The sequence below is a fragment of the Choloepus didactylus genome, chromosome 1 (genome assembly GCF_015220235.1).
Source record: "Choloepus didactylus isolate mChoDid1 chromosome 1, mChoDid1.pri, whole genome shotgun sequence".
Taxonomy (NCBI): Eukaryota; Metazoa; Chordata; class Mammalia; order Pilosa; family Megalonychidae; genus Choloepus; species Choloepus didactylus.
This window is the reverse complement of record NC_051307.1, coordinates 137,802,785-137,863,563: the sequence shown is the minus strand read 5'-3', so window position 1 is coordinate 137,863,563 and position 60,779 is coordinate 137,802,785. Positions and strand designations below refer to the sequence as shown.

General features: G+C 40.5%; 2 protein-coding genes across 3 annotated transcripts; both read right to left on the bottom strand.

Moving 5' to 3' along the window:
- Positions 1-16,840: 16,840 nt before the first annotated feature.
- On the bottom strand, positions 16,841-19,000 carry CCNL1 (cyclin L1). Its single transcript, XM_037823835.1, has 4 exons — positions 18,973-19,000; positions 18,598-18,709; positions 18,410-18,508; positions 16,841-17,687 (listed from the first exon to the last, which is right to left on the bottom strand). The coding sequence occupies exons 1-4, from the start codon at positions 18,998-19,000 to the stop codon at positions 17,339-17,341; spliced, it is 588 nt and encodes a 195-aa protein (XP_037679763.1). The 3' UTR covers positions 16,841-17,338.
- LOC119538801 (cyclin-L1) lies at positions 18,598-30,464 on the bottom strand. 2 transcript variants are annotated; one of them, XM_037841977.1, is made up of 10 exons: positions 30,055-30,464; positions 29,694-29,768; positions 29,106-29,215; positions 23,274-23,394; positions 21,206-21,270; positions 20,959-20,972; positions 19,400-19,500; positions 19,190-19,293; positions 18,947-19,088; positions 18,598-18,709 (listed from the first exon to the last, which is right to left on the bottom strand). In XM_037841977.1, exons 1-7 carry the CDS (start codon positions 30,352-30,354, stop codon positions 19,490-19,492), a joined length of 696 nt encoding a protein of 231 aa, XP_037697905.1. In that variant the 5' UTR covers positions 30,355-30,464; the 3' UTR covers positions 18,598-18,709; positions 18,947-19,088; positions 19,190-19,293; positions 19,400-19,489. The 2 variants fall into 2 exon arrangements, with proteins under 2 accessions (XP_037697905.1, XP_037697913.1); XM_037841985.1 differs by lacking the exon at positions 20,959-20,972 and having other exon boundaries at positions 30,055-30,463.
- Positions 30,465-60,779: the final 30,315 nt, after the last annotated feature.

Sequence of the window (60,779 nt, the reverse complement as noted above, 5' to 3'; positions counted from 1 at the left end):
CACACAGCCTTGCCCCGACTCTGACAGCTTCTTCTATTGGAAGCCTCTGCAGGAAGGCAAGCAACCCTCTGTTTTCCCAAAGGCAGAGAAGGGAAACTGAAGGCACGGGCAGGAGGCTCTGGCTGAGAGGCCTCTCCCAGCAAGGACAATGAGTGTCTCCTCCTTTTCTGCTGAGTCACCATTGAACGTCTAGGGTGATTGTTTCAGCCAGAATTGCAGAAGTGGCTGCTGACTCAGAGCTGTCAGAGTGGTCCAGGGAAGCCCCAGTGAATCGAGTCACAGCCAGGTCCTCACAAGCCAGCTCCTCTCTAGTTGGCAGAGTCCCTCTAATCTCCTTGGAGCCTCAGGATCTTAGAACAGCTGGTCTCAGAACACTGGAGATGGAAGGAACCTCAGACTGTACCAGGGACGTCCTCTCCACCACCATTTGCCCATCATGTGACATCTTGGGCCGGTTGTGGGTTTTTGTGTTCCCAGCTGCTCTGATAAACCACACTGTTTTAGTGGTCCAGCTCCATTTCTGGCCTGGTCTTAAAATGAAAGTTCACTTTGCGCCCCCAGCCCTGTGGGCCCCAGAGAGACAGACACATGGCTCCCTCAGGACTCTTTTAGTGTGCCTTTACTTCTACACTTGGCTTCTGTCTTCTAGGTGGTGTCATCTCCCAGCAAGAGTGCTGGGTCACAAATCAGGGCTTTCTGTTTCTGGCCTCCGAGCATCTCTGAGCCTCCAAAGTTCCTTCCAATGCCAATTAGAGAATAAGAGTAGGTCATCCTCCAAGTTCTCTTCCGTTTTAGAAGTCAATCGTCCTCTGTCACAGAGCTTCTGAATAGAATGTGTCTGACGCAGCCTGGGGAAAGCCCTGGCTGTCCCCCAAATACAAGTCTTCTTGGAATTAGGCCCTCTCTGTGGCTCATGGCTGCCATGTCTGTATTCCTCCCAAGAAGGTATGGCAACCACAGCCTCAGGAATGCCCAGGCATCCTGCCAAGTGCTCCTTTCTGTTTTCTCAGCAGTTTTCTCAGTCCTTCTCCTCCCGGTCTTGACCTTCACCTCTGCTCACCAGCCCCTGGGGGGTGGGGTTGGGGGGAAGGGGTGGAACTGTGGAGACCCAGAAACTAGACTGTGTCTCTCATTCTTCATCCGTGTGAGAGCCCTGGCAGTCCTCCTCCAGCTGGGCCTGCCCAGCCAGACCAGCACTGGGGTCACCCTGTGCGTGAGTGGGGAAAGATTCCTGCCCTGCTGACTGGCACTGCTCAGTGGGCGGAGGTCACCTCTGTCCCTGGAGCTCTGGAGCACTCAGGGGCTCCCACCCACCCTTGTTTCACTTCTCCAAGGCCTCTGTGTAATGCCAACTCCTCCTGCCTCAGGCCCAGCCACACTTTGCCAAGTGCTACTTGTTCCCAGCACCTTATCTCCTTCTGAATCCCCAAAGTGCTCCCTGAAAACCTTTGAACAAACCACCCCAGAGCGACCTTTCCCCAGATTCACTTGAGAGCCAGTGTTGTGTCATGTTTCCCCTCAAAACTGATCTGTCTCTTTCTGCTCATCAACAAGGAAAATCTGCCTTTTATTTTTCACTTGGGTTTATGCACTCCCCTCATCTTTTCAGAAGGAAATTAAAGACGAATACCTATGCCGTAAGCTAGTTTCCCATTCAGTCCAGGCCAGGCATGGACTTAGCATCCTTGAGCGGGGCACTGCTTCCCTCCCAGTGGAGCTGAGCTGCTCCAGGGGAGAGAGGCCTGTTGTTCTTGATGTCCCAGTACACTGCCAGGCAGCACTGTTCCTCCCAGAAGGCAGAAAGGCCTCCTCCCCCAGACTGGGTCAGTTCATGCCCTCTGGTTTGGTTTGGTTTCCGGCCTTTTTTTTTTTTTTTTTCCTTTTCTTTGCTGTACCTCTTTGCTAACGTGCTCAGAACCATGGAGCACTTATTTCTGCCTGTACGTGTCGTGTGGTGAATTGCCTTTCGCGCGCCTCTGCTGGGGGTGGTCAGGCAGGGAGCGTCAACAAAGGCAGGCTGTGCCCGAGGGAGGCTGGGATGGGGGCCCGGGTCTGGGGGGAGGGTCCCTTCTGCCTGGATGCTGAAGGTGGAGTCGCACGTTTTGGGGCCTGTGGGCTGCAGCTCCCGAGTAATCAGGGGGAGGATTCAGCCAGGGTGAGCTTTGGGCTCTCGACCCCTGCCCTTGTCTACTTAAGAGTCTCCAGCCTGTCTGGGGCTCCCAGAGGAGAATATCGCAGGAGGTGCCAGGAAATGGTGTTTGGCTCTGCCTCTGCCACTGGGTGGACCCCACACCGCACGACACCGAAGCACCCCAGGGTGAGCCTCTCTTCCCTGCCCCGCCTTCCTGCTTACCAGGGCTGATGTGAGGCGCAAACACAACACTCTCCGCGGAAACGCTGTGAGCAGCAAAAGCTCTTTGTGAGTCAGAGTTGGGAGTTGCTGCTCTTTCTCCCCTATTTACCAGCCACCCCAACCCCATTTCCTAGAAGCATCACTGAGCTCATGCTGCCCCCTAGTGGCAGAACTGCTCCATATAATTAATTTTAAAATCATAAGAAAATAATTATTAACAATGCATATATAATAAGGAACCAAGCTCTATACCAAAGCAGTCATAAAATATAGTTATTAAACATTTTTCAGGGAGGAAGGCAAAAGTCATAATGTGGCCCTGGACCCAAGGTGGGGAGACATCCTCTCCCATGTCCTTCCCCATTGTGCCCCACCTGTGGGCAGGCCTGGCTGGGACCCGATGGTGGCCACTTCCCAAGGCTTCCACTAAAGAGCCCATCTTTCCCCAATGAGATGGGAACTGGATGCAGGAACAGGTGAGGGGCCAAAGCACATGGCTGCTCTTCTAACAGCCCTTGAAAACTTTTAAAAATCCTCAAAGATGACAAAGCACTTTGATAAATAGCTATCTTTTTCTTTACTGGTATTAATATATCACTAGTTGGTCTGGAGAGAAGTTAGAGTTCCTGCACATTAAAAATAACAAGAGACCAATAAGCACTGTGTAAGCCAGGCACTTCCCCCTTTTACAAGAAGCTTCCTCCGATGTGATCTCGCTGACCACTCAACACAGCCCTGGGAGGTAGGAACTAGCCTCCTTTTCAGAAGGAATTGGGGGCCCAAAAGGTTACATGCTGGCAAGATGGGGAGCAACAACTCAAACCCAGGAATTCTGACTTCAAACCCCTCACTCTTTTTGTTCCAGTGAGTAGAGTTGAATTCTGGAGCCCTGCAGAATGAGAGCAGTTCGCACAGTGGGGAAGAGAAGGCTGCAAAATAATTAACAAGCCTTCCCCCTCCCTACCTGCAGAATCATCTAGCCAACAGTCGTCACCTAGTCATGATGAATAATTGACTGGAAAGCTCATGCCCCTTGACCTGGATAACCACCCTCTTTCCTTTTCCCTTCTAGCTGGCAGGGATTCCATCTGAGCACTCAGCTTTCCCGACATCTCTTCACCAGCCTTGCAGGCCTTTTCTCAGAGCTCTGAGGCACTTCCTTAGATTCACCTGGCATTGAGACTGGGATGGAAGTTTGCTCAACTTCTGGTGGTTTTACTCTAGTTCCCCCTCGCCAGCCCCCAGCCTTTTTTGTCCTCCTAGGCAGGAAGGATGATGGACATCTAGAACTGTGAGAATTTTGTCAACTTGGTGCCCAGTATTGCCTTTCTTTGACAAAACCAATGACCGTGACACTGAAAAGCCTGGAAGGGTCTGACAGTGGAGGGACAAGTAGGTAAGAGGCCTAGCAGACCCCAGGAAGGCAGCCTCTACAGCCCAGCCCCAGCACCTCCCGTTCCAGGACTGGGTTTCTGAGAAAGACTTGTAACACCACAGTGCAATGAGGTGACAGGCAGGCTTGCTTTTTTTTTACCAGTGTGAGTCATGAGGATTCAATCAAGCACCCAGAAAGCCTTCTTCCAGATCTTCCACTTCTGGGGCTGGAGGAGCAGTGGCACTAAGTGAGATTATTCTTGGGTTCTTACACAGTCTGGGAAAACTCACATTTCACAAACACCCCATGTCTGCCAGGCCCTGGGTGTTTTTGCATACATCTCATTTAACCACTAGAAAACCCTGTGAGGTAGGGCTTATTTGCCCTGCTTTACACATTAGTAAATTGAGGTTAAGAGACTTGCCCAAGGTCACAAAGCTAACTAGGAGAGTATTGATGCAGAGATCCAGAAAATATTGCACCCTTGAAACTATAGATTCTCTGACCAAGGACACCTCTGGGTAGGTCTCTGCTTTGGGGCTTGATGAAGTGCCTTGTAGCTTGTTAGGTGAGTGCATAAGATCTTCCCATTGATTGAATTCATGAATTGAGTGATTGGATAACTTAATCATGCATAAATATGCCTGTGCACAGAGTTGGCCTTTGTCTCAGGTTCCTGTTTCCTTTCTCCACCCCACACAAAGGCCAAATCACGACTCTTCCAGTCCCTGTGACCTCATTTGTCTGTTTGCCACGGATGTCTGGGAACCTATGGGGTAACTGACCAAGTTAAGAATAGAGAGAACATTCTTATGGACTCTGGGCTAGGCAGGCTTGGGCTTAAATTCCAGCTCTGCCATATTTTCAGGAATACCTGCCCAGATTCTAGGCTAACAATAGGAACCAGGAAAGGGAGAGAGAGGAAATTAGCCACATTCTTGTGGTCTCAGCCCAGTTCCAAGAAGAAGGGACAGCGGTGCCAGGTCCCATCCTCTGAAGGGACAGTCAGGGCCTTCCTGTCCAGAGATGGGGAACAGGGACACAATTTTAGGGGCCCAAAGACAATGCCGGTGGTTCCTATTCCCCAAATTCCCATACCCTGGTCTAAAACTCACTTTGGGCTCTGGCCATGAACCGAATGTCACGATCCTTGGGAGGGGATGACACTTTACAACGATAAAGAGAAGCAGCACGGAATTAGGGGAAAGCATGGGCTGTAGAGTCCTGTAGAATCCAGTCTTACTTTCAGCTCTAATTTAAGTACGTAATAGCTAATGCGACAGCTAACATTTCTGTAGACCTGTTCTAGGCATTTTTCTATAAATTAACTCCTTTAATGCTCACAATAGCCTAGCCCCCATTTTCCAGGTGAGGTCAGAATAGAGGTTAAATAACCCACCTGAAGTCACATGGTGCTAGCAGAGCTGGACTTTGAACTAAGGCAGCTGGGCAGCAGTGTCCCTGCTCCTAACTTCTACACCATCTGGTTCCTATAGGAATTACAAGGCCTTCCTTTTAAGTATGAGGGTGGGATTACAAGAAGTCATGTATCTAAAGCTTCTGACACAAAACAAGGACTGTTAATGCTCTTTTTGTTCTTGGCCTTTGAAGTCTGTGATGGCTACAGCCTACCTCTCTCTCAGCCAAAGTCTGCCTTGCACATAAGTGCTCAGTCGATATCTGAGGAATGAATCAAAGGGCAGACTTTAATAAGGTGGGTGGCAGGAGTGAGGTGAGGAGAGCTCTAGAAATAAGAGGTGCGTATGTAACGCTGAGGTCAGAGGGCTAAAGCTGTGGTCAACTGCCACAACTGTGGTTCTTCCTGGAACCAGGCTTGCCCTGCGTGCTAAGGTTCCACTATGCACCTATACAAAATCCAACACACACACACCCCTGGATGGCTTCGACAATTGGGCAAAAGTTGAATGATGCCTGGGAGGTTGGATTCCATGATGTGGACTTCAGCTGCTACTGCCCCTCATATCCTGGTATCAGCCTCAGAGCTCTCCAGAAGCCCTGAAAGCCCCAGAGGAAGACAGTGCTGACCCCGTCAACACTGTGTGTGTGCATGTGTGTGTATGTGTGTGTCACACTAGAAGTTGGCTGCCTGCCGCAGCAGCAGCAGAGAGGAATGAGAGGCCACTGGGAGGGGGCGGCCTCCAACCCCTGCTACTCCCTTTAGTACTGACAAAGGTTTGAGGCTACTCATTGGTGTTGGTGGGGGTGGGAGGTGGGGACTCCAGGGCTGGTGTGAGAAAAGAGGGCTATTCTGTTCCAGGCCTGTGAGAGCCAAGGCCCACACCTGAGCTGGCTGCCCCACCCCTGCCCTGCCCTGAGTCAACCACTGGCAAGCAGGAAATGTCTCTTAGAACCCAGAAAGAGGGCTCTGTAGGGGCAGACAGAGCCAGGGTCTCTGAAGGAAGGTCTCCAATCACACAATTCAGCCATAATCTGGCTTCACCAACACAGACTGCAAGGCTTAGTGAGGTGCATTCATTTTTGTTAATCAAGATTACACGGGCCAAGGCCACGTCTACCAGGGCCCAAACAAGTAGACCTTGACCAGGCCATGCACTGGTTTCACCATGTTCTCTCTCCATGTCCCTCAGCTCGACTGATGATCATGACTGGAGTGGCTTAAGATGACTAAAATGAACTGCCACTCCCTGCTCCAACTTTAACTATTTTTGTTTATAGGCACAGCCTATAATATGCAAAGTGAAATGAAGTAGTATTTTTCTTCCACGAGTCACTGAATCTCAATGACTTGGATGTTTGGGAGGTGGTTGTTTAAAAACCCTAGACACTGCTTTAGTTTGCTCTGATCTTTGCAAGTACAGTCACAACTCCAGACTCCAGGAGAGATTAATCCAGTGTCCTTGTTCTGTTTCGTTCCATGTGACCAGCTAAACTGGGCTTTTCTTGTTCAAGATTTGCAAAGGATAGTCAAGAGCCTGCTTCCATCATTGGCATTTCAAAGGGGTTCTTGAATGACAAAACGGTTCCTTTGCATGGCATTTTCATCATCAATGAATATTTATAAAGTTCCCAGACCAAGGTTGCCTGCCAGTACTGAACTCATCAGATAAGAGGGAAATTTCTTTATTCTGTTGCAGAGGGGCTTTAATCAGCCAACTGCTTTTCTTTTTAACTTCTGAAAGCCTTCCTTTTCCTGGAAAAAAAATGTCATTTTGTTTTTGCAAATCAACGAGTTAAAGCTTTTGCTAATGCATGGTATTTCTTCAGTTATCCTTTGGGTTTCTAGACAGCACTTGTTTTCTGAAACCCTCCAATTAACTTATTTATTCACCCTAAAAATACTTAGACTCAGTCGAACATTGGTTGAACGCACGACTTGTGGCAACCTGTAGATTCAGCAGATGGTTTTCATTTTTTCCGACCCATTCTTTCCCCTTTCTTCCACTCGACCCAAGAACAAATCAGATACAGTACTGCTAGTGTGACTCGAGGCTACATCACTGACTGTATTCTCCACCATCCCTGGTCTTGCGCTGACCCCTCGTGGTGAGGAAAGCAGCAGGCTCTCTTCCCACGCTCACCAGCTCTTCTGCTTGATGGCGACAATGGGAATAAGTAGTGGGAGCAGCTTGCGAGGTCCAACGGCCGCAGGGTTCTTAGGCACCAAATGCCATGTTGTGTCCTGGACTTGGCTTTTGCCTCCTGTCTGAGACACTGTGAACCAGATTGCCTCAACAAGGAAAGTCATTCCCTGGGAATTAGATGTTTGGAAAGGCGCATTAACTGTTTCAGACCCTTGCAGAAACATTTAGCTGCTGCAGGAACACCCTGAGGGGGAGCTGGGCCTGTCCTGGCCCATGGCTGACACAGAGTAAATACCCCATAAATACTTGTCAACTGACTTGAGCTGATCACTGTCATCAACAGTCATTCACTGAGCACTTAGTGTTGGGTCCTTGGTTAAGACTAAAGGATACCATGAAGTATAAAGGCCAGTCCCGGCTATTGGAGAATTAGACCAGGCAGAAGAAATGACACTTGCTCAGCATAGGGCAGTGTGTCTTAATTACTTAGGGAGTAACACAGGCAGTAAGGGGCAGAGTATTTAGAAAAAAATGGAGAGATCACCCAGGACAGGACATCCAGAGAGATTTTCTGATGAATGGAAATTAAGAAGTGATAATAGCAAAATGTATCAAGTACCTCCTACCTTGTGCCAGGTCTCTTCACACACATTACTAATTCTCACAACAATCATGCAAGGACAGTATTATCATTGTCTACCCACAGATGAGGACACTCAGGCTTAGAGGAGTTAAGCAATTCTGCCTAAGGCCACGCAGACAGTGAGTAGGAGAACCAGGCCTCTATTCCAGGTCCATTTAACTCCAGAACCCCTGCCAAGGAGGAAAGGTCTGCAACATTATTAGGTACCTTGGGGCTTAATTTGAAGCAACTTCCAAAGAACTCTGATACTGATTTTACGACGCAATGGCCAAGCAGGGAAAAGCTGGTGCCCTCTGGTTCCCAGCACAACACTGGCTGGGGTGGTAGATGAAGCCCCAGGGTTACTGGCACTGATCTCAGGACCTGGCCAGCTTTCAACCACAAACGGCAGGCTGCTGTGAGGTGTGGGCATCTGCATGGCTTTCCTGGACAAGTCCCCAGCAGCACACAAGCAGTAAACCTGGACCCCTGATGAGTTTCAAATCTCCTTATATGGGTACTTTATAAAGAGGCCAGTGATCCCAGGGCTTGGGAATGGAAAGATTAGATTCAAATGGGACTCCATAAGCCATGCAGGTTGATAGAGTGGTTAAGTATACAGACTCGGGAACAAACTGGGTTTGAATCCTGGCTCAACCACTTACTAGCTGTGTGTGAAATCACAACCTCATGGGTCTTTTTTTTTCCATAGGATTTCTGAGAGATACTAAATGTGTTAATATATGTGAAACAGAACAGTGCCTATAAAAACAGGAATTGCTTCTTTATTCTTTCGCCAGAATTAAGGGTTCAAATGTGGAGTAAGAGCCTAAATGAGGCTTAAGTGGACGTTAAAGACACCAGTGCTCCTCTGGAAACAGACAAGTCCTCACTGCGTTCAGAATAAGGCTAGCAGGTCGGCTGGATGAGAGGAGATCGAGATCTTCCATCCTACCTGAACAGTGACCTTCTTAATACTTAGCACTATCTGGAATTTTACTTGGTCATTGACAGTCTTATTCAGAATATAAGCTTCCAGAGAGCAGCAGGATGTGGCTTATTTTTTATTGTATGCCCCTCATCTAGTCCTAAAACGGTACCTGCTACATACTAGGATATGCAATAACTATTGCTTGAGGAGTGAATGAATTTTGTGTACAGCTAATTCTCTTAACACTTCTAAGTCCTCATCATTCCTGTTTTTTGGGCTTTCCAGTTTGAGCCTTGTGTTCTTAACCCAATCACCCATCAATGTGTATGTTCATTTTATAAAGATAAGACTGGGTTCCTAGAGCTCAAAGCCTAAAGGAGACAGGCATGTAAACACAACATCCCACAGGTAAGCAAACTGGTGGGCTGTGGGTCAAATCTGTTGTTGGGTGTGTACAAGTTTGGTTTGCTTGCTTTAAATGAATTAGTTGCTGCCATTGTTTAATTAGAAATATTCCGGTAACAACCTTGACTTCCAACTTCTCTTTAAAAATCAGAATATTTGATAGGCTGAGGTCCACAATCCCCAAAGGCAGCAGAACAGGACTGGCGCCAAGCAGCCCTCTGGCTGGGGTGTGCACACTCCAGTGCAGTCATTCACCCCCTATTAATTCTGACATTGTCAGGTGGTGGTGTGCTGACAGTGAACGGTATTTTTCTTGAATCCTGCTCCTTATGCTCACTGATGTTACCTGGCCCTGCAGTAGACCCCTGAAATGTTGGAGGATAATCCAAGATCAGTATGAATCCCCCAATCTGTGAATGTGGCATTGTTTGTATAAGCCCCCAGCTCAGTTGAAAATCAGATTATTTCTTGTGTCCAAAGCTCTCCGCTAGTTAACCACAGTATAGGTTAACCTTTCCATACTGGAATCGCTCAATGAGCAGCTCTTGCACTTGCAGACAGTTTCACAAATTGATTCTTCTGTTGTCATAGAGCATAAGGCATATCGAGGTTCAGTATTCTACTTCACATTACTTAAAGCTTCATTTTCTGCCCAAAATGTATTACTTGGACCTTTTCAAACAAACCAAGTTTTATTCATTTAACAAGAATAACTGCAGTATGCCAGGCTAGCATGAGCAACAAAGCCATGTGGAAGTTGGTTAGCCAGGCTTTCAGCCCCTAGCTGACTTCATTCTTTTTTCCCTCAGGTACAGGGTTGGTTGTCCTTCCCCATGTCACTTGGAAAGATGGAAGGTAAAAATAGTGATACAGTTATTAAATTGCACCTGGGCAGAGAAAAATACAACTTCTGATATGTCACTTTTAATATAAAAAAATATAATTAACTTTTTTTTTTTTTAGGTTAATTTACAAACACACCCCTCTACCCCCATCCCCCTGGTAACCCCTAGTCTGCTTTCTGTTTCTGCAAAATTGCTATTTCTAGTCATTTCTTATAAGCGATATATAGTTTTTGTCCTTATGCGCCTTGCTTATTTCACTAAGCATAATGTTTTCAGTGTTCTTTATTTTACTGACTTCATTTATACAGAGTTGAAATAGAGTCACCAAGTGAACCTTTCAGCTTACTTGAAAATAGATTGCAAATGGCACATGACTACTATAACTGCATATAACCTATAGTTGATAGATTTGTACTTAAAAGAGATAAAGGTAGGGAAACTCTTAATGTCTAGTATGTGGCACATATCTGCATGTAATAATACTGCCTTGCTATCCAGTTGAAGGCAAGCACAATTTTTAATTGATCCAAAGTATTGCCCAGAATATTTCAGGACCAGTCAGGCAATACAGCAAGTACTGAGTTTAAAAAAGGAAGGACCATGGTGGCCCAGAGGGCTCTGGCAAGTTTTCATAGAGGACAGGAATAGGAAAATTTCAAAGGGCAAGGAGGACAAAAGTAATGTGTAATAGAGGCAGGGTCTGAAATGTAGATTCAGGGCAGCTTGAGGCATGCTCTGGGAGGGACTAGGCCTGTTTGACCAGAGTAACGGAGCTCGTGTCGGGCAGTAGTGAGTGCTAATATTGGAGTAGTCAGTTTGGATTATGGAGTGAGACTGCCTGAGATCAATGCTTAACCCCTCACCACTCTATGCTTCCAGTTTCCCATCTGTAAAGAGCAAGTAGTTGAACCCACTATGTTCAGATGTTATGAGGATTAAAGGAAATAATGTCTATAATGCACCCTAGCACATTGTTAGGCTTACAGTAAGTTTTCAATAAATGTTATTAATATCATCAGAGGCTTGTGGATGCCAGAGTAAGATGTTTGGACTTTTATCTTGTAGACCTGAGTGCAAGTGGCTGATAAAAGGAAAATAATGTTGAAAGAAACAGAAGTGAACATTTTTTAAATCTTTTCATCTTGAATTAATTTCAGACTTACAAACAAGTTGCAACAATAGTACAAAGCATTCCCATATACCTTTCACCCAGATTCCCCAAATGTTAACATTTTACCACACTTGCTTTATCTCTCTCTTTATATTTGTGTTTAGTGATTTTTTCAGTATGTTTGAGAATAAGTTGCAGTCGTGATATACCTTTACCTACGAATACTTAAATGTATATTATCTAAAAATAAGGACGTTGTTGTACATATCCAAAATACAATTATCAAAGTCAGTACGTAAACATTGACTCAAGACAACATGACTTTAAGACAACCTATCAACCTTCTTAAAGTATTTCCAATTTTCCTTCTAATACCGTTTTTCTGGCCCAGGATCCCATCTAGAATCACATGTTGCCTTTGGTCATAATGCCTCTTTAGTCTCCTTTCATGTGGAATATTTCTTCAGTCTTCCTTTATCTTTTATGACCTTGACACTTTGAAGAGTGTAAACCAGTTATTTTGTATAATGTCCAGTGCTCGTCATTTCTAGAAAGAGTATGGATGGTGTGAGTCCTTCTGGAAAGTCACGTATGTGAGGAAAAAATCTTAAAAATGTTCACTTCAAAAGAAACAGAAACCGGGTCTGTTTCATGTTTCCTCGTGATTAGTTTTGAGTTACGTTTTTGGCAGGAATACAGCAGAAGTGAGGTTGTATCTTTATTGCATCATATTAGGAGGTACATGCTGTTGATCTGTCCCATGACTGGTGGTGCTAACTTTGATCATTGGCTAAGGTGGTGTGTGCCAGTGTTCTTTACTAAAAATTTACTGTTTTTCTCTTAGTAATTTTTAAGTATCTTATGGGGGAGATACTTGAATACCATATAAATATTCTGTTTTTCATCATATTTTGCCCACTAATTCTGAAATACATTGATGATTTTTCTGAAAAAGCCATTGATGATGGTTTACTTATTTCAGCATTCCTTCTGCATTTGTTAGTTGGAATCCCACTGTAAGGAAGAACTTTCCCTTCATTTGCATATATATGGACGCATTATTTTGTTGCCCAAATTATCCCATGTTTGGCCAATAGGAACACTTTAAGCCAGTTTCTGTTTCCTTTGAAACGAACATTTTTAAGATTTTTTCCTCACATACGAGACTTTCCAGAAGGACTCTCACCATTCATACTCTTTACAGAAATGACAAGAGGTCCTTGGGTTTTCTCACTGGCACTGGCTTTAGAGGGGATAAAGTGACTTAAAGGTCAAGAAAACTACCCTGCCTATGTATAGGGCTCTCATGGCTGCAATTGCCAGAACAGCTGTCCTTTTGGTCCAGGATAACCTTCCCATACATCAGTTCTTACACCCCTACGAACCTGTCTTTCCTTACAGAGAGCTTTTTGGTTTGCAATACACATCAGTAATAAGTTTCCCTACCTTTATCTTTTTTAAGTACAAACCTATCAACTATATCAGGTTATATGCAGTTATAGTAGTCATGTGCCATTTGCAATCTATTTTCAAGTAAGCTGAAAGGTTCACTTGGTGACTCGATTTCAACTCTGTATAAAATGAAGTCAGTAAAATAAAGAACACTGAAAACATTATGCTTAGTGAAATAAGCAAGGCGCATAAGGACAAAAATTATATATCACTTTATAAGAAATGACTAGAAATAGCAATTTTGCAGAAACAGAAAGCAGACTAGGGGTTACCAGGGGGATGGGGGTAGAGGGGTGTGTTTGTAAATTAACCTAAAAAAAAAGTTAATTATATTTTTTTATATTAAAAGTGACATATCAGAAGTTGTATTTTTCTCTATCCAGGTGCAATTTAGTAACTGTATCACTATTTTTACCTTCCATCTTTCCAAGTGACATGGGGAAGGACAACCAACCCTGAACATGGGGGAAAAAAGAAAATGAAGTCAGCTAGGGGCTGAAAGCCTGGCTAACCAACTTCCACGTGGCTTTGTTGCTCATGCTAGCCTGGCATACTGCAGTTATTCTTGTTAAATGAATAAAACTTGGTTTGTTTGAAAAGGTCCAAGTAATACATTTTGGGCAGAAAATGAAGCTTTAAGTAATGTGAAGTAGAATACTGAACCTCGATATGCCTTATGCTCTATGACAACAGAAGAATCAATTTGTGAAACTGTCTGCAAGTGCAAGAGCTGCTCATTGAGTGATTCCAGTATGGAAAGGTTAACCTATACTGTGGTTAACTAGCGGAGAGCTTTGGACACAAGAAATAATCTGATTTTCAACTGAGCTGGGGGCTTATACAAACAATGCCACATTCACAGGCTGGGGGATTCACACTGATCTTGGATTATCCTCCAACATTTCAGGGGTCTACTGCAGGGCCAGGTAACATCAGTGAGCATAAGGAGCAGGATTCAAGAAAAATACCGTTCACTGTCAGCACACCACCACCTGACAGTGTCAGAATTAATAGGGGGTGAATGACTGCACTGGAGTGTGCACACCCAGCCAGAGGGCTGCTTGGCACCAGTCCTGTTCTGCTGCCTTTGGGGATTGTGGACCTCAGCCTATCAAATATTCTGATTTTTAAAAAGAAGTTGGAAGTCAAGGTTGTTACCTGAATATTTCTAATTAAACAATGGCAGCAACTAGTTCATTTAAAGCAAGCAAACCAAACTTGTACACACCCAACAACAGATTTGACCCACAGCCCACCAGTTTGCTTACCTGTGGGATGTTGTGTTTACATGCCTGTCTCCTTTAGGCTTTGAGCTCTAGGAACCCAGTCTTATCTTTATAAAATGAACATACACATTGATGGGTGATTGGGTTAAGAACACAAGGCTCAAACTGGAAAGCCCAAAAAACAGGAATGATGAGGACTTAGAAGTGTTAAGAGAATTAGCTGTACACAAAATTCATTCACTCCTCAAGCAATAGTTATTGCATATCCTAGTATGTAGCAGGTACCGTTTTAGGACTAGATGAGGGGCATACAATAAAGAATAAGCCACATCCTGCTGCTCTCTGGAAGCTTATATTCTGAATAAGACTGTCAATGACCAAGTAAAATTCCAGATAGTGCTAACTAAGCATTAGGAAAACATTCATGCTGGCTGAGGGATAGACTGTGACAGTGTGTTGGAAGGGCTTATTTTAGATAGGGTGGTGCAAGAAGCCCCCTCTGGAGAGAGGACTTTAGAGCTGACACCTGAACACCTATACATATTTGGGAGGGCATCCCAAGCAGGCAGGACAGCAAGTGCAGATTCAGGAATAGATTAGCATATTTGAGGAAGAGTGGAGCTGATGGAAGAGGCTGGCAAGGGTCAGATCATTTAGAATCAGGGTAAGGGGTTTGTATTTTGTGTGAAGTGAAATGGGAAACCACGGGAGGCTTTATATATTAGAGCAACATGTGATTAACATTTTAATTAGATTTTAGCTGCTGTGTGAAGAAAGGATTGTGACAGAGTACAGAAAGAACACAGCGAGGTGATAGCTGATATAGGAGAAAGTAGTTGGATGATTTCCTCTGCCCTCAGAACTGTGTTAGGAAGAATATGCAGCAAAAAAGCAGGCAGGACACCTGGAATGAAAAGGCCCAAACAGTGTTTTCTTGCTTCAATGTGAGGTTTGTATGTTCAGAACCCGAGCTATCTCAGTGAGGTGGCATTTTAAAACAGTTGTTTTTCTGAATTGTGTTAAGTAACTAAGAAACATAAAGTTCAAACTTAGTTCTAAGAAGTTGGGTGCCTTCACTATGAACTGTTTGGACTGCAGGGAGAAAATGAGAATCCCTCTATATTTGCCTAACACATCACCTGTACAAGGTGCCTCCACAATAATACTGCTAGGTAAGGGCCACTTTGCAGACTGGGAAGAGATTAAATAACTTGCCAAGTCACTTTAGCAGGGAAATGACTTGAATGCAGAGCAGACACAGAGGTTCATCATGTTTGTTCCATTCCACAGACCAAAACAAAGTTAAATTGGTTATAAAGTCAAGCTGTGGCTTCCAGCCTCACAGACAGTTAGCTATTCTAGGGAACATGAGCAGATAGAGGCCCACACAATGAACGCTGCTGCTCCCTTCCAATTTTCCCGTGGAAGAAACTGATGAAGGCTTTTCCATATCAAACCTAAATTACACATTCTCCATCTCTCTAGCTAAACTGAATCCCTCAGTACCTATGCTTTAAATCTGCTGAAAACAAAACAAACTTTGTAACTATTTACAGTTCATGATGAGTTAAGAAAAGGCTCTTAAATATGACAATAAGCATTTAATACTTTGAAATTATATTGCTTTTTAGAAACACCTTCATGAAGGCTAGCTTTCAATTTTTAAGTAAAAAGAAAAGGCTTTTGAACCAGATTGTGGGTCTTAATAATGAGGTTAACTACTCAACTGATAAAAACTGTGACAATATTTAAAGCTATGAAAGCAAGGTGGATGGGGGGAAAGGTGATTAAGAATTTCACTTGTCCTATTTCAGAGTTAAGACACCAACTGCAAAAGCATAAATTGTAACAACATTCCACAACATGAAAGAACTTGTATTAAGAATTGAGGTGGTTAGGACCAATAGTAAACAGCTTATTTGCATCAAGAGTAACAGCTGTGGTAGAGGACCATACAGATGTGAGACACAACATGTGCACACAAGATGAGGAACACAGACTCAAGGCTTTCAAGGTACAAGCACCTTGGGTTTAAGAATTAGGAATTCAGTGAAACAAGTTCTGGAAGAGCATACAGCCGCAATCTCCAGACTTCTGAATTTCAGACCGATAAAAAAAAAAACGAATGTCATCAAACCTATCCCTCCACCTACCAGTTTACAGGAAATATAAGGGACAATGACACCATAGGGCTGTATTATCAGCAAACCCAGAAATCAGAAAATTCCTCAGAATGACTCGATTTCTTTAAATTACAAGAAAAAAAAGAATCTGATAAAAGGACTTATCAACCAAGTGCAACATATATGAACCTTGTTTGAAAAAACAATTATAAACACAAATGATAAAGACAATAAGAGAAATTTGGATAATGCCTGAGTAGTAAAAAAATTACTGTTAACTTTATCAGAAAACCATTGTGGGTGGGTAAAAAACAATTTTAATGGAAAAATATAGAAAATTGAGATGTTAATTATGGTTAAGATCGCTAAACTCCTTTCCCAAACACTTGGAAAAATTGCTTCTATATGAGTAATAATTTGAGGAAACAATCATTTGGATTTAAGTCTGGACCTGTGCATCAAACCTTACTTCTCTGTGGTCAGACTTTACCCAGTCAAGTCCAGGAGACTCATCTTGTTATCGAATTCTCCTAGCCTAGACAAAAAATCATACCACTGTCTAAATTCAACAGCTCACTTTAGAGGCAGTACTTAAAACTAACTTAAAATAACCTTATGGTACCATTCATGTATAATTCAGGTTTTAACTTGACTTGGATTTAGTGCAACAATGTATCATTTAATGTTCCCTTGTATGGGCCACCAGCTTTGCTTTTTCCATATCTAGTGAAGACTGTCATAAAAGCTCACAATGCAGATAAGTACTATATTTCAATAGTCTCAGACTGTATCTACTGGAGGAAAAAATTAGTTGTCAGAAAACAAGTACAGCCATTTTACTATTAAAATTGTGGTCTTTTTAATAATTTATTTAATAAGGTATTGGAAGCAGTTTAAAAAAAACAAGATTCGTATTTTATTTCCTTGTAAAAATCTTTACACATGCAGACAAACCAGTGTTAAGAAAGTATTCACCATCATTTAAACAAATAACCACTTAAATAGAAGTGTCTGCAATTTTATCTCTATAAAAATAAGATACATTTTTACAGAATTCACGCTCCAGTTCTTATAGCAATAAACAATACACAACTATAAGTACAACTGAACCTGACCATGGTTTTCAATTGGATACTGCTAGGGCATTTTAATGTGCAAAAAAAATTAACATAGTTCTTTTCAAAAGAAAATGTCCTCAGTGTTTCTAGAGACCTAGAGGGTTTAATAGATCAAATCCTAATCAGTTTGCTTTTAATGTTTTGATTACAAGTCCATACACCACACTGTAGATGGGCAAAACCAGGAATTGATGCAGGCTCAAAGGAAGAAAAGTCAGCGCCTGTGCCTGCCATGTCCTGAGCGACTACCACCATGGTGCTTGCCTTTATGGGACCTCTCAAAGGAGCGAGATCTTTCACGCCTGTCCCTATGATGTCCCCTTTCATGCCTGTGTTTCTTGGCAGCATCTGAGTGATCCCGAGACTTGCTCTGAGATCGAGAACGAGATTTTTTCCTTTTATGACCATGTCTATTTGAACTTTTTAAATCATCTCTGGTATGTTTGGTCTTAAGATGAGGAGAACCATGATTATGATGTCTTCGAGGGCTTTCACTGTGACTGCGGGATCTGCTCCTTGATCTCGAGCTGTATGTTCCAGATCGACTCCGCCTATTATTATAACTTAAGATAAAAATTTGAGATTTAGATTCATTTTCTACTGGGAAGATTATTCTTGTGGTTTCTCGTAACAGGTTCAAAATAAAACTATGGACTGTATCAATGACAAGCCAGAACTGAAGACTTTTTCTAACTCTCTCCACCCCTAACTACCCTCCCCCCAAATCTGTAACACTATTATACAAATCTTAAGCAAATATACTTTAGTCTACACAGAAGGAAAAGTAATCAGCAACTTTTACAAACTGTCCTTAAGCTATGCTTTTTACGACTTCCTTTCATATGCTCAAAGCACCACTGAAGGAGAGCCACAAGGAATTAGCAAGTTAATTACAAACCCAACTATCGTTCCCATTCTCTGGCTATGGTTGATTGGATTACTTGTTATTTATAAGGCTTAATAAAATATTCACATTTTCTAACTGAAATTAAACAGAAAGAGATGTTTTCACAGTATAAACCTCCATAGCACTTTGTGGCCAGACCCTACACTTCTCCAAAATAGGTGGGAGAAAAACAGAATAGAACACCATTAAGATACATCATCCTAAAACTAACAAACAAAAAACCCATACACCCAGAGCACATTCCCAAACTCAGGTCTCATAGTTTGCCCGTGTTTATTAAAAGAAAAAAAAACAACAAACAAAATCCATGTAGAATAAAACCAGTAACTTTCAAAGATTCCAAATAAAGCATCCTTCCCTAAGAAAATATATACTTACTGTCGTCTAGGGGTATGCGATCTAGAGCGTGATCGTGTTCGTGATCTTGACCGACTTGCACTTCTGCTATTTCTACTTCTTTTGCTGTCTTTCCTTACGCTTCACAAAAACACACAAAATTTTAGTTTAGAAACTAAACACACAACAAAAGATTCTTCAGGCCAATATTCTAACTCGGGTATACTCACCCATTGTAAGGGCTTTTGGAAGCCTGCTGTCTATCTTCAGGTTCCTTTTTAACCATCTTCACATTAACGGAGACTGGTGACTTCTCCTCAGCTTTTACTTCTCTTGGTGATGCTTTAGAAAATAGTAATTATGTGTTAATTACTGCGATTTAACAGAGGGCCCAAAAGTTTATTGCCAAATATAACTCTATTATGCTTTCAAGTAGCAGTCTTCAGGTGATTTATGAAGAGAAATGGTAAAAGCTTCTTAACGTCATTGCCTTCTATGCAATTGTTAAATACTAAAGTTTTCTCATAACCAATATACCTTCAGTGCCCCCAAATCATTTCAATTCTGAATAAATCTTACATGTTTAGAGGCTGGAGAAAATCCACCAAGGGTTTGATAGGGCTGGAGTTCCATCAGGATTCAATCCCTTTGCTTTTAATTTGGCTTCTTGTAACGCTACTTTTCTTTTCTCTACTTCTTTTTCTAGTAATTCATAGTTTGGCTTTTGGAGGAAAGTGGAGTTAATTAATATCCCCACTTTTAGTAGTTTATATTTTTACCTTTGAGAGTGTACTGGCACAAACACAAATAAACAGAAATTACCTTTTTTCTGGTATAAAGCCTAAGTGTTTCTATGCAGATTCCTGTATCTCCTCTTCTGTAGTACCAAAAAGAAGAAACCAATGGGGACGAGTTGGCAGTGGAATCTAAACCATAAAAAGAACGGTTTAAATTTTCACTGTTTTTTACCAGAATGACTGATAATTCTTGTTCTTTATCCTATACTACACAAAATAGGATATATACCCCTACCTGAAGAGCTCTAGCTGCAAGATAGATGCAAGCACAGGCTATAGTCTCTGGTTGAAATCGAACAAAAACATTGGTTCGAAGACTGTCATTTCATATAATTCTGAAAAATATTTCAACTATAAGCTTTGTATGTACACAGACCAGTTCTTCTGAAGCTAACATATAATTGGAGACTCAATCTACTTTATTTCTTTTTTCTTCTCATATTTAATTCACATCTTTATAGTCTAGCATCTAACAATCCTTAACTCAAAAATCATTAGGAGATAAGAATTTAACATAGGACCAAAACCCTTTTAAGTTAATTCCTTAATTACTTTTTCCCAGCAGAACTTTTTTTCTGAAGTCCTTGTTTTTGATTAAAAGCAATGCCTTGATAGTCAATTCCAAGAACTAGTTTCAGAAATGATAAACCACTCCAACAATACTTCAAGCCATTAATTACTGACCATCTCTCCTTTTATCCACAATGAAAAGCAGTGTCACCAAGTTCTTTCAAAAACTCAAAATATTATGACAGGGGTAAAAGGCATTTTCAGTAAGCAATTACATTAAGAAAACTAGGCTGCTTCAGAATATCTAAGTAGGGAAGTGAAAAGCAATAAATACAATGACCTGTTTACATACCTTTTTCTGCAACTAAGGTATAAAAAAGTGATTATAACTCCTTCAGTTACTAAATTGCTGTACTTTTCTTAATGAATCCTACCAGCAAGGTTACCTAACCTATTGAAAATTCTTTTACAAGTTGTTTTAAAGGTTAAAAAGCCTAAGATTAAGTGGACCTATTTCTTAAAATCCTTATGCACATAAGCTGCTAAAATCTGGTGAATAAAACACATAAATGTCATGCATTTTATCAAAGCAATGTTAAGACTTTTAAAATACTTCTATTATTATTGAATCCAAAAGAAGCATGGCAAGAACATAAAGAACAACATTAAGTCCTGCACACCAACAGCTTTATAAAGTTGTGGCTAGACCACAACACAAATTCCTTCTTTTACCTTTAAATAAGCCAGCACTCCAAAAATACACACCTGCATCTCAAAAGTCCAAGTTCTAAAGTGATTAAGTAATACTAACATCTCTTTTAAAAATGAAGTACTTCTCACTTCTAATATTGCCTGAATTAGCCCAGTAGTTAAAAACTCATCCTTTATGGGAACTGGTGCCCATTTTAAGCTGTAAGTTATGGTTTCCTTTGGTAGAATTCATACTATACATACTAAAAATAGAAATTTAGTCAAACCCCTAATTTAAAAAAATCATTTAATTCAGAATGGCTGGACAACAAATCTATCAAAAATGAACTATTCATTTTGATAGTTACAGGTATACATTAAACACACAGGCATGTCAAATAGTTACTTCTAGAAGCAAATATACAAATCCTTTTGACACCCCGACAGAACTAGAAGATGCTGCCAGATGGATATGGACCACTTCAGTGAATCTCGGATGAGAGCTTGCACTGGATTGGCTGGAGAGCAGGGCAGCCAATCAGGCCATCCTGAGGTCATGGGCTGAAGTGCAGAGGGCAGAGTTCTATGACTTACCATCATGGACTACCCTTTAATTAAAGAGTAGAAAAAAGAACAAAGTTAAATTGAGTTCTCCATTAAAAGTAATTAGTCAAGCCAAGAAAACAGGAAGCAGAAATAAGCATTATTTACCTTTTAGTTAAAAAACAAAAAAAACAAAAAGCCCCAAAACAAACTTATTCATTATTTTGGAAAGGGGAAACTTACTTTATTTCTGCTTCTGTTTTCCTGGCTAGGAAAGAAATGTAAAAAAGCAACTTACCAGGCAGTTTGAACCAGGGTTTGATTACGTTCACACTCTAAGACTTGTAAATACATAACAATGATCTAAAGGGACAAGGGAAAAAAATTGTATTTAGCATATTGCTGGCTCTTTCATTCAGAATACAGACTGTTCAGTGAACAAAGTACTTGGAAAAATGTTAGGTCCAAATTCTAATTCTTCTATAAGCTGTACAGGTAATACAGACCAACCTAAAATGTACCAGACTCAACAAACGTTAAATTATTAGATTTCATAAAAATTACATTCAAAAATATGTTCCAAAGTTGTGTAGAATAAAATGGGAGTTAATCAGTTCAAGTAACACAATAGCTAATTTTTCATGACCACTCTACTAGGTGACTGGCACTGTGCTAGGCATTTTATATAGATCTCCTAAGGTACATACATTCCGCATGTCCAAAACCCTAGAGGCTAGATGTGTTAAGTTACACAACAGATAAAAAACATATAACACCCACAGTGTAACAGTGTTACAGCAAACACTGGTATTTATGCAGTGACTTATCCATTAAAGCATGACATATGAACAGCCATATCTCCTCTCTCTCTACCCAAGCCAACTTGAAAGGTGAAATCACTGCCCTCCCCGCTACGTGGGATCAGACACCCAGGGGAGTGAATCTCCCTGGCAACGTGGAATATGACTCCCGGGGAGGAATACAGACCCCAGCATCGTGGGATGGAGAACATCTTCTTGACCAAAAGGGGGAAATGAAAGGAAATGAAATAAGCTTCAGTGGCAGAAAGATTCCAAAAGGAGCCGAGAGGTCACTCTGGTGGGCACTCTTATGCACAATTTAGACAACCCTTTTTAGGTTCTAATGAATTGGGGTAGCTGGTGGTGGATACCTGAAACTATCAAACTACAACCCAGAACCCATGAATCTCGAAGACAATTGTATAAAAATGTAGCTTATGAGGGGTAACAGTGGGATTGGTAAAGCCATAAGGACCACACTCCCCTTTGTCTAGTTTATGGATGGATGAGTAGAAAAATAGGGGAAACAAACAAACAAACAAACAAAGGCACCCAGTGTTCTTTTTTACTTTAATTGCTCTTTTCACTTTAATTATTATTCTTGTTATTTTTGTGTGTGTGCTAATGAAGGTGTCAGGGATTGGTTTAGATGAAGAATGTACAACTATGTAACGATACCGTGAACAATCGAATGTGCGATTTGTTTTGTATGACTGCGTGGTATGTGAATATATCTCAATAAAATGAAGATTAAAAAAAAAAAAAAACGCCACGTTTCAGTTCATGTCAGGTCTTTCTGGATCTGTACCACCATCATTCCATTTTAAAGATGCACAGACTAGCAACAGAGGTATCTGTCAAGGTAACAAAGCTAACGGCAGAGCCAAGTTTCTATCTCGCATAGTCCTAACCCCAGAGCACCCATTCTTGTAACCACTGTGCTATTACTTACTGATCATATGAAAACCAAAAGATGGTGGAGAAGCCCATGAAGTTTTCATTAACATGTTTTGAGCATTTTACTATGTGCCACGCAGTATGCCGGTGCCTTTGCAGATACCATATTTATTCCTTGAAACACAGAATTCCAACCCTCACCCCTCAAAAGTTCTAGGTAGGGAAACGGGCTTAATCAGAGGCAAAAGGAACTTATATATGGTCACCAACGAAGAGTGATGATTTGAACCCGTATCTCTTGACACCCATTTTACTGATAAATACCAATATCCAAGAGAATGTTTTTAATCAATACTACTACAGTACTATTTTAATAATCTTTCATCAAGTTAACAAAGATAACTACTATTTAAAAAAAGTACACTTTTTAATAAAGTGCTAATAATTTTAAGAAATGTTTTACACAAATGCAAGGTATTGGTGGCAAAGTGGTGTATGGGAATCCTATATATTATGCATGATTGTTCTGTAAACCCACTTGTCTAAAAAAACTATTAAAAAAAAAAAAAACCCATCCAAGTTAACTCTTAAATATAAATTCACGTAAAATAAAATTTTAAGCAAAACCCTAATACTTACGAAATACAATTTTTGCTCTCTACAACTCACCTTATGGGGATGCTTGACATGAACACAAAATCCCAACTCCTTTAGTACCCTTCTCTCTGCCTTGATAACTTGATTTTTGGTGTTTATGTAGTTCTGATCAAGGATCAAGGGGCTTGGAGTCCTACAGTTTGTAAGAAATAAAATCAAAACTGTTTTGCACATCCAAAAAATTTTATTTGTGGCATCTCCATTTTCCCTTCCAACCAACTATTGGCAACAGAAACCAGCTTTTTAAACTCCTGCAAACAAGTTAAAGCATTAATCTTGTGCTGTCCAAGTTACGCTAATTAAATATATAAAACTAGACTAAATTTCTAAAGGAACTAATGGCCCTGTAATGAAAAGAAAAATCACTCTTAATGCTCTTGGATTATCCTCATAGATTTCTTCACTCCAATTATATTTTGGGCATATATACTGGTTAACTTATATTGATTTATTGATTTATTATGACAAATCCTATTAGATTCCAAAACAGTATCCAAACAGTAACCCACTGACAAAACTAATGTGCTCTTGGAAAATATTTACAGCACTATAAAGACTCTGTAAGATTAAATGATTTTACTCATGTATAAAATATCAACTCTTGACTAATTTATGACCAAAACAGAAATTAGGGGGGAAAAAGTAGATGGCTAATTCAGATTCCTTTAGTTGGGCCATCTGTTTAAACAAATTGTTCTAAAAATCTAACTCTATTTAAAAAAATAACCAGAAAACTAAGGAGTCAGCTCAATCATCCAAGAAATCAAGAAGACAAGTTTAAAAGCTCAAGATTCAAAACTCCAAGTGATCTATGCAAAATAGGCATATACTTGTGTCAGTTATACCTTGATTTTTCTGGGTAAAACCACTGGATTTAGTTATTAGGCAACATACTTTACATAGTATGCAGTGCAAAAGAGAGGACCATAGCGAGGGAATCAGAAGAATATATTCAATGCTTCTGTCTGATTAAACCTTAATAGCTTCAAAAAGTTTCTACGATACAGTGCTTGAATGCTTTGAAAATAGCACATCTGACTGATGTCTTCCCAAGTTTTTTTTTTCTTAATATAGGGAAAAAAACTACCATTTATGGAAGGCTCTTAAGTTTTGTAATTCAAAACTGGTTTCTTCCTAAGAACTTTTTATTTAAGCAAAAAACTGTTAAGGAACTGGACTTTCCTTTTTCAAAAGCTATTTAATTTACCAGTATCTTTCCTTTAATACATTTTTAGATTCACCCAATGAGAAAACTAAGACACTAACTATATGTTACGTACATGGGTAGTACATTTAAATATTTTCCCCCATAGTGAATGTATTTTCAGCCAAATGAGTCACGAATTTTTACTCTAGGGTAGAACCCAACATACTGTTTTTTAAAGACAGTCATTCTGAATATTTACGAATCATAAAATATACGTGTATATATTACATTTCAACATGCAGGCCAGATCAAAAAAATTATAAGTGCATATTTTAAAAACCAAAACAAATCTGTTTTTATATATCTACTATGAAAGTTAGAAACCAATCTGAAATGAGCTACGTTACTACTATTGTGACATGTTAATCAAGTAAAAAAACCAGCTGTCTTATATTTATTTTCCTTGCTATCTCGCATTTAAAATTAAAATAAAACTGGAATGCTTAACTCGACTATTTCAAAATCTAGTATAAAGTGCATGGTTTTTATCAAATTCCATTAAAAGTTGGCAAAGCTGATAAAATGAAAAGCAGCTGTTACTTAAATTAACAACACTGAAAAATGGCTTTTATACAGTTCAATTCGTATTGCAGCTACTAACTGCAGTATGAAAGGTGTGTGAAGTAAGGCCACCAACTTAAGAGGGAGCTACTTTCTAACAAAAATAATGGGTCTGTTTTTTCAGACAGTAGGGCTACAAGTTAAATGTTCATCTGAGAAAATCAAATTTAAAGCAAATGAAAGCAATTGATACATGAAAACAAGATTTTTCAGGTTTTATTATCATTACAGGAAATTTGAAAAAAATTCAAATCCAACCCAGACTAATGACTAGTTTTATCTGATGGCCCTCTTTTGACTGCTACTGGGAGTCAGAATACCTCATTATAATTGCACCACTTTAATTCTTAACCCTTCAGCCAGACAGTAAACTACAGCATTAGAATCCCTACAGAACTTTTAAAAAGCACAGCTCTGAGTCATTTTCCTCTTTTAAGTTGATCAAATCATCTCTAGTCTTATTAAGAAGCTGCTTTAAGAGTTGCCTTCCAATGCTGATAAAATTCAGCTGTTACTGCAATTAACCAGCTGAACATTTGTTTGAACTACTGCTAGGTATGGTCTCAAATCAGATTTAATTAAGTAATTCTGCTTAAACTAATTCTTGTTTTCCACCTACTGTACCATAATCCTTACATTCCCTTACAGTTTTGTCAAAATCCCAAATAACATCTAAACAGATTAAGGAAACCAAACCCATTATTTACTATAATTCAGCTATATACTCAAGTTCCTATTTAGGCTTGCTATTACTGGTAATTTTTAAAAGTTAACTTTGAGGGTGTATAATATATCCTCACTTTGTTCAAAGTTGGTTTTAACGGCACCAGTCAAGGAGGGCTCAATGTACATGTAATTTACAACTAACCCAAGAAAGATTTTCTAACTGAAATAGAAAAATATGTTCCCACAAAGTCAACAGTAAGAGAAGTTCAGAAAGTGCTTAAGCAAGTACTTTCTTCATTGAAATTAACAAAGTATCAATCAGCACTTTCTGTGGCAACAAGCACATTGAGTTAAAAGGTTGCTCGAGTTTCTTCTTTTCCCCCAGTAAACTTTCCTACAAGCCAATAAAAGTTAAATGCAGCTCCATTTAGAAAAACCTCTCCTGCAAAAAGCCTTCATCTAGAAGTAATTTTCATTATCAACACACACACACAGAAACCTAACCCCACCTGCCTTGCTTTAAGTTTCCACAGGTTTATCAGGTGGATTTGTATGTTACGAACAATCTGCAAATTTCAGTCTTCACAGACAATCTTGGTTTTTGGTCACTGGTGGTTTATGATCTGGTCTTTTGAAATAGTTGTAATTGTTACTTTTTCTTTAGCCCAATTAATTTAATTGAAATATAACTTTAAGAAAAAAAAAGTCCATATAAAACGTGGTTAATTTCATGTGGTATAAGGACTAAGAAATTTTGAAACTAGATGGTAGTTTATGAGGAAGCAGACGGTTGCTCATCATACATAAATGTGTAATGTCTACTTCAAAGTAAAAACATTCTCTTTCTTTAGGGATGTTTGTTTAAACTGAAGCCCACCTGCAGAGGCACAGAAACAAACGGCAGATAACTTAAGACCCCTCAAACTCTAAAATCCATTCACAATGAAAATATCACACCATAACTGAAATACCAATGAGTGCTTGAACCAGTTTTTGAAAAGATTTAACATCATTACCCTAAGCCTTAGAGTATGAATATGGATGCCTTAAAATTAAAAATTTGGAATATGCTGCATCTCAAAAGCAAACTAACTGAAAACAACTGAAATTAAGAAAGTAATCTTCCCCTTTAAGTTTAGCCTTATAATATGAGTTTAAAAGACAATTATCAAGCTACAAAAACTGAAGGGGAAAAAGTCAAATAACTGTAGATGAGGCCTGGCCATGGTGATTCTAATGTGCAGCGAGGACTGGAAACCACCAAAATAAATGCTTTTATAAATGATGCCTCTTCTGTAACTATTAAGGTCACAATACAATTTAAAGTTATACATACACTAAATCAAAATAAATAGCATCATTAAGACAATATGCTTTACCTAACTAAAACACAGTTATCAACAGAACTTTCTAATGACAATTACCTATGCCAAGATACTGAGCTACAGTTCTAATAACTTGGACAGCAAAGACAAAAGCTTATAACAAGAAACAGGAGTTTTTCTAAATGGTTCACCAGTGGCCAACCTGTTAGTCCCCGATTCCAGTGACCTATTCTCAGAGCACTGGCTTCTCCTTGGGGATTTTCGATACTTCACTCACTGTTGCCATGACGACAGCTTCATCTCTATGTACCACTCCACATCACCCAGGCTTTGGTAAATGTAGCTGGTCGCTGTATAGTCGGTTGCAAGGGAAAAAAGAGTTGAAGTTAATAACATATACAAGTTATATGTCTGAGTAAACTTGTAAAATGCATAGAAACTTTTACATCCTGCTTAAAAAAAAAGCGCTCCCATGCAATTAATAACTCCTTAAGTTTCTTGCTATAATCACACTTCTTAGTGTGGGACAAAATCAATTTATCGGAAATAATGACCAAAAAAAGGCAATATTACACCAGACTCAACAAGTCAGATAGGATATTTTAAATTCCAAGATTTTTGCAGTTACCTAATCTGACATCAAGGAAGAAAACTCGAAGTCTCACAGTTCAAAGAAAATAATGTGCTTATGTAACAGTTGGCTCAATGGTTCAAATAACACCAAAAAACTATTTCCTTTAAGCAAACAATCCTTTGACTAAGGACAGAGCCTTTTATTAGATAGTGAACTTTGTTTTAAACACTGAAGAATCAGCCAGGTATCTAAACACAATTTCAGCCCAGATCAAACTAACTGCCAATTTGACATCTTCCCAATTTCCAGAATTCACCAAAAGCTAAGATTAAAAAATGAAATAAAAAAAAAATCACTGTCCCCGGTTAAGGTTAGAATGAATGGGAAAAGATGTGAGGGTGACGTAAGAAAGATAACTGAAATATGCTATGAAAAATACCTGGACAGCTATGTTTCAGACTAGGCTAATCATTCTAAAGGTGATTAACATTTGCTTGTCTCTGAATAGTTCCAATACTACCAACTTTTTGATTCAGCCAAGAATAAGGACCACTGATGGGGGGTACTGGTTTGGCAGTAACCAATACCCAACCCCCAATACAACTTAGAATCCTTTCATAACTAACTTCTTCTCAAACTCCATACACTGTCTAACACAACCACAATTCTTTAGAAAGTGCTAACACCTAACCTAGACCAAGTAAATACTTCTGCAGGATGTACCAGAAATCACTTTTAAATGCAGGAAGCCCTGTAACTAAACCTTTGTTATTTGTCTCACAAGAATGCTGAGGTCCACATAAAGTGTTATCATGTAGTGACAACACATATTGTTTCCATCTCTGTATTTTCTTGGATGATCAAATAAATGGGCCTCGCCTCTTCTGAATGCAGTCCAATCAATCTTATTTTTCTAACCCACTCACTAAGACTGTATCTGACCAAAACAAAATACCTGTTTAATCCCTTTGACTTCAAACTCCAAACTTTATCATCCTGCAGTCCTTTCAGATCCGGTATTATGCGATATATCGTAGTTCAATGTTGAGAACCTCAATTGATAAACAATTAACTGGGACTTCGAACAGAAAAACAATCTACACAGAACTTTGCCACAATATTAACTTGAACTACATTGTTGAAACTTCCAACCTTCAATCTTCCAGAGAAGGGAGGGGAAAAATAACTTACAGAAATACACTCACACTTGAGCCAAATGTATTCTCATTCCCTTTCTTGTTTAATCTTAAAACCACAGGACTGGCTTCACAGCACTGTAAGGATTGTCCATAAACGCAACTGCCTCTACAAACTTCAGTTAGATAACTGGTTAATTATATTTTTTCCAAAGTAACATAAGTATCAATATGTTCCTTTGTGAATTAAATACCTAAATTATTTAGTCAGTTTTCCTTTGGTATTGACTTGAGAGGAAAGAATGCTTTGATTTGATGATTGGTGCACAGTACAGTAGTAGTAAAAGACATTATGTTCAGTAATGCCAATCTTACCTTTTTCCTCTTAACTGGCGTAGGTGATGAAACACATTAATCACGTCTCTTATTCTTCTAGGAGCTTCTTCGATTTTTGATGCAAGATTAATACAAGCCATGGCAACAATCTGAAAGAACCAATGAGAGAATAAAAACAATGGTTAGAATTACTGAAGTAGGTAATAAAGTTGGGAGAGAAAAAAGTGCCTCCCTGAAGTCTAACAAACTTAACTTGACGGGGCAACTTCAAGACACAAATGGGACAACCTTCGGTGAAAAAAAATTACAAGTAGTATTTCTAGGCCATAAACTTAGCAGCTATACTGGCACTACACTTTTTATTGTTTAACTCAATTTTGTATCCAGAGTCAAGCTCGATCTCACAGGAGTTTTGCTGCATTTGACTGGGAACTGTAATTCTTGATAACAGAATACCTAAGCTCAGAATCCATCTTCTAATTTCTAAAACATATTCTAACGTTCCCAACTTCCCGGACGGTGAGAACTAGCACAAAGGCCTGAACTAACCACTCCCTTTCAGGAAAAGCTGGCTCTGACGCTACGACCCCTCCCATTTCCGCATGAAGAAACCCCCGCCGTGCTCACCTCGAAACTGTGTTTGACGAAAGACTTGGAGTAGAAAAAACGATGAAACAACACCTGCCCCGTTGCCATCGCCACCTGCAGACAACAGAGTAGAACGGAAGCGCAGGGGTCAGGCGGGCCCGCACCAGGCGCCGCCGCCATTTTGTGCTGCCGCCGCCGCTCGCCTCCCCCTCCCCCTCCCCTCCGCCTCCCAGGCCTCCCACCCAAGGCTCCCGCGGGGATCTACAGTTGGAGAGCCCGAAGACGCCAACTCCAACCTGCCGGGGGCCGGCTTGGGGAGGGCTCACTAGCACTGCGATACAACGGAGAGAACGGCAGCGCCGAAAGGCGCGCCCAAGAGACCCGGGGCCGGAACACTGACCTGCGGAAGCCGGAGGAGAATGCCGGCGGCCTGGATAAGCTCGCAGCCCAGAATGCGCAAGTCCGTCTCACTGGGCAGGTCGAGCCCGTCCTGCATGGACGGGGTGGGGGAGAGCCGCTCCTCCGGAATAAGCGAGTGGTCGATGGTGAGCGAAACTTCCGAGTACAGGCGGTCGCCGATCAGGATTCCTCCCGTCGTGGCCGTCGTAGTTGTCGTGCCGGAGCTAGAACCGCCCGCGCTCGGGGCAGCCGACGAGGCGACGGCAACTGCCATCGCGGTCGGGTGAGGCCCGGACGCCATAATCTAAGCGAGCTGCACGCACGCCCAACGCAGCCGGAACCCAGAGCTAGACTAACCAGCCTCCTCGGCGCGACGGATATTCCCGTGATCTCCGGGTTCTGAACCGATTTACGCAGCGTGCGCTTCCGCCCTGACGTAACTACGTCAGCTCGGCGCACTCCAATTAGTCCCTTCAGGAGCGCCTTCTACCCGTTGCGAGACGGAGTGGGACACGGGTGACGTTTGGGCGCCAGCCGCTGGAACGGAGGGTTTTGTCCGCCAGTCCATTCAGAGTGATTGGGAGGACACCCTTCTCTATGGTGGTCTTGGAGGCGGTCTCTTTAGGGAAACTAGGTATAAACTGCCTCGTTTGCGATCTTTTTAGTCGCGAGAATGAGGTAACTTTACAAGATACCTTATTCCCAAATTAGAGTTAGCGAAATTTCCTAAAATCCCTGCACTATTTTAGTAATTTGTGTACAATAGGCATTTTTCGCCCCATTTCTCGCTCTCGCCTAATTTTTGTATTTGCGCTGCGCGCGTTCAACGTAGACAAAGGGAAACGTGGGGCCAACCTTCTCCCGCAGCGCCTGTCATCCCTGCTACTCCTAGGACAAACGAGTTTGGGTGGAAGTGGTAACTGTGGTATTGTGTATGGACAAACTTGTGATTTAAATGACCCGCAAGGGATCTGGAGAGGACTGCTTTGCTGTATCTTTAGAAAGAAAACAGGAATATGAACGGCATCGGTTCCCCAAAAGGCTGCTAGGAACATGTGGTTCCCAGTGGCATGGGAGTAAAGCGAAGGCTGCCTGAGGAGGACTTTGCTCCAGCTCCGCTTGCGAAACTCATGCCCGCCCAGTGCCAGCGCCACAGCTTTCAGTAATCTGGAAAATCTCTAGTTTCCAAAAATAGTTTAAGGGCAAGGACTTTACTGAGGTAATTTGATTATGCCCAGGCGTCCATGATTACCACAACTAGGCAGAATGGGAGAAATCAACGTTTTTTTCCCCTCTGTGATATTAGCTAGCAATGCCCAAATTCTACTTTAATTTGAAGTAAATGATACTGGGTGTGTGGTGGTGGTTGAAGGGGAAAGTTTAGGGTTGTGTGTATCACTAGAAGGAAAGCTAGAGGATAAAACGGGACTGTATGGCATAATGAATTTTGTTGTGGATGATGAAGGTGGAAGTACAAATACAAGAATGTTCCTCCATATATTAGAACGAATGTATGTCACAGCTACAAGGTGTTAATAATATAGGGTGGTATATGGGGAAAATGCACTTAAAGCAAACTGTGGACCACAGTTAACAGTAATATCTTGATGCTCTTCCATTAGTTATAACAAAGGTATCACACTGAAGCTAAGTGTCAATAATAGGAGGGTATGAGGGGCATGGGGTTTTTCTTTTTGGAGCTATGTAAATATTCTGAAATTGATTGTGTCAATGTAAGCACAGCTCAGTGATTATACTGACAGCCATTGATTGTACACTTTGGATGGATTGTATGGTGTGTGAATAAAACTGTTGAGGGAAAATAAAAAAGCAGTGATACTGGGCCAAACAACCAGAAGCCATAGAGTTGAAAGGAAAGGACTTTAGAGTACATCTTGGTTTACTCCAACCAGCTTATTATCCCACGCCTGAACCCCTAAGTTATGATCTAGGGATGAGAAGTCTCATTACCTTTCTATTACCTTGCCAGGTTTTAAAGCTTTGATTATGAAAAGTGCATTGAAACTTGGACCTACAGAGCAAAGGGAATTTGAATCCATTTCAATATTTGTGAGTGATAATGACTGTCACTAAAGCAAAACATTCAGAAATCTCATTAATTTTCATTTCAAGAAAAGCATTAAATCCACCAAACTTAATAGGGCCTTGACATGATGGTTCTGAACCCTGGCTGCACATTAGGATCTCCTGAGTAGTTTTTAAAACATATTGATGCCTTGGTCTTACATGCAGAGAGGTCTGGGGTGAGGCCAGGCAGTGGTTTGATTTTGTCCATCTTCCAGTGATTCAAATGTTCAGCCATGGTTGAGAAACAATACTTCAAGCTAGTGTAATTGTGGTGCTGGCTGCACTTAACCACTCTGAATGTCACCTCTTCCACCTTTCTCACCAGGCTGCTTCCAGGGCAACTTTCTTCTCCAATGTTCAGGAGAGAGATTTAAAATAGTTACTACAACTAACTTTTAAAATATTCTCAATTTCTTTAATTAATGATTTTGTGTTGTATATATTTTTATAATAGAAATTTTAAAAAAAGAATTGGTAATATTATGCCAATTTCCTGGTTTTGATAGTCTATATTTTAAGATATCATTGGGGAGAGTGGAATAAATAATACATAGGAACTCTGTACTGTTTCTGTGACTTCGTATATGTCTTAAATTATTTCAAAATAAAATAAAAACAAAAAACTAATTGATAATAATATGCTCTGTTGAAACATTGGGTTTCAATTAAGTCACCACTTAAATTTGTAATGATTTGCAAGTAACATAATTTAACTTACGTTTAAGAATGTTTCTTGATGGAAAGTTTTCTACAATAGGGTGACTTGGTAATATCTTGACATATTTTGTAATACGTTTTTACATGCTTGGTCCATGATTAACCCCCCAAAATTGACAAGCATGGGAGGGAAGGAGAGGGTCACTTGCTGTCAGTAGTGTACTGCTCTACTTCTGATATCTTTTCCCAGTGGCAGCCTCCCTGCCCCCGACTTCCAGGATCTGGCAGTCATTTCCGGAAGAGAAGAACCACCAATAACAATTATACAACTTTGTGCCCATTTCCCATTCTCTCCTGACTGTACCCTCTGTTTTCACTGATCCTGCCTCCAGCTCCAACAAAGGTGGAGGGAGTGGACCAATAGTTTATAAAATCATTTGCTTAGCCTTAACTCATCAAACTATATTATTTTAAAATATAATTTCATTTTTTTAAAATCCATGACTATAGAGGTTGGAGAGCAGTTGGATTAGTGGCTCTGCTCCATAAAGTTGTCTAAGAATGTGGCTGTTCTAGTTTGCTAATGCTGCCGGAATGCAAAACACCAGAGATGGATTGGCTTTTATAAAAGGGGGTTTATTTGGTTACACAGTTAGTCTTAAAGCCATAAAGTGTCCAAGGTAACACATCAGCAATCGGATACCTTCACTGGAGGATGGCTGATGGTGTCCAGAAGACCTTGGTTAGCTAGGAAGGCACGTGGCTGGTGTCTGCTCCAAAGTTCTGGTTTCAAAATGGCTTTCTCCCAGGATGTTCCTCTCTAGGCTGCAGTTCCTCAAAAATGTCACTCTTAGTTGCACTTGTGATATTTGTCCTCTCTCAGCTTCTCTGGAGCAAGAGTCTACTTTCAACGGCTGTCTTCAAACTGTCTCTCATCTGTAGCTCCTGTGCTTTCTTCAAAGTGTCCCTCTTGGCTGTAGTAGCTTGCTCCTTCTGTCTGATCTTATATAGTGCTCCACTAATTTAATTCACACCCACCCTGAATGGGTGGGGCCAACACCTCCATGGAAATTATCCAATCAGAGTCATCACCCACAGTTGGGTGGGGCATGTCTCCATGGAAACACTCAAAGGATTCCAATCTAATCAGCACTAAAATGTCTGCCCCACAAGATTGCCTCAAAGAATATGGCTTTTTCTGGGGGACATAATACATTCAAACTGGCACAGTGGCTTAAAAAATTTGTGTCCCTATTCTATCCTTTCCAGGATCAAATTCCAGAAAAATCATAGTTTGGAAAAATTGTTACATTGTTTCTAAGTTATTTTCTGAGGTAAGTTGTTTTTCCATGTATCTGCTTCCAAAATATCAACATTAAAATGTGGGAAGACTTAGACCTAATCAGAGTTATAAAGGATTCAGAGCTGGGTAAAGTAAAGCCCATATTTTAATTGCATAAAAGTAGAAATGAGTCCAGACAAGTGAGACAGGAAAGTAAATAATTAAGTTTTTTGTTATGGAAGAAAAAAATGTAATGCTAAGTCTAATTATATTAGTTGTCAACAAACTGAGGTCCTGCTGGTAGACCCTGGGTTCACCTATTCTAAAAGGAAATCCAATGGTAGCTAAAGTTATGTTTTTACTGTTTCAAGGCCTTTAGTCTAAAGATGACCATCTAGGAGACAAATTGGCCTCCCTGGGACTCCCGAAGAATCATTTTTCTAATGTTTAAGTAAGTTTTTATTCCATTAGACTCTGCAGCCTATTTGGGAACATGTTTTTCATTGTTATTTAAACTTCAGGTTCTTTAATCCTAAAGTCACAATTGGTATCATGTCGTTAATTTCTTGAGCATTTAGTTATTCACCAATGGACCACAGTATTTAATAATCCAAACCATAATTTAGGCTGAATAAATGAAGTATAAGTCTCTACCTAGGAGATGCTACACTGTTAATAGAGGGAAAATTCGGGATGCTTCTCAAATTTCTGTTGACAGCTGAGACCCTAGAGGATAACTTTAAGTATGAGCTGTTCATGTAATAACATGACTGCTTTTCATTTCAATTCACTTATATGGCCACATACGTTCTCCTCTGGTTGCTCTAGTCGTTAGAAGTCGAGTCACTCTGACAATAATTTACTTGTAATTAGCACTTAGGCATACGCTGTTTGGTAAATTCTCACAATAGCATTGGTCTGGGTGTTCTGGTGCCAGCTCTGCTGAGAACTAGTTCTGAGACTTTGGGCAACTACAGTTTTCTTATCTCTTTAAGTGAGAGTCTGACTGTGCCCCTTCCAGTTCTAAAATTTTATTGTATTCATCAGTTCATCTTTTGTTTTAATTTCTTCTTTATTCTATTTTAGTCACCAAGTACTGTCGGTCCCTCCTACAAAATTGTTCTTGGATCTACCTGTTCTATTCTCACAGCTACCATATCTGCTATTACCTCTTGCCTAGAGCCTTACTGTAGCTTGCTAAATGGTCTGCTTATCTCCATTCACTCCCATCCTTCATTCATTCTGGGAAACCTATAAATTAATTTTCTTAAAATATCATTTGCCTTACCTCACTTCCTTAAATAAAACTTAGGAGATAAAGAAAAAAGATCAAACACCTTTTGGTATTTGAGGCTTTCCACAATCTAAACTTACCTTGTCACTCATTTCCTTATCATTTTACCACCTCACCTTATTCCCATTATGCCTCCACCTGAACCAAGACCAGATGGACCTGTCTCCTCACTAATAAACATGTCACTCACCTTCCTGATTTAACTCTTGCTCATTCTATTTCTCAAGCCTGCAAAGTTCTTACTCCTCCTGTCTACTAATCAAAAAATTTTTTGAGGCTCAGATGAAGTTCTATTTCTTGCCAGAAGCCTTCCCCACTTTATCTAGCTTTTATGAATTGTCCCCTTCTTTGGATCCCCTCCTGGTATTTATAACTTGTAGTACACATTTTGACACATGATTATTTACCATTATTCATTATTACTTAATGGCTTCACATCAAGTGTGATTATGGTAGGCTAAATAATGGCCCCAAGGATATCCAGGTACTAACCCCTGGAGCATGTGAATGTTACCTCATATGGAAAAATGGACTTTGCAGCTGTGATTAAGGATCTCAAGATATGGAGATTATCCTGGATTATCTGGATGGACCTTAAATGTGATAGCAAGTGTCGTTCCTTATAAGACAGAGGCAGAGATTTGACTACAGAAGAAGGCAATGTGACCATTAAAGCAAGATGCTTTGATGCCAGCTTTCATGAAGATAGAGGAAGGAGCCACAAAGCAAGGTTGAGGCTCTATAAACTGTAAAGGTAGGGAAACAGATCTTCCCTAGAGCCTCTGGAGGGAGCATAGCCTGTTCACACCTTGCTTTTGGTCCACTGAAACTGATTTTGTACCTCTGACCTTCAGAGCTATAATAGCATAAATGTGTCTTTTAAACCACCGAATTTGTGGTAATTTGTTATAATTATAGCAGCCGTAGGAAACTAATACAGTGACCATAGAGGTTCTGGAAGCAAAGGTAAACTTCAATAATATCTTTATCTCAGTAGTGCCGTAAAGTCCAGTAAGTCATACACTTTGAATGGATTGTACGGTGTGTGAATAAAACTGCTTTTAAAAAAATCCAATAAGCCTTATGTGGTTGGTTGAAATATGTACTCCAAGAAACACATGCTGTTAATCTCATTCTGCCTCCCTGAGGGTGTGGACCCACTGTAAATAGGATCTTTTGAAGATATTATTTTTAGCTAAGGTGTGACAACTGAATGAGGGTAGGTCTTAATTCAGATTACTGGAGGCTTTATAGAAAGATTACAGATGTTACAGAAGTGAGAAAGGAGAGGACACTGCCATGTGAGATATAAACCAAGAAACCCCAAGAATTGCTGACAATCAGCATTACAATGCTTCAGTCTTTGGGGACAAAGAAAGTCTTGCCAATCTCTTGATTTTGGACTTCTGGCATCAAAATTGTGAACTAATAAATGCCTGTTAAAGCCAAAACCAGTTTGTGGTATTTGTGAGAGCAGCTCCGACAAACTCAGACATCATATTAATGATGTTTTTTAATGCTATTTTGTGGGCTACCATCTCTAAATCAGGGAAAGCTTTGTAAGACAGGACTATCTAAAATGAAAGATACAAGCTTGTCTATCTCACAGTTCTGCTTGACTCTTGATTCTGAGTGGCACAATCAGTGAAAATCATATGAGATAGACAGAATACTTAGAATGTGCCTACCTCCATACCATTAAGTAAAGACAATAAAGATCCAGATAAAATGACCTATAGAGTTAAACGGGATAATTCAGGAACCCTGGCCTGAGTTATAGCTAGTTTTGTTTATAGGCAGAAGAGGAACTTGTAAAGTTTACAGTACTAAAAGTTCTACCTGTTCTTCAGTTGTTCCTTTGGGGTTATGATACTATCTTCAGAAAGGCACTTTCAAATATAAATCACCCTAAAGCAGCTAAGGGCAATCACCTTTTGTGCCAGTTTGAATGTATTATGTCCCCCAGAAAAAGCCATATTCTTTGATGCAATCTTGTGGGGCAGACATAATAGTGGGGATTAAGTTGGAATGTTTGGATTCGGAGATACGCCCCACCCAACTGTAGATGATAACTGATGGGATATTTCCACGGAGGTGTGGCCCCGCCCATTTGGGGTGGGCCTTGATCAGTGGAGCCATATAAATGTGCTGACTCAAAGAGGCTGAATAGAGTGCAGCTGTGAGTGACATTTTGAAGAGGAGCAAGCTTGCTAGAGAGGAATGTCCTGGGAGAAAGCCATTTTGAAACCAGAAGTTTGGAGCAGATGCCAGCCATGTGCCTTCCCAGCTAACAGAGGTTTTCCGGATGCCATCTGCCATCCTCCAGTGAAGGTACCTGATTACTGATGTGTTAACTTGGACACTTTATGGCCTTAAGACTGTAACTGTATAGCTAAATAAACCCCCGTTTTATAAAAGCTAATCCATCTCTGGTGTTTTGCATTCTGCAGCATTAGCAAACTAGAACAGATTTTGGTACCAGAGAAGTGGGGTGCTTTTGCTGCTGAGTTTGCAAATACCAAACATGTTGGAATGGCTTTTCAAATGGATAAGGGGAAGATTCTGGAAGAATTGTGAGGAGCTTGATAGAAAAGGCCAAAACTGCTTTAAAGAGACTGTTTATGGAAATATGGACTCTAAAGATACTTCTGATGAGGCCCTGAGCAGAAATGATGAATATGTTGTTGTAAACTGGAAGAAAGGCGATCCTTGTTTTAAAGTGGCAGAGAATTTGGCAAAATTGAGTCCTGGTGTCAGATGGAAGGAAGAATTTAAAAGTGACAAACTGGAATACTTAGCTGAGGAGATCTCCAGACTACCTGTGGAGGATATATCCTGGCTTCTCCTTGCAGCTTATAGTAAAATGCGAGCAGAGAGAGAGAAACTTAGAACTGAACTCTTGGGTTCCAAGAAACCAGAAACTGATGGCTTGGAAAATTACAGGCTTCCAGGGGGTGGAATCCCAGAAGCTACAGCCCAACGTGAGGATGGAACCAAACATGGAACCCAGCCGCCATTTCAGTACAAGCCAAGATTGGAAAAGGAGTTAAGCAGAAAGGATTTGTGGAAAATCCTATTGTCTGATGGCTTTGACCCCTGCATGCTTCATGCAAAGCCAACAGAATTTTTGCGAGATCTTCATAGACAGAGCCATTGCCGGTCTGGACTGGAGGAGACAGACAAGGGAAAAATTAAAGGAAAAATCTCTTCAAAGACAGAGCCATGGAGGTTGAGGTCTGGAGTCAGGAGGTCTCGGGCTGGGAGAGCGGAGCAGCCCACACACTTGGAAAGGGTGAGTTTGCCCCAGAGGTCGAGGGTGGGCATTCCACCTCGATGCTCTGGAAGAGTTTTGCCACCTGAGGTCCCAAAGAGGGTGGAACACATTCCTAGGGAATTGGGGAGAGCCTGGCTGCCACCACACTGTTCTCAAGGGGTTGAGCTTGTGCCCCGGAGATGGAAGGGAATCCGGGAGCTGCCCCAATATTTGAGGAAGGTGGGGCCGAGAAGGTGGTCTCCCCAATGTATGGGTATGTTGGAGCACTCACCTAAGCATTTGGAGAGGAAAGGGCTGCCGAAAAGGCCCTTAGGAAGGGTTAGGCTCCCGCTCTCTCAAGCCCCAAGGACGCAACGTTGTTCTGTAAATGACTCTCAGACTTTGAAATCTAATGGAGTTTGTCCTGCAGGTTTTAAGAACTGTTTTGGTCCTGTTAACCCTGTTTTCCTTACTGTTTCGCCTTATAGCAATGGGAATGTTTATCCTATGAATGTCCCTCCTTTGTATATTGGAAGCATATAACTTGTTCTAAGTCCACAGATCCAAAGCTAAAGGAAAAGTATGCCTTAGGACTGACCATGCCTATATTTGATTTTGATGGGATCTTGTACTTAACTATTGTTACTGAAATGATTTAAGTTTCTGTGGTATTGTGGGATGAATGTATTTTGTATTTGGAAAGAATATGTTTTTCTGGGGTCCAGGGGGTGGAATGTGCCAGTTTGAATGTATTATGTCCCCCAGAAAAAGCCATATTCTTTGATGCAATCTTGTGGGGCAGACATAATAGTGGGGATTAAGTTGGAATGTTTGGATTCGGAGATACGCCCCACCCAACTGTAGATGATAACTGATGGGATATTTCCACGGAGGTGTGGCCCCGCCCATTTGGGGTGGGCCTTGATCAGTGGAGCCATATAAATGTGCTGACTCAAAGAGGCTGAATAGAGTGCAGCTGTGAGTGACATTTTGAAGAGGAGCAAGCTTGCTAGAGAGGAATGTCCTGGGAGAAAGCCATTTTGAAACCAGAAGTTTGGAGCAGATGCCAGCCATGTGCCTTCCCAGCTAACAGAGGTTTTCCGGATGCCATCTGCCATCCTCCAGTGAAGGTACCTGATTACTGATGTGTTAACTTGGACACTTTATGGCCTTAAGACTGTAACTGTATAGCTAAATAAACCCCCGTTTTATAAAAGCCAATCCATCTCTGGTGTTTTGCATTCTGCAGCATTAGCAAACTAGAACACCTTTTTAAGCATCTTATTTTCAAAAATTTGAAGAAAAGTAAATTTTTTGAAAAATATATTGGATACATAGTCTAGAAATTTAAGGAATATCCCTGAGCATTTTCTATCATAGATAAAAAAGCTTCTGATTCTCTTGAAAACACTATCAACCATTATTTGTACATGTTACAAGTGATTTTTTTGTGTGTCTTAAAAATCAGTACATGGAATAAACATTTTTCTTTGTAATAAATTAGGTTTATTACCATCTTTTGCTCTGTTCAATAAATTTCTATAAAATAGGAATTATCTATTTTTTGAAATTTTGAAATAATTAAAATTGTTGATGGTGATTGTGATGGGCAGAATAATGGCTTCCCAAAGATGTCCACATCCTACTCCTAGAACCTGGGACTATGTTACTTTACACGGCAAAAAGGATTTTGCTGATGTGATTAAATTAAGGAATTTGAGATGGGGAGATTATTCTGGATTATCTGGATGGGCCCAATATAATCATATGAATCCTTAAAAGCAGAGAACTTTCCCTTGCTGTGGTCAGAGGGAGATGTGACTATAAGCAGGGTCAGAAAGATGATAGGTTGCTGGCTCTGAAGATGGAGGAAGGGGCTATCTTAGTTTCCCTGGCTGCAAAAACAAATACCAAGCAATGGGTTGGCTTGACAACAGGAATTTATTGGCTCACAGTTCCAGAGGCTAAAAGGCTTGCTTCCTCCTGGGGTCAGTATCATCTGGCTGGCCAGTAGTCTTTGGGGTTCCCTGGTTTTCCCATCACATGACAATGTATGTGGTGGCATCTTTCTTCTCTTTCAGGTTCCAATGATTTCCAGCTTTTGCATGATCCCTGTGGCTTCTTTTTCTGTAGCCTTCTCTACAAGGCCTCCAGTAATAGGATTATGACCCATCCTGATTCAGTTGGGCCACACCTTAACTAAAGCAAACCTGTTTGCAATGGGTTCACACCACAGGAATGGATTAAAATTAAAACCATGTTTTTCTGGAGTACATAACTCCAAACCACCACAGGGGCCATGAGCCAAGGAATGCAGGCAGCCTCTAGAAGCTGGAAAAGGCAGGGAAATGAATCTCCCCTAGTACCACCAGAAAAGAAGGTAGCCCTGTTGACATCTCATTGATTTTAGCTCAGTGAGACCCATATTGGATTCCTAATCTACAGAACCATAAAATAACAAATTTGTGTTTTAAGGCATTAAGTCTGTGGTAGTTTGTTATGCAGCAATAGAAAACTAATATAGTGAGATTTGCCACTTTCCTGGTATTCTTTAAGTAATGCTTCTCAAAGTTTAAGATGCATACAGACCATCTGGGGAGGTAGCCTAAGATTCTGCATTTCTAAAAAAAAATTGCCAGGTAGTGCTGAAACTACTAGTCCAAGAGCTTCACTGAATAGTAAGACTTTAAAGCATATTAGATAATTTTGTCTCTTTTAATAGTTTCAATATGGAGGTGATAGAATTCAGTGGTTGAAAGTACTGGTTGCGGAGTTAACTTCCTCAGTAAAAAATCCTGCCACCTAATAGTTATGTGATTTTAGGCAAATTAATTAATTTGTATAAATAATTTAGGCAATTATTTAAGATCAGTTTTCTCAAAAATAGTTGATATTAATAACACCTACCACAAAAGATTGTCATCAGATGAAATGGTTATCAATAATTAATTTTCCAGTCCTTGGAAATGCAAATTACCCACCTGATATTAGTGGTTCACTCCTGTTGTTCTGGCCAATCGTGATAGACTGTATTCATTCATACATTCACTTTTAAACTCTTATTTATTATTTGATGGCTAAGTACCAGGCTTTATTCTAGGCACTGGGAATATAGTGTTAAACAAGACACAGTATGCCTTCAAGGAGTTTGCAGATGATATACAAATACACAAACATGATAATTTTGACAAAGTCTTGTAAAAAATTTCAAAGGACCTTTGAGATATTTTGTTAAGTGAACAAAAGGAAGTTCCAGCCCAATTTGTATAATCCCTTTCATATAAAATTAACAGTATATACTTATGTATATATCTGGAAGGATGGGCATCATGGTGTTACCTTTGAAGAAGGTAATGAGATAGTTTAGGTGGAAGACTGGGGAATAAGGCACAGTGGGAAAGGGGGCTTTCAGTTATTACCTTATATAATTCTCTATTGCAATGCTTCTTAAACTGTCTATAGTGAAGAAACGGTTCTTCCAACCTGGTGTGGAATGATACTTTCATAAAATCCAATAATGCAAGTCTCAACTGTTTGTTTTAGAATCAACAGACAAAATTATTCTCTCACTTGCTATTAAACATTTTAAATATTTACTCTCAATTTCTGTCTATGGCCCACACTTTAAAGTGGCATTAATGTTTGCATTTTTTAAAGGAACATTTATTATTTAATTACAATTATTTTGAGAAAAATTTCAATTCAGTCTGGTAATAGAATTAAGTACAAGGGACCAACCACTAGTACAGAGGATAGAGTAGTTAATTTTACGGATAAGTAAACAAGGAAGGTGAGATAAAGGAAATGACATGTGATCTAGGTTTTAAAGGCTACATAGGCATTTGTCAGAAGGATAAGTGGGGAAGGGAATTGTCATGGCCCAAGAGGGCTTCTGTAGCCAAACGACTAAAGAAAGAACTGGACACGTTCTGAAACACAAGCTTTTATTATAGGGCTTATCTACAGGGAAATCAGGAGCTTCTCTGAATGGATTCAGGAGCTGCTCTTAATGGTGGCGTGTTCAGAGCACAACGTGGAAATAGTCTGCACTTTGGGGGAGTGGGGGCTGAATAAACTGGTTATAAGGGCTCCCACATTCCAATGGGTATGAGAGCATAAGGCGGGGAGTGGGGATTTGTGCAACATAGGGAGGGAGTGATTGTAATCAACCAGGAGAAGGGGAGGATTATAGATTATCTTGTAGATAACAGTATCTCAGGGAGTCTCAGGGGGGAGGTAGTTTTGGGTGTAGACTACATTTAGCACCTGATATTACAAGGAGAATACGTCAAACCTTAACCGACCTAGGTCACGCAAGCTGCTGTGTGCAATCTTCAAAGCCCTTGGTGAATGCCCTATGCCCAGGGTTCCCCCAGGCATTTTAGGCAGAGGGAAATGAGGAGCCAAGACAGGGAGGTATGAGATTGCTGTTGAGAAATATAGTGGACATCTGTTGTTTTAGCCTGCCCAGCTTCTATTGTCTCTTCAGTTTTCCCTTATGGACCCACAACTTCTCCATTCTCAGTGTATGTGGTTTGGGTGGGACTGACCTCTTCCCCAGCTCGTGGGCCAATCAGTAGCTCCCATCCCTCGTTACCTTCCTCTCAGTGGTTGGTTCAGGATGGCAATCAGGCCCAGGACTTTTGCTGAAACCATGGTGAGGGAAGGAGAGAGAAGTGCTTGTTCCTGCTGGGATTGCTGAGAGGAGGATGTAAGCCCAGAGCTACTGACTACCATTTTATCACAGGATAAGAGAACCAGCTTGGAACTGGGCCAGCACAGAAAAGAGCAAATCCCAGAGACAGAAACTGAATCCGATGACTTCATGTACCTCCCTGCATGGAGCCATACACTAAATGTGGCTGTAGAGGTGTGCAAGGGCTGGAATGTGAAGGGCTGAGGAAGAAGCCCTCATTTCAGGAAGCCTCCAGGAGCTCTGATGGGCTTAAAGCAGTGATTACTCAACAAGAAAATCTAGAATTATAAATCAGAAACTCCAATATTAAGAACATCTAGTTCCTCAAGCTTTTCTAATTGTTTCATTTTTTAAAATATTCCTTGTTTGCTTATTTCTAGTGATCACAAAACTTGAAATCATGGAAAGGAGGGCCAGGAAACTGGTTGGTGAGGGAGGAGTGACCTCAGGTTTGGGAAATGACCTGGGGCAATCAAAAACAGAAAGGACCTCGCTAAGTCCCTGGAAATAAGATTTAAAAAAATTATTTCTTTTAAGGATTGGGAATTATAATTTATTTGAAACAATGAAGTGGCTGACTCCTTTTAGTAGTGTTTTCTATTTCTAATAAACATTCAATACAAGTAGAATTTCACTGAAGAAACTTTTAGAAATAAAAAGAATCAGATTTTCTGAACCTCCCTAGATATTTTAATTAGTTTTCTTCTCAGAAGAAATAGAGCAAGTTAACTCTTGGAATCTGAGGGACATGTGAATTAGTCATTTTTAATATTAGAAAGCAAAAAAAAAAAGCCCGATCGAAGAAAATTTGTTTTATATGTTATGGTACAATACTATATATAAATAGAAAAGAGTTCTATATTTTAAATCTTTATATTCTTTTTAACCACAACTTTTTATTTGAAAAAATCTCAAACCTATAAAAACATTGCAAGAATAATACAATGAATACCCATACTCTCACCACCCAGACTCACCAATTGTTAATATTTTTCACATTTTATGTCTTTCTGCTTACACACATTTTATCCCCTCTCCCCTTTATTTTGAGAACTAATTGCAGCTATCATGACACTTGACTCTAAAATACCTCAGCTTGCGGGTCATAACAATAACATTCTCTTACATTATCACAATACAATTATTATACCCAGGAAATTTTACATTGTTACAACACTTTAATATACAATACATATTCGGTCCCCAGTTGTCACAATGTCCTTCATAGCTTTATATATTTTTTTGACCCAGGATCTAACTAAAGCTCACATATTGCATATAGTTGTCATGTTTCTTTAAACTAGAACATTCCCTAGCTTTTTTTTTTTTTTTGGCAGAAATATTCCATAGGTGAAGTGTCCTCCATGCTTCACATCAAGGGGCAATGATATTCAATTACTGTTCAAATTTGTCCAATTATTAGTTAATTTTGATCATTTGGTTAAGTTGGTGTCCACCAGATTTCTCCACTGTAAAGATATCTTTACTCCTTCATAATAAGTAATCCATGTGATGATTCTTTGAAAAGAAATAGCATGCTTAATAACAGACATTACATAGCTTCAGAAAAGAAAAATGGTTCATAATGAAATGTTATAAAGCTGTAAAGAATTACTTCAACAAAACTCTATCTAGTGAGTACCCACTGAGCTATGTTATGCTAGATGCTAGGTAAGTCCAGAATGGTGATGACTGACTAAGAAACAAATAGGTATAACACAACATGTGTTGAAAGGGCAAAATACCACAGAAGCATACAGGAGAATGACGAACCGTCAACACAGACCACATTAAATGTGTGGAAACTGATGGCCAGATATGTGAAATGCCTTCACCAAGACTTTAGATCTAGTAGCAGAGGCGAGATTTAGAACTCTGGTTTTTCTGATACCCAGTCCAGTGTTCTTTCCATGAGAACATCCAAAGGCCCTATTTTAATGCTGGTTCTCCAGGACAAATATAACATTTGTTATCAGTGAAAACAATTCATACCTTACTATGTAACTAAAAGGACAGGCTTTCTTCAAATCCATTCTAACACGGTGCTTTAGAGGAAATATTGGGATTGATTTAAATTATGTATATTGTGACATTAAACTCATTTAATGTCACCTAACCTAGTTTTGCCTCAGGGAAATGGTTGCTTATAAAGTCACCTACACACACACACACACACACATGCACACGCACCGGATATTGCTCATCTGCCACACCTTAAAACTACCACAGTACAAGAATTGTCTCTTCACGAATCAGAAAACAATTCAGAGGTATCTAAGTCATAATTCTTGAGAGTAACAACTTGCACTTAATACACAATTGTTTCTATTTCACAGAATGTTTTCGTATATATCGCTTGACTCTCAAAAATAGCTCCTGAAGGCGGGAAGCATAGATCAGAATAAATTGGCCGGATTACTAACGTTTTTGCTTTTAGATACAAGAAACCTAATGTATGCCTAATTTTCAGAATTAAAAAATAAGGAAATAATTTTATGCGTATACTTATTTATTCGTTTCTTGCTATGGGCAGGACTATCGCAGCCTCAGACTTAAAGGTGAATTGGGAGGTCAGCTTGTTTTAGGCATTCTTTTGGTGAATAGTGTTTTTTTTGTGCTGTGTTCGATGTTGACACTGAAGTTCCAACCTGGCCATGAAGTCATTTGCCCTTTGCTCTGTCCTTCACCTTCTCAATTGGAACCTAGTATCTTTGCTTGCTTTGGGACATGTGAATTTAATTATGGTATTCTCAAATTTTTACGGAAGGATTCTCGTGATTGCTGAATCGCCACAAACCACCAACGATCAGGAGAGGCAGGTTTCCCGCAGCACTTGATTGTGGGGGTTGTGAGTTGGAAAGGGCTGGTCAGCCGAGAAGTCCTTTTTCTCTTTCAATGAACTCGTTGACAGTCAGGTGTCGGACAAGGGACTGAGGGGCCTCCCCCGCCAAGCCTCACGGAGCCCCTCAGGAAACGATAGCGCTCAACTCTCTCACTGAACCTAGGCAAACAGCGCGGCAACCAGACACCCGAGGGAGCGAAGTGATTACACAACCGTTAAGAGGGAGGAGCTTCCACCTCGTCACTTATAGGAAACCGCGACCTTACTGGGCCGCGGGGACAGACGGGAAAAGCTGCTTACAAACCGCAAAGACAATTCGTCTCAAGCCGGCGCGCGCACGTGCACCGCGCTCGCTTCCTGGATTTGCGGAAAAGTCGCTCCCCACGCCTTCCTCTCCATTGCCGGATCTAAATTGTCCGCCTTCTCCATCCGCCGGCCTTCCACCAAGGCGCGGCTATGACGTCGGCCTTCCTCCCTTCGTCCTCCGCGGCACGGCATCTTGTGACGTAAGCAACAGGCTGCTGTCATTTGGTCGTCTCTTGCAGCTTGTAGGGTGGGGTGGCTGGCGGTGTAGATTTCCCCACGTTTGGCCTCCTCCTGCCCAGGCCTGAACAAACGTAAACGTAATCGCTTTTGTAATTTCCCAGAGCTTTAAATTAAGCCTTTAAATTGTGCCCATTTCCTAATAAGTGTGTAAACGCGATCACTCCTCACCTTAATTCATCACCTTCCAAGCTGGGAGTTCTGTTAAAAGGAAACAAGTGGAAAATGTGTTGTTAGGTTTTGTTTATTTGGAAGCTTTTGGTCGTCGTTTATACGCATTCTCTTAGCATGTACATCGGAAGAAAGAGTGACATCCAAAAAACTGACAACTTTGTTTACGGATGCTGGGATACGCACCTCCTAGGCTGATATGATGAAAATAATTTAATATTTAAAATTAGTTTAAATTAAATTTAATTTTCATTTGGACTGTTCAGGAGTGGTATCTTGAAAGGGTGGGTGTAAAAAGCATTTGTTTTGTAAGCTGAAGTCCAAATGGAGGTATATCAGATATATCAGAGATCCGATATATAGATATATCAAGGTATATAATAAATAAAATCAGGTCAAATTTAAACTTAAAAGGGCTGAAGGTTTTGACTATGTTTTACATATAAAGAGATCCAAAGATGTCTGTGATTTGCCCAAGAGCAGTGGAATTCATGCCAGGCCACTGCTTTTCACCATGCCTGTATGTAGAGCCAGCTTGACTAAGGCTGCTTTAGAGACTTCTGTGCCAGGGCATCTATTGTTCCTTCCCTCTTTTCTTGGTTTGCTCCCTTATCTGTTTTCTCTTTCTGTGTATTTTGTTCCCTTCCTGATTTCCCCCTCCTCTCCCTACCCTCCCCACCCCAACTCTTTCAGCTTCCTCTATCTCTTTAACTTCCTGTTTTCTCATTAGGTGAGCTGTTCTCCCTTATCCTTAAATGACCATGAAAGGAAATTGAAGAATTAAAAAAAAATTATTTTCAGGTGTACCAGTTTGTATATATTATGTTCCCCAGAAAAACCCATATTCTTTAATGCAATTTTGTGTGGGGGGGGGGCAGATTGATTAATCTTTTTGATTAGGGTGTAACCTCTTGATTGAATTTTTTTGTGGAGATTTTATCCTCCCCATTCAGGGTAGGTCTTGATTCACTGGACTCCTTAAGAGAGCTCCAGGCCCAGAAGCTAGCTGATACTTTGAGATGCTAGCCCAGAGTTTGCTCTGGAGAAGCTAAGAGAGAACAAAACACTTCAAGAGCAGCTGAGAGAGACTTTTGGAGAGATGCTTCGTTGCTGACAGAGATGCTCAGAGGTGCTTGGAGTTGCGGACAGAAGGATGTTTGGAGATGTTAAGCTCAGGACCCACAGGAGCCTGAGAGAGGAGCTGAAACACAATGTGGGACCAACAGACGCCAGCCATGTGCCTTCCCAGCTGACAGAGGTGTTCTGGTTGCCATTGACCATTCTTCAGTGAAGGTATCTTCTTGTTTGATACCTTAGTTTGCACACTTCTATGGCCTCGGAACTGTAACTCTGTAGCCTAATAAACCCGCTTTTTAAAAGCCAATCCATTTCTGGTATTATGCACAACAACCGCATTAGCAAACCGGAACAGAAGGGTTATTTTTTTGGTTTGTTTTAAGTTTGTTTTGGGGAGAAAAAATTTATCATCCCTGATATATTTAATCCTCTGATTAAAGCTGCACTCTACTTTCCTCCACAGCAGTTCAGTGAACTGTGGCAGGGGAAGTAAGACTATGTGTGAGAATGTTGAAGAAGAGAGAGACTGTGTGTGGTGAGGCGTTTAGAATCAGAAACAGGAGGAAAAAAAAATCTAAATAAACAGGGAGGTGCTGGAAATGTTGCAAAACTCAATTCCAGATAACAACATGGCTGTGGTTCTACAAAACTCAAGAAACACACAGCATTTCCAATCAATCCCTACACAAACATCTGTGATGCGTTTCCTCATATGGTGTTTGTCTCTTTTATGGAATAAACATGTAGCTTTAGCTGTTCCAGTAGAGGTAATCACAGGGGTTCTATCTGTGAAATAATAAAATAATGTCTCAGTGTTTCCAGCCTACATGGCCACTTTCATTATTGTTCCCAGTTCTGCCACTGTTATTCTATATTGTTCCCTTGTTCAAGAATTTTACCTTCCAGGGTGTGGTTCTTTAACTTTTCTATGTTATATCTTGTCATAAAGTTGGGAACCTGGATCCAAGGATGATAGAAACACAAAGTTTGCTTATTCCAAGGAGAATTGCATAGATTAGCAGGAGTTTATTATTATTAGTAGTAGTATTACCATATACAGTGCTTTAAGGACAAAAACAAAAGTAGGAACATTGTTGGGGGGTTAATTTTTTCCTGTGGCTTTAAAATACACAAAAAAAAAAAATAAAGAAAAGGATTCTCTTAGTCTTTAAAATATCAGCAATAGTGTTGACATTTTTATTGCTAGAACTGTAAAATATATAGACATGAAATAATTTCATCAACAGAAAAGATATGCTAATGAACTCTATCTGGGGGAGGCTTGAGGATGCATTTTACTAACATGCACTCATGGGATAAAATTTGAAATGGGGGCTTGCCTTAGTTTGCCCGGGCTGCTATGACAAATACCACACACTGGTTGGCTTAAACAATAAGAATTTATTCACTCAGTGTTGTAGGCTAGAAGTCCAAAACCAAGGTGTCAGCAAGGCCATGTTCCCCAGAGTCTGTAGTGTTCTGGTGATGGCAATTCTCTGTAGCCTGGCAATCTCTGTCTCTGGCTATTCCTACTTCTGGCTTCTCTGACTTCTGACTGCTTCTTCTAGGTCCAATTTCCTTTGCTTATAAGGACTTTAGCCATATTAGGTTAAGGCACCCCTCATTCAGTTTGGTCTCATCTTAACTAATGATAACATCTTCTAAGATCCTATTCACAAATGTATTCACACCCCACAGGATCCCGGATTAAGACTTGAAACACGTCTTTATGATGATACATGATTCAATCCCCAACAGGGCTCAAAGAGGAAGGTTTGTTAATGTCATCCTTCCATCTTACAACTAAGAAGCTTTCACAATTAACAAGCAATTTAAAAGAAAAACATTGGCAAGGACTGAGCATTATATGCCTCATTGCTTTGAAGCAGTAATAGAAAACATCAAGTGGGACAATACATATGTGCAAAGATTACTTCACATTATCTGGAAAAAGTTTTACTCCAAGGTGTTCTGGTTTGCTAATGCTGCTGTTTTGCAAAACACCAGAAATGGATTGGCTTTTTAAAAGGAGGGTTATTTGGTTACAAAGTTAGTCTTAAGGCCATAAAGTGTCCAAGGTAAGGCATCAACAATAGGGTACCTTCACTGGAGGATGGCCGATGGCATCTGGAAAACCTCTGTTAGCTGGGAAGGCACGTGGCTGGTGTCTGCTTGCTCCCAGGTTGCATTTCAAAATGGTGTTCTCCAAAATGTCAGCTTTCAACAGCTGTCTTCCAAAATGTTTGTCTTAGCTGCGGCCAGCTATGAGCTCCTTCTGTCTGAGCTTTTATAGGGCTCCAGTGAACTAAACAAGGCCCATGTTGAATGGGTGGGGCCACACCTCCATGAAAATTATCTAATCAGAGTTATCACCTATGGTTGGGTGGGTCATATCTCCATGGAAACAACTTAATCCAAAATTCCAACCTAATCAACACTAATAAGTCTGCCCCCAAAAGACTGCATCAAAGAACTTGGAGTTTGGGGGATGTAATACATCTGAACTGGCACACAAGGTATTGTGGGCTTCCATTTTGCAGATGACTGGAATATTTTTCGATAATAAATTTAGTCATTCATATTGATATAAAATAAATGTTTTTGCCTCTCATACTCTGCTTGGTTACTGTTGTTGCATAACACACTGGCCCAAAGCTAGCAGCTTGAAATAATCGTTTTATTATATGCATGGATTTTGTGGGTCAGGAATTCAGATAGGACATAGCAGGGATGGTTTATCTCTCCTCCTTGAGGTCTTGTGCCTCATCCCTTAGGCTGAGACGGCTCAAAGACTGGTACTGCTGATGGGCTCTCCTACTCATAGCTTCTTCATTTGGCTTGGCTTCCTCACAGCTGGTGTTCTCAGCTAGTCTGACTTTTCACATGGCAGCTCAGGGCTCCCAGTGTGAGTGTTCTAGTCAATAAGACAGATGCTGCACTGCCTTTTTTTTTTTTTTTTTTTAAATCTTCATTTTATTGAGATATATTCACATACCATGCAGTCATACAAAACAAATCGTACATTCGATTGTTCACAGTACCATTACATAGTTGTACATTCATTACCTAAATCAATCCCTGACACCTTCATTAGCACACACACAAAAATAACAAGAATAATAATTAAAGTGAAAAAGAGCAATTAAAGTAAAAAAGAACACTGGGTACCTTTGTCTGTTTGTTTGTTTGTTTGTTTCTTTCCCCTATTTTTCTACTCATCCATCCATGAACTAGACGAAGGGGAATGTGGTCCTTATGGCTTTCCCAATCCCACTGTCACCCCTCATAAGCTACATTTTTATACAATAGTCTTCGAGATTCATGGGTTCTGGGTTGTAGTTTGATAGTTTCAGGTATCTACCACCAGCTACCCCAATTCTTTAGAACATAAAAAGGGTTGTCTAAATTGTGCTTAAGAGTGCCCACCAGAGTGACCTCTCGGCTCCTTTTGGAATCTGTCACTGAAGCTGCTGCATTGCCTTTTATGATCCAGCCTCAGTATCGTCTCTACTATACTCTTATCATTCAAAGTAATCACAAACGGCCCATATTCAAGATGTGTGGACACACACCCCTGCTTCTCTATGCGGGGAGTGTCAACACACACTAGGGCCATGTTTTAAAACTGTCGTTTACTCTGTATCCAATTCCTTATGCTTTCCTTCAGATATTTTCTCAGATATAATGTATCCATAAAATGCCTTACTTGGGGTCTAAGGCCCCTGAAACTACCATGTAATGATTTTTCTTTCTCAGGAAGAAGCAGATGGAATTAAGAGACTGTGGCTATTGTTTTTTAAACAAGATTTGCCAATATCTGTGTGTCCCTTCCAAGAGATGGGGTGTATTTCTGCTGTGAGGGAAGGAGAACATGTAATCATCTCCTGTTGAAAGCCCTTTTCTTTTACTGTGGTTTGTTCTTTAGGTGAGCCCTAAAAAAGGTGCTGTGGGTCTACCATGCTTATTCAGGTGATGTTTTAACATGCAACTCCACCTTTATGACTTTTCCTAAGGAACAAGGAACTAAAATCTGGGCTACAGATAGTCACGACAAGTGGGAGCAGTCATTAATGTCACCTCTGTTGTCAGCCACATCCATGCTGGCATGCCATGTCCTTCTTGATTTACTACAGTCAACTAGTAGTCTGGTTTTCCTATTTAAAGTTCCTAGTGTCAAGAGTATTCAACTTGTTTGATACATTAGGGTGGCTGGAGAGGATTAAACAGGCCATGTCTATTTCCCTTGCATTCAACAGTAACATTCTCTGCATAAATTCAGAGGAAGAAGAGCTTCCTACCTCTGTGAAGATTCCCAGATCTTAACCTCTCTAAGCCAGGAATCTTAGTGATTACTTGGTTGCAGAGACCAGACACTCAACTAGCTTAGGTGGAAGGGATATACTGAAAGGTTTCAGGGGATCCTCCTACAAGATTTCAAAAAGTACAGCCTTCCTTCCATGCTTGTCAGCTTACCACATTGCCTTCTTACTTAACATATAAAACGAACACATTCAGTCACGGTGGTTTTCTTCTTAATGACCTTTGTTAGCTCTCCATATTCTGCGGGATAAATAAAGCTACACTTAACAGTGGTCTGAGAATTTCAGGATGTGGCTCCAGGCTCATCCCAGCTACTTTCCTGTGTGCATTTTATGCTCCAAACTTTCATGTTCCCGGGCTTCCACACCTTTACTGGCAGGAGCTTCTGGGAAACCCAGAGGTTCTCATGTTCTGGGAATTAGGAGCCAACTCCAGAGATCTGAGCACCCCAGATAAGACTGCCCCACCCCTGGCCTCAATACCACTTTAGCAGGAGGGAAAAGGTTGCCCCAGAACCCTCTGTGCTGCCAGCAAGAGCCCCACTCCTCCTCCCTGCTCCCATACTCACTGCCCTGCTACCACCATCAGGACAAACCTTCTCTTGCCTTTGGCCCCTGTTTACATCAGTCATCACCTGAAGCCCAGACTTCAAGTTCTCTCACATTCCCTGGACTCTTCTCTCATAAACTTTGTACAACTTCGTTCTGACCCCATTTCCCATCCCTCTCCAGCTTCTAAAACCCTTCCGCTGATCTCTCCACCTCATTATTTGTCATCTGCAAAGTTCTATTTCCTTGCTCATCTATAAATGCTTCCTTCATCTTCTTCCTCTAACAGAAATCCAGCTCGCTCCTGAGGACACCGCTTCCCTGCAGCCCTCCTTGTGGGGCTGTTCACCGGCTTCTTACCCCTGGGCCTGGAGGCAGAATGGATAGCCTCCTTGCTCCTCCTGGCCAATTCCCTCCCTACTCTTCTTCCTCCCAGTTTTTTTTTGTCTTATGTTATTAGATCATATCAGACTCCACCCCTCCTTAATGCAGTCTTTTATGGAGCCCTGGATCCTTCCCCCTCATTTTTTGGAAGATTTTATCTCCAGGCTCACTGCCACTCTTTCTGTGTGACACCTGACTTCAGCATATAAGTGGATGGTCTCTCAGTATCCAGGTACCATGTTTCCTTGAGTCCTCCTCTAATAATCACATCCTCTCTCTTGTAACAGCCACTCACTCCCCTGGACATGCTCTAGACTTTGTCATGCCTCCCAGCCATAATCTCAATCTCACTCTGCCACCTCTAATCTTTGCAGCTCACTCCTAGGAGTTCTTCTCACCCCAATTTTCCTCAGTTTTCTCCTCACCCAGTTTAAATTCCACGATCAGTCATTAGAATTACTCACTGGTGTAACTCTCAACTCCCAGACTGAACCCACTCAGTGTAAAACAGATGCAGGAAAACAGCCACCTATACTGTTGAATGCACTCTAAATCCATGGCCCCAACCTCAAGTGGACCCTTGATTCTGTCTGACAACCACCCTACATTTCTTGGGAGCAGTCACTTTCTCCAAGATTACCCTTCTAGCTGACATTGAGACTCTCCTAGATAACTAGTTTTCACACCTTCCCGAATTTCTTCAAACTTCCAACACCTCTCCCATTCTCTACTTGCTTCCTGTTTCTTTAAGAAAATGGAAGTCATCTGAATAGAACTTCACATCTCTCATCACTGTGTCCACCCTTATCTACACCCGTGTCCACATGCTCTGCCTCCCCCCCTTTCTGGAGGTGGACTGTCCATGCTCCTAGTTAAGGGCAACACCTTCCCCTCTCATTTACTCAAGGGCATTGCTACAATTGTCTCCCTCTCTTCATTATCAGTTTCCCCACTCCACTGGATTATTCTCATCAACACAATTTGTCCTTTCTCTAAAAAAACACGAACTTCTCTTTTGATCCCACATCACCTGCAGGCGAGGCTGCATTTCTCTGCTCCCCTCCCCTCCACACCAAACACCTTAACATTTCCCCATTTTCTCTCTGTCCATTCTTTCCTGCACTCAAATCAGATCTCACCCTTGCCATGCAATCAAAACTGTTTTTGTCAAGGTTGTAATGACCTCCACATGGTTTAACCCAATGGTTAATTTTCACAACTATGACATAGGTGATATCAGCAGCTGTGACACAGTAGCCTCCTAATTGGCTTCCCTGCATTTACATTTGTCCCCCTGAGTCTATTCTCAACACAGAAGCCAAAGTGATCCTTTAATAACTAGGTCAGGTAATTTCATTCTCTGCTCAATACATTTGGAATAAAAGCCAAAATCTGTATTGTGTCCTAAAAGCTCTCCTGAACTGGTCTCTCAGTAACTCTGGAGCCTTCTCTCCTCCATCACCCCCCTCCATCACTGCAAGGGTGTTTCCCCTCAGGACATTCCCTCTGCCTGGAAGGCTCTCCACATTTATTATATGCCCCCTCTGTCTCTCCTGCTTTCCACACCCACCACTAGAATGTAACCCCTTGAAGGCAGGGAGGTTGGTCTCTTTGTTGCTACAATCTCATTGCTAAGGACAGTGCCTTGCACACAGTAGACATTCATTCAGTATTTGGTGAATACTGGATGAATGTTATGCTTTGTCAGTTTGTCATGACCCTGTGCTTTCCTCCACACTCTTGCCTTCACCTGCAGCATCCTTCCTCCCCACTGAAAAGTGTTCATTTCTTCAAACTCGCCTGTTTTGATGATTGGATTTCACTAGGCAGTTTCCCTCCTCCATCACCCATGCTGGTGGCTTTAAATATACTTAACCGCAATACCTTCATCATACCTAAGAAATTTAACACTGACACAATAACATTATCTAATGTAAAACCCCTCTTCAAATTTCTCCAACTGTCCCATTAATATCTTCATAGCTTTTAAAAATTTTATATTCAGGATCACATATTACCATGCTTTAAAAATTGGCTTAGTTTTTAATGTATCTATCACTAATTTCTGCCCATAAATTCCAAGAGAAGAGTAAAATCCCCTCTTAGAAGTCTCCCCCTGAGTACCTCTTCGTTGGTCAGATGTGGCCCTCTCTCTCTAACCGAGCCACCTTGGCGGGTGAACTCACTGCCCTCCCCTCTACGTGGGACCTTACTCCCAGGGGTGTAAATCTCCCTGGCAACGCAGGATATGACTCCCAGGGATGAATCTGGACCCAGCATCGTGGGATTGAGAACATCTTCTTGACCAAAAGGGGGATGCAAAATGAAACGATATTAAGTTTCAGTGGCTGAGAGATTTCAAATGGAGTTGAGAGGTCACTCTGGCAGACATTCTTATGCACTATATAGATAACCCTTTTTAGGTTTTAATGCATTGGAATAGCTAGAAGTAAATACCTGAAACTATCAAACTGAAACCCAGTAGCCTTGACTCTTGAAGACGATTGTATGCAATGTGGTTTACAAGGGGTGACAGTGTGATTGTGAAAGCCTTGTGGATCACACTCCCTTTATTCAGTGTATGGATGAATGAGCAGAAAAATGGGGACAAAAAAACTAAATGAAAAATAGGGTGGGGGTGTTTTGGGTGTTCTTTACTTTTATTTTTTTATTCTTATTTTCACTTTTTCTGGTACAAGGAAAATGTTCAAAAAATAGATTGGGGTGATGAATGCACAACTATATGATGGTACGGTGAACAATTGATTGCACACTTTGGATGATTGTAAGTTATGTGAATATATCTCAATAAAATTGAATTTAAAAAATCCCCTCTTAGAAAGTTCAAATAAATAAAAAAATTTACCAGTGCTATTTTTTTTTTCCTTGAAGACATGCCTGCTTTGGGTCTCCAGAGGAGTGGACTGTGTATTATAGGCCCATTGCACAGCTTCCTTTTGGCACTTCCTTCACCACCATCTGAGAATTCCCTTCACCTCTCTCCTTGGTTGTATTCCATGAGTCCTGGATCCCAGTCTTCCTCTACTTGAGGTGCTTCTGACCCCTCAGGCCCCAGGGTTCTGGGGTAGGACAGACTTGCTTCTGCTTCTCATTGGTCTTCCCTTTGGCTGGTACTTGAGTTTCAGCTTTTTCCTAGGCTAGTTTCACAGCCATCGGTTTGCCAACTTCCTAAAAGTGTGTTTTGGTCTGCTGTTTATTTCTTTCCCATTCTGTTTTTTCCTTGTGGGTTTATAACTTTCACTTTCCTTTTCTGTGTTTAGGGAGGGAATGGAGATAAAATCATGTATTCGATTCTCCATCTTATTAGGTAATTAATTTGTTATTAAACTTTTTAGACGATCACTGCATGGTTTTTCTCTTTGAAGAGGACTTCTTTAATCATATACATAATTAAATGTGCTGTACTTCATGGGAAAAAACTTTTGTTCGGTAGACATATGAGACTTAGTGTGTAGTAGCGCCATCTGGTGGATAGCTTGAATTGAGCACTATAGCCTTTAAATAGGACAATCTGAATCCTACGAAAAGAACTAGACTGCATCACTTCGTCCTTGCTGTCTCTATGTGAAATCTCCCCTCAGAGAAGAGTTTCTCCTCTATTAAATGGAAAGAGAAGATACACATTTATTTTGTAGTTTATTTTAGTGTCTATTTCATTTTAATCTTTGTGGCCATCTTAAAGTCGTACTGTCAAAATTTAAGATGTTAAATATCCTGTCTTAATATCCTTGTGGGAGATGAAAAAATAATTGACCTGACTATTCTCCTCTCTTTTAAACAGCCTTTAAAAAAAAAAAATCTGGATTATATTCTATTCCTTTCTCGTCTGGGATGTTACAATAGTTCATGGCTGGTCTTTCCTAGGAATTAATTGGGAAAAGAAAGGCAGATATAATTAAGCTACTGAACTTAGTAAAAAGGGAGAGGCTAGGCTCAGAGGTAACTGTGGCCAGCTGAGACAAGCTGCCAATGAATTATGCAGTTCTGTGGTTATTAAGACTTCATGTTACACAAAAGTGAACTGAAAAGTCATGTTACCCAGTATCTTAATCTTACCCTTGATCTTTTACTTAAAAAAAAAAAAAAAAGATCTGAAGATTTCAGGCAAAAATGTAAAATTACTTCTCTCTTTTCGTAACTCCTAAAGGATTTTATGTCTGTCATTGCAGAACTTGCTGTGGATATTTCTTAGCCTCAATTCAGCATGAGCTTTTCCACAGTGTTAAAATATATAAATCGGCAGTGCTTGGGCCAAGTGCAAACCAATTAAGATTTTAAGTGGATCAGTGTGAGTTGAAACCTGCTACATAATTTAAATGCCATCTAGTGGCCAAGTGTAATTTTTAGTCCTCAATCGAGAGTTGTGGTGCCTTCTAGTATGTTTCTTAGGGTGATTTACCAAATAGTTCTGAGTCGGGGATATCATAGCTGTTTTTGCTCTTGGGTGAAATGGAATATTTCCTCATCATAAAAAAAACATTTAGCAGCTTGAAATATGCATAAGTCCCAGCTCTTATTAAGGGGCATCTGCTGATATGGCTGCAAAGCAAAGAGTTATTGCTTGGTTTGGCTAATATGCCATCAGATAGCACCAGTAGTTATAATTTATTACTTCATAATTGAAAAATAAAAAGAAGTATATATATATGTAATGTCAGGTAACTAGTATAGGAACAAAATTCTAAGATTGATGGCTAGAGGATTTAAAGGATCAACCTTTAGCCTCAGAAAATTGAAGAGCTTTGAGGGATATGTAGCATCTGTCTATAGTGAATATGATGGACAAGCAAGTTAATGATATAATAATAGTGTAGTAGCAGTTAACATGTATTGTTCACTTATACATCAGACACAGTTTTGAGTGCCCTACTTGTACTAACTCATTTGCTCTTCACAATAACCTAATGAGGGAGGTACTATTGTTATACCGATTTTATAGACAAAATCGAGGCACAGAGTGGTTCAATTGCATACCCACTAGTGATAGGCCAAACAGGAATTGGAGCGTTTGCAGGGTCCTTTGGTTTCCTAGTTGGTTTGGATTTTGGTCAGTACTGCTTTGGTTGAAGAATCCTCAGAGAATCGTGAAAGGCCCTTGAATACAACCAGGGCACAGTCGGTACTTTATCATCCGGGGTCAGGGCTCTGGGCAGAGGCTGGGGATGTTGGCTCAAGGTTGAGGCTGAGCAAACAGCTCTTGAGCTGAGCAAACGACTCTTGCTGGGTCCCTGACCAGAGAAGGTTTGGTTAGATCCATCTGCTTTTTTGGCTTTGTGGGGCTTTTCAGCCCCTGAAGAATTGAGAGTGGATTTTTCTTTAATTGTTGTCTGGGGTTCTTTGTGACCTCCTTCCCCATCTCTTTACTCTAGATAGTAGAGAATTGATTGATTTGAGTGAAACTGAACTAGCTGTAGCCATGCAATAAATAGGACATTATCAAACATTTTTCTTCTTGTTAGTCACAAATCTGGTTCTGTTCTTTCACTCCAGGTATTTGACCATTGAAAGCATTGAAGATAAGAAATGAACTTAATACCTTACATAGCGCTTTGTAAACAAAGGGTTTTTGAGGTTGGTAACAAAGGGATTATTGTCCTCAATGTACAGATAAAGAAACTGGGACTTAGATTAAATGGTTTGTCCAAATTCACATGAGTATTAAACAGTAGAATCTAGGTGTTTCATTTGCATTTATTAAAGCACCCATGCATTTTTCTATGTATATGTGAACATATATAAATAACAATGCTAATTGAGTTTGTAATTTTTAAGGCATCCTGCTGTAAAAATGAAAATTTTGCTAATTGCAATGTTTTCTATTTTCTACTTCCTCAGTTACTGTTGAGATGTTAAAAAGGATAGATAATCCAACCATTTCTATAGGATAGGTAGTTTAGGTGCTTTACTGCCCTGAAGACAAGAAGCTAGACAATTTTTCAAGATTTACCCTAGTCCTCAAATCTATCTTTTCATAATAAAAAAATAAATAATCCAAATTCTGTTTTGTGTCTCCCCCCGACAAGATGATCACTATAGTAGTTTTACGAGGTTATCATGTCTAATACAATTTATCCAGAAGGAGGCAGCATTTTACTATTAAATTGATGTTTCTGCAAATGTTCTAGTAAGTTTTTTTTTTTTTTTTTTAAATGATACAGACTACCTTAACACACACATCTAAAGTCTTTCAGGGAAAAGATTCTTGGACATCACTAGGGCTTTACATATTGAAACAGTTATAAAATCCAAGTCCTGCTTGGATTAAATGTGTCTAACATTACAAATAGCATATATAGTGGCCAAATTCATTGGCAGGGAGTGTTTTTGCAATAAAGACACTGATGAAAATATAGAGTTGAAAGAAAATGGAGTAGAAAGAAGGGAAAATGAATAATTAAATTATTTCTGACAGAAATGAAGTATTTTATGTCACAAAACAGACAGAAAAGAAATATTTGATGTCAACAAGAGATCAACTGTTGAAAAAGAAATAAATCACTCAGAAATAAGGTAGTGAATTAGTTTTAATCATCTACCTAATTTCATAAATATAACTTGCTAAAGGTGTCTTCTTTCCCTGTTTTCATAGAATTACAGGATCTTAAGACAAGAAGGGACCTTGACATTTGATGTCACACATCTCAGTGATTGCAGGTTGTAATTCATTTCATCCTTCTAGGGGAGTGAGAATCAATCTACTTTCAAAGAATTAGGGAGAAGGGAATTCCAACCCGATATGGGAAATTAGATGATAAGTATGACAGGATGACAAGGGAAACTTTTTCTGTTGGCCTGTAACTGAAATAAGGTCCCACAGCTAAAAATAGTCATTGGGACCTGTTTCAGTTTGCTAGGCTGCTGAAGTCAGATACCATGAAATGGGTTGGCTTTAAACAGTGGGGATTTATTAGCTTATAAGCTTACAGTTTGAAGCCATAAAAATGTCCAAATCAAGGCATCATCAAAGCAGTTGTTTCTTCCTGAAAACTGGCTGCCAGTGATCCTCAGCTCCTCTATCACATGTCAAGGCACATGGCGGCTTCTGCTGATCTCGCCCTTCCCTACCTGGTTTCATTGATTACAGCTTCTTGCTTCCATGGCATTCTCTCTGTCTGAATTTCATTCTCTTATAAAGGATTCCAGTAAGAGGATTAAGACCCATCCTGAATGCAGTGGGTCACACCTTGACTGAAGTAACCTCATCAAAAGATCCTACTTACAATGGGTCCACACCTACAGGAATGGATTAACTTTAAAAACATGCTTTTCTGGGGTACATGCAGTTTCAAACCACCACAGGGTCTTCTACTTTCCCCCAGATTTTCTGAAGAGGCAGAAGAACGGGGCTTATAGTGCCACTCAAATGCCCTTAATACCCATTCCCTGGTCTATAAAAAAAGCCTGGGGAGGGCTGTCATGGGGTGATTCTTTCCCTTTTAATTGGTGAGGGGCTGCTCCTGACTCCCATTGCCAAGTGAAGAAGGAGACTCCAAGACAATGGCTTATAGAAACCACCCCTGGGTTTGACTTATCTTTAGGCAACAGTAGAC

Excerpts from the sequence above, each read along its gene's own strand:
- CCNL1 (XM_037823835.1), bottom strand. The coding sequence starts at position 19,000 with ATGGAACTCCAGCCCTATCAAACCCTTG. Across the intron at positions 18,710-18,972 it reads CCAGCCCTATCAAACCCTTG|CATCACCAAGAGAAGTAAAA; the intron begins GTGGATTTTCTC and ends TATTTTCTAAAG. Across the intron at positions 17,688-18,409 it reads TCGCATACCCCTAGACGACA|TTATAATAATAGGCGGAGTC; the intron begins GTAAGTATATAT and ends TTTTATCTTAAG.
- LOC119538801 (XM_037841977.1), bottom strand. The coding sequence starts at position 30,354 with ATGGCGTCCGGGCCTCACCCGACCGCGATGGCAGTTGCCGTCGCCTCG. Across the intron at positions 29,769-30,054 it reads TTCTCCTCCGGCTTCCGCAG|GTGGCGATGGCAACGGGGCA; the intron begins GTCAGTGTTCCG and ends TGTTGTCTGCAG. Across the intron at positions 21,271-23,273 it reads ATGTCAAGCATCCCCATAAG|ATCATTGTTATGTATTTACA; the intron begins GTGAGTTGTAGA and ends TTGTCCCTTTAG.